This window comes from Heteronotia binoei, chromosome 2 (genome assembly GCF_032191835.1).
Source record: "Heteronotia binoei isolate CCM8104 ecotype False Entrance Well chromosome 2, APGP_CSIRO_Hbin_v1, whole genome shotgun sequence".
NCBI lineage: Eukaryota > Metazoa > Chordata > Lepidosauria > Squamata > Gekkonidae > Heteronotia > Heteronotia binoei.
In genome coordinates, this window is record NC_083224.1 from 147,285,939 (window position 1) to 147,358,027 (window position 72,089).

A 72,089-nucleotide genomic window follows, 5' to 3' on the forward strand; every position below is an offset into this window, starting at 1 on the left:
CTTCTCACCATTCTGATACATATGCAGCACACACCAGTGTTTAATTTCACTGACGAATGCCCATAAAGCCCTTGTTATGCAAAGATCTAGCAATGTATATAGGCATATGAATTAAGTAAAAAAATATGAATTAGTGGGTGGTATATTTTCAGCCTTATCCAGCAAGACAATCCTTAGCTGGAAACTTTTTTGTGGGGGGTGGGATCTTTCACTGTTTAAATTGGCTGCTTCTCAATATAAAAAAGTTCATCTAGGTATTTCCTTATGTAACTCTCAGATGTTTTAATGGCTGGTATGTCTAGGGTTGCCTTCTTTTTATGGACAGAGATTTTGCACATTGAATAGTCGATTATACGATCATCAGCAAGCATAGTTAACTTTGAAAAGATGAAACACTCCCAACTTTTTAAGCCTTTGTGGCATAGAGCCTAGAACCTGAGAGAGCCTTGTTCAGATTCCCATTCAGTCATGAAGCTTCCTAGTATAGATTTCTTGTATTTAGGGATGTAATCTGTTGGTGAGGAAACACCTAGAGATTTGGGGGGTGGAGCCTGGGGAGGGCGGGGTTTTGAAAGAGAGGGAACTCAGCAAGGTACAGTGCCATCGAGTCCACCCTCCAAAGCAGCCACTTTTTGAGGGGGCCTGATCTTGGTTGTCTGGAGATTTTATTCCAGGAGATCTCCAGGCCCCACTTCGTGATTGGCAACCCTACTTGTATTATTTAAAGCAATGAGAAAACCTTCAGAATTTTACATACTCTATGTAAACAGACAGCAGCAAAATGAAAACCTAAATCCTTCCAGGACAGATGAGAGCACCCAGTTTCAATGAGGAATTTATCTTTATTTTTGGATGATATTAGCACAATAAACTCACACAATAGCATTGATTCTGTACTTATTTAACAAAATACATTTATAGCAATTTACAAATAGTTTTTTCCATTTTAAAACAGTGCATAACATTTTATTAGAACACAATACTTTATATAGAATTCTCATTTAAAAACATAGTTCATATTTTTACCCAATTTATTAATTTTTTTTCTCAGTAAAGCACAGCCTGACAAAGAAATTGGTGCTCCATTTTAGCAAGTAAGAAAAAACTAGAAGTTGCAACCGGTCAATTTATTTGATTTGTTTGAAATTAAGGTACCAGTGGAATGTAAACAAAGGTTAATTTTACAAAAGGCTCCAAAATGATATACATAGAGATGTCCACAGTCCCAATGTATATCTTATTACATTTCCAGTTCTTTAATGTAATAACGTTTTCAAGAAGCCATTATTAAAAAGAGTAGCCTTTGGCACTTCTGAGTAAAAAAAGGAGTATTTTAAATATTTTTATGTAAAGAATGCAATCACAATGATTCTGCAAGTGCTTTAAAATTGTTTGTTAGTTAAGTAGGAAAAGTTAAGATAGGAAAAAATAGCGTCCTGCACTTGAAAGAATGCAGTGACCGTCAAGAGTCCTGAAAGCAATACATGATACCTTGATATGGCAAGTTAACTCAAAGTAAATAAAACAAGACAAGAAGCAACCACTCCTAACCTCAAACACATGTGCTGTTGACAAAATAAGCTGTTTTGCCAGAAACATGCTAATGTCTAGTCCTTGTATTATTGCAGTTGCTTAATTGTCATTTTCCATTTGCCTTCCTTATCACCTATCCCAAACACCCAAGGTCAGCCATGATGATACTCTACCTGCTCCTTGAAAATGCTTTCTTCTTGGTGTTGCTAAACTAAGCTATAACCCATCAATCCAAATGTTTTTTAAAAAATCTAAAACACCAGGTATGTATAAATTTGAGTTTTGTAAATTTTTGTTGTTAAAAATGTGTTAATAGTACAAAATGGAAAAGAATTACCCATATCCACTAAGGAAGATCTGCATGCAGACTGCTGTACTGGATTGGGATCTGTAAGTGCAGCAAGCTGCTGGACTTGAAAATTCAGTCACTGGATGCCTGCATCCAGCAACCAAAGCTATATTGGTTCTTAGTGATGAACTGGGGATCACATGTGTGGAGACTCAAACACTGGATATGGTACGTGGATCTATTTGGGCATTGTATCATGTCAACAATGGCATGGGTTGACAGTACCTTCCAATCTACTTTCCAGGACAGATGCAAATGTGTACCCCAGTGTTTTCACTATGCCCAGTGCCCAATTTGAACATACATGAATCATCACACACAACTTACTGTTCCATATGGCTCTGTCTAGATTAAAATATGCTCTCTTGTTGTAGAGGAGCACACAGTTTGCAGGTACCATACCCAAGGTTACACCAGCTTAATACTTCAAGAGCACAGAGAATCTCTGCTAATTTGGGTTACAGGGGTGAGGATAAATATGATGGAGAAATCCAGGTGCAACGCCCTGCTTTCTGGATGCACCTGGACAAGTCACCATCTCAGTGTAACTTCCTGCACACAGCTGTAGGAAGGATAATGTGACCATCTGAGCTCCTTGGGAAAAGGGTGGGAAACAAAAGATAACATAATGATCAAAGCTGATTTTGCATCATTTTTGTCAAGAGAATTGAACTGGTTTGTATTCGTATCTTTTGAAGTTATTTTATTGGGGTTCCCCAAATGGTAGATTTATTCAAAAATATTTTTAAGACCATTTTTCTCAAAGTTATTGAACCTACTATAGGCTGCTCCTTTGATTTTCAGTATCTATACTTGTAAATACCAACACTGCACTACATTCTTTAACCACAGCCTAAAGAATCTTGTATCCCCTTTCACTGCATGTTCCATTGATTGTACCCAGGACTTCTTTTCTGGAAATAGGTGTACCAGAACTCTCAGGAGGGAAATGAAGGAGAAACACATAGGTCCCCTCATGAATTTTTAAACACTTTTTGAGAATTTTGTTTCCATGAAGAGGTTCCGGAACTCCGTTCCACTGCATTCCTCCAGAGAAAAAACCCTGATTGTACCACTTCCAAATTTGTAGGTTTTCTCCATAAAATGCCATCACAATCCCATTTTACTGAAAATGAGTTGCTGGGATCTTAGGTGGGAAAATAAATTGTTAAACTCCCTAACTGAAAACAGTGTTTAATAAGGCTTATTGTTGAATATGATGTAATCCATCATACAATATAGTATTTGCAAGTTGATGTTGCCATTAAAGCCCATTAAAAATTTTAAAATAAAGATCACCCAAATGAACTGGAAATGGTCATCCTGTCCCTAGCAAAGTAAGTGAGGCAACAATGGCTGGGTAAGAGCTTGGTTGATTCATCAATAGTTTACTCCAACTAGGGCCAGCCCATCCATTGGATAGGACATTTGCCCAAAGTACCAAGTCTATAAGGATTACCAGGTAGCCAGCTTCCTGGAATCTCAGCCATTGCTGCTACTCTCATTAAAGTTGCCATATTCCATCTGGGATATGGCTCACGTTCCCTTAAAAAGTTCCACAGTGGTAAAAGGATGTAAAAAAAAAGAGTATCAACAAAATGCTGCCTTATTTAGAGTGTTTAAAATGGCAAAAACTTGGCAAGCTGAATATCCAGCAACTCGGCAGCTGCTATTTAATTTCAGCCCCTATCTGTAAGTGCTGAGAGAGAGTCTTTTGATTGCCTTACATTCTCTGATCATGCTCCTCAGTCATTTTTGGATTACCCCTAGAGGTGAAGTAGGAGCTGGTTTTTATACCTCACTCTTCACTACCCGAAGGAGTCTGGGAGTGCCTTACAATTGCCTTCCTTTCATCTCCTCACAACAGACACCCTGTGAGGTAGGTGTGGCTGAGAGAGTTCTGAGAGAATTGTGACTGACCCAATGTCACCCTGTTGGCTCCATGAGGAGGAGTAGGGAATCAAACCCAGTTCTCCAGATTAGAGTCTGCCACTCTGAACCATTGCATCAAGCTGGCTTTCTACACCAAGCTGGAGCAGAGAAGAGGAATGGAAGGCATGCAGACTTATGTGCAGGCTCACAGCTTGTCTAGGATTTTCCTTTACCTAAGATCAGCCCAGTTCATTCACTAGGCAGCCTGGGTTGTAATATTATTTTCATCTTTACAACACAGTTGCAATTATTACTGTTGAGAATTAGCTAGTCAGAAGTGAACAAAAAAAAGAGGAAAGATCCATAATGATACAAATTTCAAAATAGTTAAACAACGATAGGATGTGAAAGACTACAGTAAACTCATTTGGAAAATAAAACCCCCAAAATTCAAACTAGTTCCTCGTTAGCTTGCCATGAAGTGACATTTTCATTAGTAGCACCTGTAACTAAACATTTTTGAGAGCAGCAGCAAAACTAACCAGGAGAGAAAGTAATTCTGTTTTTATAGACTATCACCCATATTTTTTTGTTCTGATAAACATTTCAAAGAACTACACAAAACCTTTGCAACCTTTTAATGTGAAAGATCCACTATATCAAAGCGGTCAATATTTTTCTACTCTAAAATGAATGCAGGCAGCATTATATTTTCAGCAATATTACTTGAAAAGGAATTACATGTCAAAAATGTCATGTGTCTTTAGAGCTGCACAGGTATGTCAGTTTTCCAAAAATGTTAAGGTAGACTCAGCACCAACTTGAATTAAATTTTGGTGCAAAACCCGCAAAGGTGAACATACAACACTGGTACAGCTTTTGCTGTTAAAAAAACCCTTTCCCATTTGTCCTTGGATCTATTTATGTAGCTATATAAATAAAAACATTGGCACATTCAGGAAATAAGGTGTCTAGATTTAAGATCACTGCCATTGTTGACATCATTCCCATTGGAGAAATAACTGGAATCCAAACAAAAACAAACCCCCCAACCAAAAACCTGTTAGGAAACTCTTCCTGTTGGTTGGGTTCTTGCATTGTGCTTTCCCCCCCGCAACATGAAATCCACAAACTCATGCACAATCACTACACATCAGCAACATCCAAAAACAGTCAGGCTGATGGTTGATATTTTGGCACATTAAGATTATTTCGGCATCAGCTCAAAAATAAAGAGAGCACAAAAGCTCGTACCAAACAGTATTGATTGTTAGTGGCATTGCTTGGCTGGAGTCATCAGCTTTCATTCTTTGTAAGCTCTTGTTGGAGATGTTCCTTTGTAGAAGATGTTCCTGGTATTTTCTGGGCTGCTTCCTCTCTCAGGAATTAAAATTATATTACCTTTTCTTCGAAGTGTGGAGTCGCGACTAGAGGAAATGGACAGGGTCTCTGAACCAATCTCACTGCCTTCCACTGGCGTGACCCTTATTGTAGTTATCCCATGATGGTGGTGCTCACTGTTATCAATGTTGCTTCTTTTTCTGTCACTGGATCCATAACTGTCTTTCAAAGATTCACAACTCTCAGAGTCCCTGTTCAGATCATTTAGCTCATATGTTTGACGAAGGCTTCCTTTCTCAGGGGCTTTCCACTTCCAGGAACCACTCCCTTCCCCTTCCGATGGCATCTGAATTACAGGCCTATTATTTTCAGGATGGGCCTCTACTCTTACTATACCGCTTGGCTCATGGTCTGTCAAGGTTTTGTATCGGATGGCTCCTGTACAGGTGACTGTACTGCCTTCAGAGCTCTTAGGGCTGCCCTGAAGCACACCTTGTTGCTTGGACATGGCTATGACCTGCATAATTCTTGGCTGGCTGTTGGTTCTGCACCCCACAGTCTTCTCAGCAGCTTTCAACCACTTAGCTCTAGCTGTGCTGGTTTTTGGAGATGTGTTGACATTCTCCTGTGTCTCTTCAGGAATATGCACAAGCTGTGAAGAACCGGGGCGTGACTGAATAGAAACCCTTGGCCCACCAGTAAGACCAGCACTGTTACAGCCTGGCACACTACCAGGCTGAATTTTCAGGTACTGATTGGTAGGCCCATGGTGATCCCCATTAACTCCTACTCTGGAGGGCTCAGAGCTTGATCTCATTTCAATTGCTCTTGGTGGTGATTGTCCAGAATCTGTCTCTATTACCTGCAGGGACAACTTACGACTTTCATTCTTGTTCTTCCATTGGGAAAGAAGCTGCTTTGAGCGGGCAGAATCCATAGATGCGTGAATAGTTGCATTCCGACGAGCTGACTCTTCCATTGCGGGTGTATTGACTCTGGGCAAAGTGTTACTGAAAGTTACCATGTTCTCCTTTCCCATTGGACTTCGTGGTGTTATAATCTCTACATCAGCATTTGCTCTTTTGAGGTTAGTGAGGGATCCAGTTTCTCTGTGGTTCCTATTTAACATGCTCTCAGCATGATGAGTGGAGATAGCATCATTGCTACCATTTTTACCGGGCAAAATTCTACTGGCATCTTGGCTTAGGTCAGTCAAAGATCTTAATGGTTCTCTGTGCTGGTTCTGATGGAGCATGTTCTCTTCACTTGGCATAAAGTTCCCCACAGCATAAAGGCCCTAGTATTGGGAGAAAAATAGGACCTCATTATGGAAAACAAGTATTTATAGTTTACTTTACTCATGATAGCTTCTCATGTACTGTATTTCAAATGCAATATAACACTACCAAAATGCTCATATGTGTGCTCAGAGATTAATTTTCTGTTGATCATTCACACATAACTTCCTAATGACAGCTGCTAAGTGTCTTAAGAACAAGAGTTGTGTAGCTGGCTGCCTGCAGACTTGGAGCAAAGACAGAGTATGCTGGTCTGGTCATCTTCTTCATTCCCCTTCCCCTATTCTTTTCCTCATCTGAGAAAGTGACAGAAGGCCAGAGCAGCATACTCTCAGCCTGACCCCCACTCTCTTCATTTGCCTGCATCCATACCTGATCTTATACAAAGTAGGGTTGCCAACTCTAGGTTGAGGAAATAACTGGAGATTTTGGAGGTGGAGCCTGAAAAGGATGGGGTTTGCGAAAGGACTTCAATGCTATAGAATCCACCTTCCAGACTGGCCATTTTCTTCAGGTTAACTGATCTCTGTCACCTGGAGATCAATTATAATAGCAGATTTCCAGCCACCATATATGGAAAAGAGGGTTGTATCTCATAATGTCTATGTATACATAAAGCAAGATTATATGCAAATATACACAAGTCCACTGAAACCTTCAAAATGACATTTATTCCAGCACAAGCGTCCATGAGTCAGAGCCTTGTGAGAGGGATGAGGAAACTGGCATGCTTAAATCCCTACAGTATCTTGGAGTGATTACATCCAGCTGTTCTTAACCAGGGTCAGAGCATTTTCAATCCTGGCCCCAACCTGGTGTTATGATTTTAACCTTTTATTGTATTTTATGAGTACTTTGATGTACACTGCCCTGAGTCTATGGAGGAGGGTGGTTTAAAAATTGAATGAAATAAATAAAGTTGGATTAGAGATTTCCTGACCCATTTTTCCCTCTTCCCCAATGCCCCTCTGTTTGGATTATTAGAATCCTTATATTTTTCAAACACATTTTTTAAAATTTATTTTCAGGTGCAATGGTTAAATCATGTCACATGGAAAACTGTCGATTACCTGTAAGATATTTAGCAACCAATAGGATCTATTGATTAACCAATGTTATTTATTTTTAATATTTGCACTCTGCTTACCAAATAAAGAGCAATTCCGCCGCCAATTAAAAAGCCACAGTAAACATCAACTGGATGGTTTTTGTACTGGGTGATGCGAGTTAGTCCACAGATAATCCCACAGATGATAAACGCAAAGACTAGAAGTGGTTTCAGAAGTTTAGAGGAGTCGGTTAAAGTAGAATTGAAGTACATCTTTAAAACAAAATACATTAAAAAAATTGAGTAAAAATGGAAGTAACTGGCAGTGCAATTCTAAGCAGAATTACTACCCTTCTGAGGGCACTAAAGTTAATGGACAGAGAAGTGTATAACTCTGCTTAAGACTGTATTGCAAGTCAGTTACCAAACCCACTTCTACCTATGTTTTTGGAAATGCAGAGATTTGGAAAAAACCTTTTCCTAACTAGTGTGATAGACAGGCTATTTTCTGCCTCTTCCTGTGAGTGACCCATGAGAGTTGATGTAGTGCTAGGGAGAGATAGCTGGAAAACAGCTCCTAAGTTGGCAGTTGGGAGTTGGCAGCTGAGGAATTGAGAGGGAAAAGGAGGATGTCTGACTGAGTGAAACTGTGGAGAAGAGCTGCTTATAACAGGCTGAAAATAGTGAATTTGTAACCAAAGGATCCCAGTTGATCCCACTGAGCAGTTCAGAAGTTTAATGGAAGTGAAATATTTCAACTTCTATTTAACTTTCTTAAGTGTGAATGCTAATGCCATAAAGTTAATGTCTTGTTTTGTTTAACCCTGTGAGCTGCATGTCTAAGGGAATGAAATGCACACAATTTAATATCTCAGTATCTATATATTACAAGAATAAATGTTGGCAGCATGTGAATGGAATGGTGTTTGAGCCCCTAACCCCAATAACTCTGTGTGAATGAAGACCTGTTATTAAAGAGGTTCGGCTACCAAGTCTGTGGATGTCTCTGTGTGAAAGGGAACCTGAAAGAAGGAATGGTCAAGGATCTCAATAATTTTAAAAGATCTCTATAATTTTAAAATTTTAAAAGAGACAAGAAGGGTGGTGAATGTGATGTCCTGATCTACTTGTAACCCAGATAAAATCTCTCCCATATTCTTACACTACTTAAAATATTCTCCTAAGAACAAGTATTCTGTAGCTAATCTTAGTGTGAAGTTCTTTGAAATGTGTGGGGCACTTAATCCTTGGCCTATGTGCTGTGCTGGCCACAAAACGAAACTACTCATGAGAGTTGCTAATTGCATGTATTAGTAGCAAAAGTAAATGAATAAATTAGCTCTTGTCAGTCTGAGAATACTTCAGCCACTGCTCAACTAGTAGTTGCTCTAAGTGAAAAGCCAAGTGACTTTACAGAGCCAGGTGGACCTCCTGTATCACCTGATCCCTGGTGACCAATAGCTACAATACCACCTCTGACCATTTACAGTAGTGTCACTGAAATACAGCAGAAAACTTCTGAATTCCTCTTCTGCTTGGATTGTATCAGAACCACAGAATAACAGAGGTGTTTTTAAAACACTGCTTTTAAAAGCATGGGGGAGAAAATATTTCTTGAAAAGATTTCTTTTCCCGTTTTTTTCTAAAAATGTCCACTTTCTTTTCATTTTTGACCTGGGTGAGAGGTGATTAGAAGCAGCCCAGTCTTTTCTCACCTTTTTTTTGGCATCACTAGTCTTAATGATCTTGCGTTAAAACAGACACAAAATGACATTCTGACTTTTCTCCTTGTAGGAACTATTATGAACAGGCTTAATTACTTACTGAAACATACACAGCTGCAAAGGCTGCCAGAGTAGCGTGTTCTGAAGGGAATGACTTTCTGCAAAGGAAGGACACCCAAATTAAATTTCTCACTTAAAATATATTATGTTAAGGCTGGGTTTAAAAATAGTGAAAGCACTGCATGGTGCAGTCCTTTAATCATGTTTAACTTACAATATGCAATTGAGGAAATGAACACTGGATTGCTGAATTTTTTAAAATTTGATTTTTGTAAATTCACTATTGGTATTCTGGAGAGAACAGCTGCTACATCCCATAGTAACAAATAACATATTTTGATTGCAAATATTAAATTTCTCATCAAGTCATTTTACTTCTTGAGACTTAAAAAAATAATGTAGAAAATTCTATAGTTACATGAAGGACAATGATACCTGGGATGAGATACGTAGTTGCAGAATTTTTATTTCAGCAGTCATTTGAGGAAAGGAACAAGCTCAGCTTTGAACCCACTGCTGCAAAATCAGAAGCACTTCCCCCCCATGTACTACCACTACTCAGGGATGTGTTGTCATCTCTTTGCAGCCACTAGGCAATTTCAGCATCTTTGTGTTGCAACTGCCTAGCTGAAAGCCATAATCCAGTTGGTCTGAGTGTGCATATCTTGTCCTATATGGAGCCCAAGCACTGTCATCCATGAAGATTAAAGTACTTTGTGCGCATAATGGCAACATCTCTCTGTATGTGCAGATGAACATTTCCCAGTGAGAGGGCAGGTTTCCACACCAATATCTATAACTTGATTCCCTACACTTCATCTCTCTGCACTGGATGATTTCTCAGCTGATCTGATTCCACTGAGACACACAGTGTTTGTGGTGACATGAGTAAATGTGGGAAACTCCATCTGTAGTGGCCCATGCTCACATGCAACTCATCATTTGAAGACTGCAACCATCAAGTGATCAACTGGCAACAGTATGGGATGTCTGGACTATAGTCACCTGGCCCAAACTACCAGAGAAAAGATGGAATGTGATCCATATATAGACTAATGAAATCAAAAATGTGGGTTTTGAACACTGGCCAGTCCCATATATGCACCCTTTCACTGCCTCAAGATAAAACATTTGCATTACAATGTCTGTCTGAAATGCTATAAGGCATAAAAGCTGCACTGTGCCAGAAGTAATACAATTTATGACACAGCCCAGAAATTGCGGCCAGATTCACTATATTGCTAAGGGCAGAACTAAATGTTTGGCAGTTCTGTTTTTATTCTACCCTTTCTCCAAGCCATTCAGATAATGTTCATGGCTCTCCCTCCCCACTTTGTCCTCACAACAACTCTGTGAGGTAGGTTATGCTGAGAGAGAGAGAGAGAGAGACAGACACACACACACACACACAGACTGGCACAAGGTTAACCAGGCTGCTTTCACATGGGGATTTTCACCCATACAGGCTGCAGGAAGCCCCCCATAATATTTGGGAATGTGCAATCTGAGCACCATTTGTCTATCTCCTGTCCCCCTCCCCTTTGTGCAGAGAAAATTAAAAACAAAGTTTCAAATGGGAAATTATGGGGTGGCTACGGGCACAGAGTCCATCTGGATCAGGGGTAGGGAACGTTGGCTCTCCAGATGTTTTTTGCCTACAAATTCCATCAGCCCCAGCCAGCATGGCCAATGGCTGGGGCTGATGGGAGTTGTAACCAGAAAACATCTGGAGAGCCAACGTTCCCTACCCCTGATCTGGATGCTTCAACTGCAGCTACAACCAAGGGCAGGGGGAAGTGAAGCTAAGCTCTGCTTTCAAAATGGCACAGGGCAGCTTGCCGCTGCATACAACTCCTGCCCTTTTAGCCCCTTTAAAGTGCCTTTTTCTTTTACTACTATGAGCGTGACTCAGTAAAGAGCAGAAAAGGGAGGGGAAAGGAGGGTTCTGGGCCACAGGAGCCCTCCAGCACTGTGCAGGTGCAACAGACCAAACAGGGAGGAGTGAGGCTAGTGGAAGGAGCAAGAATGGGTGTGTGTGGACTCCTTTCTCATAACACAAGCTCTTGCTGCCATAGTGGTGGTGGTGGTGTGTTTTCATGCCTCCTGTGCAGAAGAAGCTCCAGTGAGTCCTGACTGGTGAGTATGGATCTGAGTCTAGGCCTCCCAGATACTAATCTGTCATTCAAACCACTATTCCACTCTGGTGTAGTTCATAAGAGGTTGGACAAATCTGGGAGGTGCTGAAGGAGTGAAAAACAGCAAGAAGAAGTGGAGTGCTTAACTCAACCCAACCCCCCCTCCCCCATTGACCTCAGTCACTGGAAGATACATTTTAATAATTTCCTTTCTCTCAAAAGTATGCAAAAAGTTGTTGCTATAAGGAACTTCCATTAAGCAAGACTTCAGAACTACTGCCTATTAAACACTTAGCTCTGCAGAAGAAAAAAAACTGCAACAGAATTTATGGCATATGGAAAAAGTGCAGAATTCATCCTGACCTTTAGAAATGGGACACATAAATAGAAAATAGATGGCAACACGTTGTGAAATGTCTGCCCCCTCAGAATGTCAAGGCATTCTTAAGGGTAGGCACTGTAATGTGCAAGTTGGGGGATTTGAAAAAATATGGTTTAGATGATTTTTTTTAGGAACATGGGTCAAGTCACATTGGATGTCTTGGCCTTTCTATGTTAGTGTTCCCTGAATAATTCATGAAATCTTTCGCCCAAATTTCAGTTACTGATAAGTCTTTCTCATCTGAATATGTGTTTATAGGTCATTGTGTTTTAATGTGGCTATTATTTCCACTAAAGTCAATACAAGTTTTCTGCAAACACACCAGAGAGGCATATGCATCAAACTGCAGTGGAATTATCTTTCTGACTATTTTATATGTGTCTATGTCTGTTTGGAGATAGTCTGAGAGAAAGACAAAACTATGGGACCACTGGCTGTTCCCAACATAAGGCATATTTTAATAAAAAAATCAATATGGAAAGATTGCAGTGTGATCCTAAACAGAGTTAACACCCCTTGAAGTCAATTTAAATCTTAGAAGGCTCTAACTCTGTTTAGGAATGCACTGTCAGTCACTTAGGGATCTGTTTGGTTGGTGAAATTTCTGTTGAAGGCAGAAGGCAGAAGGCAGTGCTGAATAACCAACATTGCAACTTGCACCTTTAAGACCAACTTAGTTTTATTCGCATGCATAGACACTTCTTCAGACGAGGAATGAGGTACAGTAAGCAGAGCCACATATAGCTGGTGGGGTTTGGAATGCCAAGTGGTACAAAGTTAAAAACCAACAGCAGAATAGTAAAATTAACAAATTCAGAAAACCTTTGATCTGGGTTGCATTAGCGTGGGAATCCATAAAAAAGTAACATGTCAGAATGTGAGAATGTCTGTTAATTATTTTATTGCTAATAAACCTGGGTCAAAAAGAAGGCATTTCTTTCCCAGAAGTTTTTCCTGTCCAACTAATTTACCTTTTAACATGTAACATAAATATGAACTCTCAGAACTTCAAGAACAGAATGGAGAGGGGAACTGCTGAATTACAAACTATTATGAAACTTGGAACAAACACCACCTCAGGACTGAACAGAGATGTTGTTTTGTTTTTTAATCTCTTTACATATGCTAAACCCACTTTCACCAAGTATGGCGATATATCCACAGTATTTCAATATATTTCTCTTTTAGGATAGTGTATCAGAATAATGCTTTTGTATTGACATATTCAAACAAGGGATATTGGCTTTTTATCTCATTACATATACTAAACCCATTATATTTTAATGTATTTTTCCCTAATGGCAAACTAGAATGATGTATATATTTATGTTACATGTTAAAAGGAAAATTAGTTGGACAGGAAAAACTTCTGGGAAAGAATTGCCTTCTTTTTGACCCAGGTTTATTAGCAATAGAATAATTAACAGGCATTCTCACATTCTGACATGTTACTGTTTTATGGATTCCCACGCTAATGCAACCCAGATCAAAGTTTTTCTGAATTTGTTAATTTTACTATTCTGCTATTGGTTTTTAACGTTGTACCACTTGGCATTCCAAACCCCACCAGCTATATGTGGCTCTGCTTACTGTACCTCATTCCTTGTCTGAAGAAGTGTCTATGCACGCGAAAGCTTACGTTCTGAATAAAACTAAGTTGGTCTTAAAGGCGCAAGTTGCAATGTGGCTATATGTGGCTCTGCTTACTGTACCTCATTCCTCGTCTGAAGAAGTATGCATGCACACGAAAGCTTATGTTCTGAATAAAACTAAGTGGGAATTGGAGGAAACGAAATTACGGCCAACTCTCCCTTATACTTGCTCTCCAGCTTCCTTAGGTCTTTATGCTTTTTGTGGCAAAATGCCCAATTATCTATCAGACCTAACCACTCCAAGTCATCGCAGGGCATTTATGTTGGCCAGACTAAACGCGTTTCCCTCCAAAGTTTTACAAGGGAGATATCAGCGAGTCCCTTTAGCCGACAGACTTTGCTCCTGTGGAGCGAATACCCCTGACTCAATCCAGCATATATTGCTTGATTGTTCTTTTTACCATAACCTCCGTAAAGATTTATTTGGCAAGCTTTCTTTTTCTCCAGATTTGTCTATTCTGCCACCCTGTTATTATTTATTGAGTGATACTGAGGGGGTGGTTAGTGAGGCTGTGGCAAAATTTCTGGCTGACATCCTTAAATTTAATTCTGACCATGTTTGAATGTATCTGTAAGCTCGGTTTTATTTTGATTTTATCTCCAATGTTTAAATTTTTATATTCTGTGTATTTTTATCTGAATCTATTATGCCATTAAAGGTTTGGTATGGTATGGAATAAAACTAAGTTGGTCTTAAAGGTGAAATTGACTCCTATTTTGTTCCAACAGGGCTGCCTATTTGGATGTATCAACATTGTAACTAATTGTAGCCATCTTATTTCATGCCTAAAATTTGAAAGGGATTTACTGAAAACAGACTCTGCTGCCATCTGCATAGCACCATTCCTTCATTTGCAGATGTCCTCAGTCCACTTCTTGATCAGATCTATCTATTCATCCAATATATGCACCTCATGACAAAGTACTGCATGGTTGAGTCTTATCGAAATGTCAAGTTTATCAAAAGATGAATGTACAAAGAGCTAGACAGAAAAAACCAGCATGCAACCCAGTCTAGATGGAGATAATAAATGTTGAATAGGAATGTAGTCCAAGAAACAGCATTTATGTGTCTTACCTTCCATCATTGATGACAACAGGATCAAGTCCTGAGCAAATATCCTCCACAATGTAAGAATTTTCTGAGCAGGATACATTTAGGGATGTATAGTTAGGTTTGCATACCGTCAGGAAGTATGGTGTCTGATATCCTGTTGACAATTGTATGATATCTGTAATGAGAGCTGTGGCACAAAGGCCAAACACATGGACACCTAAAAGAAGCAGGAAAGCTTGTTAGATGCTTGCCTCATTAGAAATGCTACTGGATTCTGTTTGGCTCTGTGGCTTGGATCCCACAGTAAATTGCCGATGAAGGGATTTCTGTCCTCATAATGGAAATTCCCTCATCACCCTCCCCACTGAAGCCTAAGATGATCCCCAGAATGCTAAACCTCAGGAACAGGAGGAGGCCATAGTCAGAGATTTGCAGAAGGGCTGGGGACGTCAGCCAAAATTACCCTCCATTCTGTCACCAGAAATTTCCCACAGCATTTAGCAGTATATTTTCCCCACAGAGCAACTTTATTTGGCACCCCCATCATCTATGTTAAAGATGTGGCAAAATGTCTGCCAGCTTCAGATTTTAGGAAAGCAGTGCTCCACACTTAAACGTTAAACCTCCCTTTATATTTCATATGTAAAGCACTGGCTGATGCCAACTCTCTCATGGAAGCTGATCAACAACAGGGAGGTTTGATTGTGTAATGAAATGTACTTTCAAGTCTTTCAACCTGGATAATACAGTGGCCCTCAAGAATAAAGTTAAACCTCTCTTATCTAATCAATAGAGCAAAGCAAAATTAACAATGAAAAACTGAAACCTAGCTAAAGTTAACAAACAAGATCCTGAATATACAAATTAGGTGGATGTCCCAACGATTTTGATGAGGCTTTCTTCTAAATAACTTGTTAACATTGGGGTGTTAGCTGTGTGGCAGCAACAGTCTGTCTCAGGAATCTCCAAACTTTTTAAGTCTGTTGAGCACCTTTGGAATTTTGTGGTTGCACACAGTGTGGTGGGTGCAACAACAAAACGACTACCACAAAATTACTGTTGCAGCTTGATTTTTTATTATTATTATTAGTTTATTTATATTCTGCCCATTTCCCCATGGGCGCTCAGGACAGAGTACATCAAAATAAGTAATAAAACAAACAATTAAGAACAACTAAAATCACAATAAAATCAGTTATACTTCAGTCATACTGTGAAGATCTTTGTACTGTGGTAATCGGTACTGCCAAAGAACATTTTAAAAAAATCTGCACAGCCAATCAGAAGCCTTGCTGGAGAAAAGCTCACCTGGCCCTGCTTACTTTCTTAAAATACTGTGGGTGCCAAGAAAGGTGTTGGTGGGCAACACAGCTCCCACAGTCATCACTATATGGGAACCACTGATCTATGTAGTTAGCATATTTTTATCCAGCCATTCCTCCAAAGATCTCAGGGCAGCATACATGGTTCTCCATTTTCCATTTTAGCAGCACAACAATCTTGTGAGATAGGTTAGGAGACCATATGACTGGTCCAGAGTCACCCAGAGAGTGGGTTTTTGAACCCAGGTCTCTCAGAACCTAGTACAAGACCTTAACCATTACACTGCACTGGTTTTCTTTGCTGAACAGTCAAAAGTGTTTTATTTCTTTCATTGTTTAATGCAAGTGAAATACACAGGGCCATACAAATGAAAATTTAAACTGTTTGAAACTTCAATAACACAATAAAAAAGAAACATCATAAGTGATTCAAATTGATGCATTGACACTGAGTACGGCTATGAAGTATATCTAGAGAATGAAGGTGGTTCTCATCAAAGCCAGATATTCTTCAGTAAAAAAGGCAACTCACCAACAAACCGGACTGCTCTCCTAAGGAAAGAGTTGAAGTTGCAGCCACCGGCATTGATATTGGCCTCAGCTCCAATTCCATTTCGACGTTTAGAAAGGCAGCAGTAGAGAATCCCTTCTCCCACCATGATCTGCAGTGAAAAATGATGAGTTCAAGGTCATTGTCACAGCTACTTGTCTCAGTATCATTTGATATGAAGAACTTAACAAACTGTAAGAGAATAACCTTCATTTATCAAAGTGTGTTTGCCATTAAAAGCATTACTTTGATGTGTAGACATCTATAATGCAATTTTCATAAGTGAGGGCAGGAGAGGTGGTGGGATTATCTGTTATGAATACTCTTTGAGCATGTACCATACTTACAAACACCTTGTTTTCAAAAGAATGCTTGAGCTGACTGGAAACTCTTTGCTTCACTATTCATTTTTGTGAATGCTGAACAGCACCTCCTGTTTTTGATATTTCTGCAAACATACATGTTGCTGTTCTTTTCTGCACCAATTTCCTCCTTCTTCACCTTCAGTGCTGTCATTTGTCCTCACTGCCATTTAATACCATTGGCTGAGGTAATTCATTTGACTTTGTTAGTGACATCAGGATGTCACCTCTGATATAGTAATAATATTAGGGACATGGACATCTATAAACAAAATCATGTGTGGGTCGTCCTAAGAAGAGCTGAGGGAACAAAACCAGCACTAGAATCACAGAAATGTTCAGTGAGGCATGTGTGCATGTAAATTTGGTTTACGCCATGCTAATTTTAAGGCAAATTTTAGAAACAGAATATTTAGTGCAGCCATTTTCTATTTATTTTAAAAAATTATATTTCACCTTTCAGTCAACAAAGATCCTCAAGGCAAATTAAAAGACAGGAGGGTAGAGGCAAGCCACAGAAAGCTTGGAAAGTAAGGATGAATTTGTGCTGGATTTGGGAGGGGATGAGATTCCGAGAGAGGAATTTAAGGTGTTCCTTCATATCATCAGAGCAATGGCAATGGAAAGATCCTTGAGGCTAATACTGGTACAAATTAGGGGATGTAGGTGCAACAATGGAAGACCAGATACAAGGAGGTCACATAGGACATGACTTCATTTAAATGCAAAACTGCTAGTTCCAACTACCAAATAATGTACCTGCATGTGGGAACAAACCCTGAAGCACTTAATGCTGAATTGTATGTGTGTGTATGGATTCTTCTTCCTTATCATCTGAGTTTGTTTCCCAAACATTTTAAGTGTAAAGCTAGAAAGGCAAGCAATTTATGTGTAAAGGCTCTGTTAAAAACATAGAAATCAGTAGAAACCTGCTGATACAGCTGACTTCTCAGGATGTGGATAACAGAGTATAGAGGTCTGACATCACTGCAAGGCCAATAACATCCTTCCAGCTGCACACTGCAATCTTAATGAATTTTTCTTATTTCCCCTACAGCAAAATAAGGGCAATGAAGGTTGTATAATTCCAGGAGAATACAGATGATAATGGGGATTTGGGGAATTCTACAAGCAAAGACCTAGTACTGGAAACAGACTCTAACAATCAAATAACTCAAACTAGTCATTATGATGATGGGACTTTGATCAAGAGCAAGGATCTTAAATTAACGACTCAGGGAAGATGGCAGCGGCAGCAGCAAGCTGAGCATACCTCTTTGGATATCGCAAGTTTTATTTGGCTCTATATATTCTTCTTTCCTACTGATAACAGGTTTTTAGTTCCTGGGTCAGCTGCCCTACTCCCTGACTTAGTGTTTGACTTAAAGTGTCTAACGAAGTGCTTTTTCTGCTACTATAATTATGGGAGTAGCCAAAGGGTCTTGGGAGTTTGAAGACTTAAATTTACAACCAGCCCAGAAGCAAACAAAGGTAGGAGATTACTTTACTGCTGGTAAAAATGATTTATATTCCATTCCTATTTCCAATCGTTACTCACTTCTGGCAGAAATTGAAAGTGACGAAAGTGATGCAGGGGAAGAGACAGCAGCTACCTTAATTGCAGAGCCAACAGAGGCAGCTGTGTGCAATTATAATAATATAATAATAATAACTTTTAATTTCTATCCCGCCCTCCCCGCCAAAGCAGGCTCAGGGCGGCTTACAACATAAAATACATTATACATCAGATTACATAAATTGCAAATAAAATCCAAGTTAAGACAAATTACAAGTTAAAATTTACAAATTACAATGGTGCTAAAACATTCGATCTTCAATAATTCCATAAAATTCAGTAACCAAGAGCAATTTTTTAGAGGCATTTCCTAGTTTATCATTGGTTGAAGGCTAGTTTATAGAGGTGGGTCTTACAGGCCCTGCGGAACTGTTCCAAACTCCGCAGGGCCCGCACCTCTACCGGGAGTTGATTCCACTGCAGTGGAGCAGCAATAGAGAAGGCCCTATCTCGGGTGGCCTTCAATCTGGCCTCCCTTGGCCCAGGGACGGTCAGCTGGTTTTTTCCAGCCGACCGCAATGCTCTTTGGGGCTCATATGGGGAGCTCTAACAGTAACTAATATCTTTCATTCATTGAAAGTAACTAATATCTTTCATTCATTGAAAGAAATTAATAGCTGCTTTGTGGAATTGTCACAGGAGGTCCAAAGACTGGAAGTACAGAAAAGTTCCAAGGCTAACATAAGCACAGAAGATCGTGCTACCTGCAGTGTGGATTCCTCGCATACATTCTGCAGAACAGATAAGCTGCGGGGGGTGGGCTTTCTGAAAGGCCAGAGCACACAGGAGTCTCTTCCACCTATCTTTACAACCACACAAAGTGTGCCTTACAATCTGCCCTTACAGAGGCTTCCTACAATCTTGGGAAACAAAACACTTGACTATTAGGCATTTAAGGAATTTGCTTAAAGGCATAAAGCAGCCCTTGGATCTTACCAAGTTGGAAATGTTGAACTCTTGCTTTTTGCAAGGTTCACTGGCTGTTATGCATGAAGAGCCTGCTTAGAAGAAACTTTATTCTATTTCAGAAGAGCAATATGGGAAAGAAATTAAATTTTGCCAGCCCTCTTGTTGTGAACCAGGATAGCCATACCAAGGCTTGACACAGGAGTGACTGGTTATACGGTTACTGAACTGGGAAAAGCACTACAGATGTCAGCCATTCTAAAAAATCACACATTCTAGATGAGTGATATTAATGAGAGCCAGATCTTTCCCACTGGAAGATCTATAATTCCAAATGTTGAGGAGTATGCAGGATTTAAGGCAGCACTTTCTCCCCCCTACTTGCCATCTTCTGACAGCTAATGGAAAGCAGTTGTTTTATACTATCTAAAATCCCAGATTCCCTCCTCCCCCTGAGGCCCTTAACAAATGGCAACCAAGAATCTAACCTAACATTCAGGTAAGGTTGCTAGGTCCGGCTCAGAAACTATCTGGGAACTTTGGAGGTCTCTTGGCTGCACCTGCAGCTGGCTGGCAGCAGGGAGGAGCCTGAAAAACCAGGGGATCCCCCACTGGGACCTGATGGCTGATGTGTCTGATTGCTATCATGCATCAGGGTCTCATTGAATGGCTGCCTAATATTTGTGTGCAAATGTATTTATTATAAATGTACTTGTACAAATAAAGTTGCCTTGCTGTTTGCACATCCTAATTGTTTACATGTGAATTGGGGGCTTTGATGATACTTGGTGGACAGAGGTGGATTAAGCTTAAGGACCACATCTCTAGATCATTATAAAATTGGCCTATTTGTTTAAAACATTTATAAGCCTCCCTCCCTCCCAGTTAACTGGGACCCAGAGCAAAGAACAGCAATAAAAACAGTACAAAACATAATTCTATAAACAAAAGATTAAAACTGCTACCTGAAAAAACTTTAACATTCAAGGCACTCACAAATCAATCATCTTATTTATTTATTTAATATATTTCTATGCCACCTCCTCAAAGTCCTGGCTGCTGTATTCCAACAAACACAGTTCTTATGACCACTACTGCCTCGAGCACTGATCATTTCCATCCCAAAAGACATAACGGTCATAAGCAGCACAAAAACTATCCATAAAATAGAAGCAGACCATTAAAAAGCTGATAAGATTAAACCCTAATTAAAAGCCTGAATAAAAAGATGTGGTTTTGCCTGGCACCTAAAAGAAAGTAAGCTCCAGGCAATCCTCAAGGGTGAGGGAGTGTTTCAAAGGTGAGGTGCCACCACAGAAAATGCTGTCTTTAGTTGCCACCCTCTGAAGATGGGAGAGCAGGGCTTGAGAGACAGGTCTTAACTGGTGGACTGGATAGCATACAGTCCTTTAGGTACTACTCTGGCCCCAAGCCATTATTGCCTTAAAGGAAAGAATCAGCACCTTGAGTTGTGCCAAAAAACAGATGGGTTACCATGTAGATAGATCCAAGTGGGCAGCCGTGTTGGTCTGAAGAAGTGTGTTTTTAGCACACAAAAACTTACATTCTGAATAAAACTTAGTTGGTCTTAAAGGTGAAACTTGACTCCTGCTTTGTTCAGATGGGTTACCAGTACAGATCCCTGTAACCAACCCTAGCAGAAGCTTGGCCTTTGCATTTTGGCCCAGTTGAAGCTTCCATACTGTCTTAAAAGCAGTAATCTACCTCAGTTGTGATCAGAGAATAGATCACTGTTGCCAGATCATACTTTACAAGTAACAGCTGTAGCTGGGGAACCAGCCAGAGCTGATAAAAGGCCATATATGCCATGGAGGATATTGAAGCCTCCAACCATAGACCAGGATCCAGTAGCCCACCTAGATATGAACCTGCTCCTTTGAGGGGAATGCAAACCCCTCTATGACAGGCTCACTCCACAGTTTCCTAAGCAGCACTGATCAATAGTACCTCTGTCTTGTCTGGACTGAACTTCAGATAATTATCCGTGCCATTACCTTCTTCAGACACCTAATCAGAACTTCCACAGACCCACTCGACTTAACTGTTAAGGAGAAACAGAGCTGGGTATCACCCACATATTGATGACACAGCACTCCGAATCTCCAGATGACTTCTCCCAGTGGTTTAATGTAAATTTTAAATAGCACAGAGGACAAAATTGAACCTTGTGGGGCTCAATAGCATATATGCCATGGGGTTGAGCAGCAGTTCCACAGCAGAGCTGAGAGGTCTAGGAAAATCAATATGGACTCATTCCCCTATCACTCTCCCAGTGAAGGTCATCAGTCAAGGCAACCAAGGCTATTCCCATCTGCAAACCATCCATGCATTCAAACTGAAATAGGTTTAGAGCAAGGGTGGTCGATGGGAGTTGTAGGCAAAAAACCTCTGGAGAGCTACCGTTCGCCACCCCTGGTCTAGAGAATCTACCAAAAGCTCTTCTGAAAAGTTGTGTTATAAAAGCCCTGTAGCTGTTCTAGAAGCCTTGAGAAAGTGCCTTCTATAAATTCCTGGAAACTCTGATCAAAACGCTCACAAAACCCTCAGACGCTTCACAAGTATTTCCTGAAAACTCAGAAAATCCCTGTCATCATGATCCAAGCTATTACAACTCAGGAGAAAGGTACTCACATTGCTTTCTGTTTTCCTGGTGAGGCCTAAAGGCATCCCACTCCCTCAATTCCCTCCTGAAGCCCTCCTGCTCCTTATACCTTTCCCCCAAACTAATCTTCCATCAACAATGACTGGGAGCCTACATAAATGATATGTTTTTCCTAGGTATGCCCCTACACTGGATCAAGAGGCATGGTCCGGGAGCTCTGTGCTTCCCAGGTGCACAGGGGCCCTATTTGGACTTAGACCTTGGCACACAGGAAGAAGAGTCTTAAGCCTTCCAACTGTGCCATTTATGGACTTGCAAGCCACTATTTGTTCTTCTGGAGAAACTTACATCCACTACTAGACTATACACTGCATTTTCCAGGGGGTGAAATAGTGGCTCCCAAGAGCTATTTCAGGTTTGGAAAATGGCATGGGAGAGGCCAAGTCCCCTCTCCCAATGCAACATGGTCCTCATCTGAATCAGGCCCTTGAGCACCTAGGAAGCATGAACTTGCAATTTACATCTGGTAACCCAATCTGGGAACAAACTCAGAAAAAAAAATGTATCCTATAAGATTTAAGCGAGCACTCGTGTTGGTCTGAAGCAGCAGAACAAAGTTTGTGTCCAGTAGCACCTTTAAGACCAACAAAGTTTTATTCCAGGTATAAGCTTTTGTGTGTATGCAAACTTCTTCACAAATCAAAGTTTATACCCAGAATAAAACTTTGTTGGTCTTAAAGGTGCCACTGGACTCAAACTTTGTTCTGTATTATATAGAGTAAGGCCTCTTTGGCATGGAGGTTGAAGAGCTACTGCTCAGGCCTTCATAAGGCTCACAGAAGATTTTACACCAGAAGTCTTCTGGAGAATGTAGTTACCAAGGCAAATCTGGGGGGGAAGAGAAAGAGGTTGGGGCAGCTTGGATGAGCTGAAATTATTTATGAACTCAGCCACAATTCAAAGATAGCTTGACATGGCCTTTAGAAAGTTTTGAATTAGGTGTTGCATGGGATAGCTTCTTGTAAAAAGAAAATTTCAAAATCTGGCAACATCACTTGTCATTTGCTGATTTATTTAAGTGTCTAAACAAGAACCCTAGCATCTGATCCTAGGAGGATATGCTGAGTCTATTCTGAAAGTAAATTCATAATAAGGGAATAACAGAGAAGTATTAGATTCCTTTACTTACTGTAATGGCAGGTGCAGCAAAAGCCAAACTGAGCAACATCAAGAAAGGAACAGCCTCTTGTGAAGGCTCGATGTAGGGCATACTCAGGCTCCTGTCATAGCAGCTGAATCCAGAGTGAACGGGCTTGAAGACATCCGTAAGCTCAAGGAAATAGAGGCTAACAACAGAAGATGCCAGTATGGGCAACTGGGAAGAGAGAACATAGAGGAATAGTTGAAAGCAACACATAAATAATGGGAGTGGTCTGCAACATAATCTAATCCTGAAGTCATAAGGGAGTCTGAAGTTGAAACACAATGAAGTCCAACTGATGTAAGTAAAACAAATTTTGAGTCCAGTGGCACACATACTTCTTCAGGTACATTGGATCAGGAGTTACCAGTCCACACATATATGTAGAGATTGAACAACAAATTAGCATACAACATAATGAAGATGTTTTAACAGATGCAAACAGGAATTACAAAATAAGTTTATATGATTACCATTTGATTGGATTTAATTCATGGAGGGGGGGGGTACAATGAAGCAAACAAACATGTTTAAATTGGAGATAGATGTATATATGTATCTAGGGCTTTTTTCTGGGGAAACATGGTGAAGCAGAATTTCAAAACCTCTCAGTGGAAACAAAATTCTCAACAAAATATGTAGAAGTTCACAAGGGGTACGTGCATGTTTCTCCTTCATTTTCCTCTTGAGAGCTCTGGCACCTCTTTTTCCAGAAAAAAAAAAGCCCCGAATGTATCCCTCTTAATTGTGGAATGATATGGAAGTATTATTTCCATATCACATGGAAAGATCTAAGGCTGAGAATTACTTGCTTACTTAAAACTACCATGTAGTTTACAGCTGATGAAAGACATAAATAAAAGTCCTCCTGGTGCTTAGATAAGGTGTGACGTTCACTTGAACACTCTATTTACTTCGTGGCAGATCACTACCAAATGAGACATTTCAGACACTCATGGCTTTTTAGTATTACAAACATTCTGAGCACCAAAAGAATAGCAAGAGATTTTCAGGTAAATGCTTACAAATAAAGGTTACAATTGAGGATGGATAAATAAGTTGTGCTGGACAAATTTCACTTGTGTGTGTTAATTACCATCAAGTCACTTCTGACTTATGATGATTCTATGAACCTATGACCTCTATAATGTCCTACTGTCAACAGCCTTGCTCAGGTGTTCCATGGTCAAGTCAATCCGTCTCATGCCGGGTCTTTTCCTGCTGCCTTGTCTCATAATTTCATTGAAATTCAGACCAAACATTCCCTACTGATATTTCAGATCATCTGTCAATTGTCCTCCAAGCCTTCTTAGGCAAAATTCAGAAGTCATGCAAATCCTGCCCCTGTCATTCCTCTTACTGAAATTCTTCTGACTTGCTTTAAAATTCCTAAATATTGTGCCTGAAAGCTACCCCTCCATATTTGCCTTGAATAATCATACATATTTTATTCTCTTGCCATCCCTGGTTTGTAATGACCTATGGCTAAATACAAATAAACATTTACTCAAACATACATAATAGTGAAAATCTGGTGGAAGTAGATCTAAAAAAACCTCAGTTCTTGTTTTGGGCTACACATCTAAGAATACTTTCCTGGAAGTAAGTACCAATGGATAAAATGGGACTAACTTCTGAGTAGACCTCCCTAGCAATGCTCCCTTTGTTCACACTGGTACTAAATTAACAGGGTTTCTGTAATGTCATTTCTCCCTTCTGCCTCTGTTGCTAGAATGTTAATTATATCAACTTACATAATTGGTTTCTATTTGCCTCTTTCTGCTGTTGTTTCATCTTTTCCTCACACAATTTGTAATGATGGTTGAAGACAATTATATAACTATTAATAGCAATCTTTTTTATTCCTTGAAAGCCCATTCATCAAAGTATTTGGAATCTGATTAATGTACATCATCTGTGGCTCATGTTTATTGCAACTTGATCCTATGAATGAGATCAAGAGAGCAATCTTAAACAGAGTTTCATCCTTTCTAGTCCATTGAAGTCAGTGGACTCAGAAGGGTGTAGCTCTGCTTAGGATGTCCAAGTAGATGTACATGCAGCTTAGTTTGACAATCCTGTTCCAGGCCTGTAGAGTTGTTAGTGTATATGAATCACTGCAATTGTACATGAGTGAAAGATCAATTTAAGCAAGAGTACATCCCACTCATGCACGATTCCAAACAGTGGCTTCAACCAGGTTGCCATCTCTACCATTGCAACATTCAAGGGACAATTCAGTCATGGCACAATTACTATCTCTCACTACAGGCATGGTGATGTTGTCCCATGCTCCACTGGCAAACTGTGAAATAGACGCATATTGTAGGGTGCATGAATATAATTGGCCTGCAAGGTATCCAAATTCATATTTTTAAAAATATATTTGCCTTAAAATTATTCCTTTATTTCATAATTTTAATATATTTTTCATTTGTATAGCTTCCAACAGCATTGTTCCCATTGTTTCTGCATTTACCACTAGTCTACTAGAGCAATTCACCAGAAACTGCCCAACTAAGAACAGTCTACCCCAATGAAGTCAGGCCTTGGCATACCTCCCTGATTTTTATAGCCATGCTCAGCATATAGGGCAACCTCCCCACCAGCCTGCTGAGAGATGCAACGCCAGTACAGGAAACAACCATAGCATGTATTTATTTATTTATGCATCTTTTTGCTGCTTTTTTGGTCCTCTGGGGGCCTTCAGAGTGGTTTACATTATAAAATGCATTAAGAACTATAATACATCCACACTATACAATACATTACATTTGAGTTAAAACAATAACAAAATTAATCACAAGGGTAATGTAATATTCAGCCATTCATCATTGTGGTGTTGATCTACCTGACTCATACTATTTCCAACCTCTCTCTTCCCTTAAAAAAAATCTTCAAACTAATTTTAGACTGCAAGACTAATTATCATTAAAGCTCAAAGGTATTCAATGACAGACTGCATGAAATGCTTTTCTAGGATTGTATCACAGCACAGAGCATTTCATGATTCATGATCTATAGCACACATGAGCATTTCATAAAATCAATTAACATTGCACAAAATTATTTAGAATGTAGCTCTTTGGGAAGATTTGCTATTGCATTCATGGGGCAAATATACTTGCCAGTAATTATAGTTTGTTTAAAGGCCTGGCAATTCTCTCTTGCTCCCGACAGACAGTCCCCTTTCCTCCTGCATTCTCTGTACATTAAAGACCACAGAGCAGAGGAGAGGATTCCCTCTCTATCCTAAAGGGGTGTGTGATAGACAAGTTTCTATTCTCCAAAGTATTTGTAGGAAACACAAGGAGTTCAGGGGAAGGTGGACTTTGGATCTTGGTGCACTTTGTGGTGAATTTTGAAGAGTGGTGAGATAGGGTTTCCATGTTCCCACTGGGAGAAGAAGACCTCCAATCTACCACAGGCCCTCCCTACATTCATTCATCTGGGCAGCAGGAGGAAAATGTGTGTGTGGGCAAATGGGAAGAACACCTGCTGGCATCCTGACATGCTGGTGCCACTTCTGGCACAACCAAAAGTTATATCATGTCATTGACAACACTCTGGCATTCAGCCAAAACTCTATGGTGACATCATTATGTTGCTGGTGAGTGCCCGCCCCCCACAATGGTGAGCTTCCTACTGATTGCCAGCCTCATTCTGGCAACCCTAAGTGGAGAAGTCTCTCAAGTGAAAGATTGACCTGTACTATACTCTCCTCCAAGTTTTCTTCAAGTGTCAGAGAATTGGGAGGGAGGAGAGGCAGACTCAGTGGCAATCCCAACTAATGGCTAGCAACTAAGGAAAGCCAAAAATTGTGACCCCTCCCCCAGGGCTTTTTTTGAGCAGGAACGTACAGGAGTGCAGTTCCGGCTGGGTTGGCATCAGGGAGTGTGGCCTAATATGTAAATAAATTCCTGCTGGACTTTTTCTACAAAAAAGCCTTGTGTGAAACAATGGTGATGTCAGGGGGGTATGATCTAATATGCAAATGAGTTCCTGCTGGGCTTTTTCTACCAAAAAAGCCCTTGTGTCCCCCCCACCGCATGCTCCTACAACTCTGAAACTAATAACTGTGCACAAGAGCGATGGCTCAGTTTTCCATTTACTTTGTCCCTACATGACAGAATTTCTTGAAATTGTGTATTTTAAAAATGTACTCTGGTTCTAATTTTGCTGGAGTTAAAGTAGCAAGTATAAAAACAATGAAAAATAGAAAATTTCCCCACACCAAAATCTCCTCCCTTCCTAGGATTCTGCAAACACTTAGGAGCTCAACCAGGTCAATTTTCTCACCTGTTTTTGGTTTTTCCTTTAATTGACACTGAGTAGCTGTCAACAATCCAGGCTTCCTGGGTGCATGCTTAGTCCTTATCAGGTCATTTTTACATTTGTTTCTTTTGGTTGCTTTAAGAAACATCTTTGTATATCTATGTAACAGGGTTGTCAATCCCAGTTGGGAGCAAGGGATCCTCCACTTTGGAGGCCCTCCCCCTGCTTCAGGATCATCAGAAAGGGGGGGGGGAGAGGAAATGTCTGCTGGGCACTCCATTATTCCTTATGGAGACCAATTCCTATAGGGTATAATGGAGAATTGATCTGTGGGTATCTGGGGCTTGGGGGGCTGTTTTTTTATGTAGAGGCAACAAATTTTCAGCATAGTATCCAGTGCCTTTCCTCAAAACACTCTCTAAGTTTCAAAAAGATTCAATCACGGGGTCCAATTCTATGAACCCCAAAAGAAGGTGCTCCTATCCTTCATAATTTCCAAAGGTGGGAAGGCATTTAAAAGGTGTGTGGTTCCTTTAAATGTGAAGGCCAGAACTGTCTTTGGAGTTCAATTATATTTGTTGCAACCTTGCTCCTGGCTCCACCTCCAATATCTCCTGGCTCCACCCCCAAAGTCCCCAGATATTTCTTGAATTGAACCTAGCAACCCTATTATGTAATTCTGTAAGAATGCAGAAACCTCTGTTTTGTCTGCTTTTGTGATTGTCACAAGCCAGCCAGTCAATTGATATCAGAGGGAATAATTTCATTGCAGTTCTGAATGGAGGAGGAAAAAAGATGTTAGCATTTGACAAATTACAAGTCATTATTATGTGGCAAGTCTTTAACATACTATTTGTTTTAAAATATCCCTTCCTGGTATTATTCCTAGTATAAAAATACATTTTTAAAGGTGAGGGGAAACATGGGTTGGATATGATGACCTATTCCTGTTGTGTCTTCAAAGAATACTACCTCCAATAGAGACTGACTTTTTCTGATAGAGAAAGGTTTCCACTGATGGACAAAAAACCAGTTTCCTTTGTTGAAGAAAATCTTTTTTTTGTTGGAGGAAGACTTTCTAGAATGCAATAATAGGATAGGATTCAACCTAGTGGAAGGGAGTTAGTTGATTCAACACATGTATGACCTACAATCCAAAAGCTAGAAGTGGCTATTTGAGTTAATGCATATTTATAAAGTGTGCTGCTCTGGGCAGCAGCAGCCTTGCAATTACAAGCAGACTTCAAACACCTTGAACATGTCAAATGTAATTGGCTTAAAAAACAATAGAGGATACACAGTAAGATATGGTACAAGAGGAGAAATCCCTGTGTAGCACAAAAACTGCTCTTTTACATTCAAGTAAACATCATATTTTATCAGTGTTCATTAAAGGTACAGAAATCATTATGTAATCACAATAATTCACTTGTAAAGAAAGCCACTATGTAAGTGGGGATAAAGCATTCATACTATAGTTGCTGAAGTTTATCCACTGTAAATAATTGTACTGGTGTCCCCTTTGACTTAAAAATATTGTTCTAGGAGGAACCGTCAAGCAGTAAAGTGCTAAAAGACGAGTGATTGATAAAGGTGTGAAGCCGAAACCGGTCTCCGATACGTCTGAGGCTTTTTCACTCCGGTGACTGATGCACTGTGAGGACTACCTTGCAAGATTGCTTTTGGAAACTTGTCCAAACATTGATTTAGTATGAATGCTTTATCACCACTTACATAGTGGCTTTCTTTACAAGTAAATTTTGTGATTGCTTAATGATTTCTGTACCGTTAATGAACACTGATAAAATATGATGTTTACTTGAATGTAAAAGAGCAGTTTTTGTGCTACACAGGGATTTCTCCTTTTGTACCAAATGTAATTAGCTGGCATAATATGCACTGGATTAATTTGCAAAGCAGAAATTCCCTTTCTGCTTCCAAACTAGAATTAAAAAGAAACAACCATATAAATAAATATATACACCATAGAATAAATGGCTTGTATCCAACCACTTTGCTTAGGCAGTTCCTCTTTGCCTTTTCTGATGGAAGAGGTTCTTCAACAAAAACAACAGCTTATTCCATCGGACTCAGAGGAAGGCTCCTTGGCCAGAGGAAGGGGTGGGACCAATCACAAAATGGCTGCCACAGGAATGGGATCAGTCACAAAATGCTGAGGAACTCCCCATGCCACATGTGAGATTATGATGAATGTATTTGTTTCCAGCTGAGTGCTCCCTTACGGGACGGAGACAGTACTGGTCGTCCTGGTAGATGATCTCCAACGGCACCTGGATCGGGGCGGTGTGGCGGTGCTGATGTTGTTGGACCTGTCGGCTGCGTTCAACATGGTTGACCATCGGCTACTGACCTGCCGCCTCGCCGATGTAGGGGTGAGGGGGTCTGCCTTACAATGGCTTGCCTCCTTCCTCGAGGATCGGGGACAAAGGGTGGCAATTGGGGGCGAGCAGTCCCAGAGGCGCACACTGGACTGTGGAGTGCCTCAGGGGGCAGTTCTCTCACCAATGCTATTTAATATCTATATGCGCCCCCTTGCCCAGATTGCCAGGAGACATGGACTTGGGTGCGATCAATATGCAGATGACACCCAACTCTATCTGCTAATGGACGGCCGGCCTGACTGCGTCCCAGAGAATTTAGACCGGGCCCTGCAGGATTTGGCAACCTGGTTGAGGAAGAGCGGGCTGAAACTGAATCCAGCGAAGACAGAAGTCCTTTGTCTGGGTCGGGGTGCTCGGGGAGGGGAAATACCTCTCCCGGTCTTCGACGGGGCGCCGCTGAAAGCGGCGCACTGGGTTAAGAGCCTGGGAGTTTTACTGGAGCCTGCATTATCAATGGAGGCCCAGATTGCAGCCACTGCCAAGTCAGCCTTTTTCCATCTAAGGCGGGCAAAGCAGTTGGCTCCCTTCCTAGAGCGCCAAGATCTGGCAATGGTGCTTCATGCAATGGTCACCTCGAGACTGGATTACTGTAATGCCCTCTACATGGGGCTGCCTCTGTACCGAACCCGGAAGCTGCAGCTGGTGCAGAACGCAGCGGCTAGACTGTTGCTGGGACTCCCTAAATGGGAGCACATACAGCCTGGGCTGCGCGAACTGCACTGGCTGCCAGTTACATACCGGGTTCATTACAAAGTGCTGGTCATTACCTTTAAAGCCCTATATGGTCGAGGACCTGTCTACCTTAGGGACCGTCTCTCCCCATATGAACCCCAGAGAGCACTGAGGTCAGCCGGGAAAAACTTGCTGACTATCCCCGGACCGAGAGAGGTGAAGTTGCAAAGCACCCGTAACCGGGCCGTCTCCTCTATAGCCCCGAGCCTATGGAACCAACTTCCAGAGGAAATGCGGGCCCTGCGGGACCTAGAACAGTTCCGCAGGGCCTGCAAGACCTTCCTCTTCAGACTGGCTTTCGCTGATGAAAATGGAAATTGCGAAGGAAACCGCCATCAGAAAAAGTAAACATAGCATTAGCACTTTTACTAATTTAATTAATTTAATTTTAAAACTTAACCAGATTTTAATTAAACGCTTATAATGTTTAATGTAATTTTATCCATTTGTATAATCAACCCTGAACTATGTTGTTAGCCGCCCTGAGCCTGCTCCGGCGGGGAGGGCGGGATACAAATAAAATTTGTTGTTGTTGTTGTTGTTCAAGCACTCCCTGACCTCTTCCAAACCACCTTTTACTCCAATGAAGGAAAAGAAAAGCAGGATTGTCTCTTTGAGGACAAAGCAACTAGGTACTGGTTAACATATCAGTGGGCATCATGGCACCACATGTTAAGGATCACTGCTTTATGAAATGAAATGTTCATTTACAGAGTTTGTTACCAAAGGGTGACAACTAGCATAATTGGCTTTTATTAAAAGTTCAAATAAATTCTATAAAGAATAGGTCAATCAATGACTCAGAAACTAAGAGAGTCACCTCCATATTTAAAAGCAACACAACAGGAGATAGCTATCCTCTCCTGTGCTCTTTGCAGTTTTTACTGGCTAATCTGGTCACTGTGGAGACAAGAGTGCTAGGCTACGTGGAATTTTGGCCTGAACCAGCAAGGCATTTTATGACCAGAAGCTGAATGAGATCAAACAGCATGTTCTCTGTTGATTTTCAAGGACTGGACAAAAGAGCACAGCTGGGCATTGCCCTGCATGCACCTTCTCTTCTTGTCCTTGAAGCACAGAAGAGAGTATAAGTATGTAGCTGTTCCCCTCAAGGAAAGGAACAAATAAGCTCAGAAAACCTAGCTGCACATCCCAGCCAGTATTCATAAACTGAAGACAACATTTTAGGCAACAGCCTAACTTACAGAAAATACTTCTGACTGGTAGCAGTCTACTTTTGACGGTGCATGGCAGATCCAAAATATGTTGAATCTAACTGGAGGGGGTTCTCTATTCACAAAGTTATAATATTTGCCTTTTATGCCCCTCTGGTAGTACCAGGTAGTAGAAAAGCCATGCCTGCAAGCTACATATGAGTTTTCTTTCATTTGTCTGATGCATATTTTACTATCCTAATTTGTTTGACAGTCAAACCTACTGTGTTTGAAGGTGTTGGTCAGATGTCAGCCAACCATCCAGCCAATTTGGTTGATGCTGAATAGGAATGAACACCCACCAAACAGGTTTGCAAAGGGTTTTTGCAAAATTGCGTATGCCCAAAAGATACCAATTGAAACCGATCAGCAGCCTGTCACTAGGGAGTACTTAGACAAACACCAACAAACAGGATTTTATTAAAGCAAAGCTTTTATTGATAATGGATTTAATTGATTTGTCACTGATTTGTTTATTTCTACAACGGCCTGACGAGCTGTGCAGTTAAGCAGTTAAGATGGAGGGTGGAGAGCAGAACTGAATCAGGCTGGGTAAGAATGCAAATGCACAAAAAGCCAATTGTACTGTACTGCCTGGTTAAGAAGGAACACAATGAAGCAGCCTACCAAACAGCCATGAATGGAGAAACAGACAGCTGAACAGATAATCAAAAAGTCAGCTCCTTTTTTGTGACTGGTGAACAATGTGAAAGCTGAACCCATGGGTGCTCCAGCATTCCTAATTCTGATTGCCAAAAGACAGGCCTGATGGTAAGTTTTGAATCCAAAAAAGGGAATATGGCTGCATGCTAAGAGAAATTGGGAGGCATTGGGAGCTGCAGCTGGATGGCTGCAACAGAGCCAACTGAAGCTTAAGCCAACAAAGACAGATGTCCTGTACCTGAACCGGGGTGGAGTAGAATCAGGTATCTGGTTCCCAGCCCTGGACGGTGTGTCACTTGTGCTGGCTAAAAAGGTGAAGAACCTGGAAGTGATCCTGGATACCTCAATCTCTATAGAGGCACAGGCAGTGTTCCCTCTAAACTGAGTTAGTGTGAGCTAGCTCATAATTTTTTAACCTCCAGCTCACACATTTTTGTCTCAGCTCAGGAAAAATGGCCCTAGAGCAAACTAATTTATGCAGTAACTCACAACTTTAATGCCAGTAGTTCACAAAATAGAATCTTTGTGCACAAGACTCCACAGCTTTGAGGGAACATTGGGCCCAGGTCACTGCAGTTGCCAGGTCTGCCTTTTACCATCTTTGGCAGATCGGACAGCTAGCACACGACCTCTCCCCTCAAGACTTAGCTACAGTGACCCCACGCAATGGTCACTTCCATTGACTATATGTAATTTAAAACAAGTTGACTCATTGTCCCATATTCTTCTTTATTGTCCCCTATATGATACTATTTGCCTTAGGTTTCTAGATCCAGTTCTGTTCAATATGACAGGCTGCTCAGACGCTGTAAAGGTTTGCCATCTTCTGAATGATTTGTCATCTGAAATATCTGAAATAACTGAAAGGGTTGCTTTATTCTTGAGTCTGGTAATCAAGAATCAATTGTCCAATGTATAGCTGCATATGACTGTTTTATTATTTCTGTAGCTGTTTATTTGTTTGTTTATAATCTGATATGTGCCAATAAAGGCTTTTGATTGATTGGTCGCTTCCAGGTTGGATTATTGTAACTCACTCTATGAGGGCTTGCCCATGGGGCTAATCCAGAAACTCCAGCTGGAACAAATGCAGTGCTGCACCTGCTAACCTATACGGCAATTGTGCTGGCTATCTATTGAAGAAGAAGAAGAAGAAGAAGAAGAAGATATTGGATTTAGATCCCGCCTTCCGCTCCGAAGAGTCTCAGAGCGGCTCACAATCTCCTTTACCTTCCTCCCCCACAACAGACACCCTGTGAGGTGGGTGGGGCTGGAGAGGGCTCTCACAGCAGCTGCCCTTTCAAGGACAACCTCTGCCAGAGCTATGGCTGACCCAAGGCCATGCTAGCAGGTGCAAGTGGAGGAGTGGGGAATCAAACCTGGTTCTCCCAAATAAGAGTCCGCACACTTAACCACTACACCAAACTGGCTCTCCAGTTGAGTAGTGGATTCGCTTCAAGGTTCTGGTACTGATTTTTAAAGCCCTGTGTGGCCTGGGACCGAGAAGGCTGAGGGACTGCCTCTCCCCATATTGGTCTTATGCCTGGCCAGTCAACATCTGCTGGCTGTCCCCAGCTCGAAAGATGTCCAGCACTTTCTCTGCCCTGGCCCTGATCTGGTGGAACATGCTCCCATTAGAGATCAGGGCCCTACTAGATTTGTTACCTTTTCATAGGGCCTGTAAAATGGAGCTGTTCTGCCATGCCTGCCAAGTGAGGCAGCAGGCACCCAAAGTAAATTGAATCTGGCTTCCTTTGCTGCAATATTCCACCCTCAGTCAGGCCTACTGATGCATAATTGGTTCCAGCTTATAACCGTATGAAATTTGATTAATTTGTCTCCCAGCTGAAATTGAATTATTTTAATTAATTGTATTTTATTGGTTTTAACTGTCTAAAATTGCTGTATTCCACCCTTTGCCTGTTCGCAGGGTAGGGCGGAATAAAAATCAACTTTAAAAATCTGACAAAAAAACATCTATGCAGAGTGTAGGGCTGCCAAGTCCCCTGTAATGTTTTGCATTCGCAGCGCAATGGATGTCACTTGCAAGTGACATCATTGCACCAGTGACGTTGCACACCAGCCGCTCTAGGAACTTCCGGGAAAACTCTATGCCCTGCAGTTTTGGGGCCTCTCCCTCAAACCCCCCTCTGGTCAGAGCCACTTTCCACACAGCGATTATAGTGGAGGAAGTGGCTAATTGGGCTTTCCCCAGCATTTGTGGCAATGGGGAGCCCAAAGACAGGGACCCCCTGGCCCAATCTTTTTGGGACTGGAGGTTTTGTAGGGGAAAGTCCCCTGCAGTTCCCATGCAGTTTTGGGGGCTCTTTCTCAAACCCCCTGCCCCCCAGTACCCTCTGATTATGCCCTATGTTGCCATTGAGTTCAATGACCCATAGGGTATAATGGTGGGATAGGGGCACCCTCTTTGGGTGCCCCTGGAATGGGAACCCCTGGCCCAATCTTTTTGGGCCTTGGGGGGTTCGTAGGGGAGAGTCCTCTGCAAATTTGGGGGCTCTCTCTCAAACCTTCTCCCCTCCAGGCAGCTTCCAATATACCCTATTTTGCCATTGATTTCAATGACCCAAAGGGTATAATGGGGCTGTATATTCAGAAATAGTCGTATACCTCCAGTATATATGGCTATTCCAAATACTGGTATTCGGAAATCTACGGTATTCCGAATATTTTGGCCCCATATATTTCCGAATCCGATTAATTCTGAATTTTTTTTTTTGCACACCCCTACTTTGAATCCAACTTCTTTTAACTAGAAAAGTAGTACATTTGGGGGAAAGGTGACTTTCTTAGCTGTCTCTCTCCTGTTAGTTTTCTACTGCTTGGAAGATTCATGAAGGAGCATTACATGTGACTTCCTCAATGTGTAGTCTGAAGTGGTAGTTTGTTCTACCATCTCGATACTATATCACCTCAACCAGCCACATATGCAAACTGCCTGATTTACTATTTTATTTTTTTAAAGTTTTAAAGTTATTCAAAAATATTTTTAACAAGCTGTGTTAGACAAATTACAAAAACACACCTTATGTTAAAGCAACATTTTTATTTTCCTTTAGAAAAATCATATTTGTTTGACCAAGGTGGGAGAAGAATGCAAGGAAGCTTGCTCTTTCAAGTCATTTTAGGCAGTTTCCACTGAACAATGGTAAATCAAGACATACAAAGAAGCATTTTCACTGACACAGTTTAAGAACAATAGTAAATAAAAAATGCTTTCTGAGTTTGCCTCTTTAATGAGCTATCATGCTAACAAGCACAGAGTGCATTACAAGGCAGCATGCTGTAGACAAATGATGAACTCTTGATTAGGGGCAGGCATGAAACACATTTTTACTGTTCATTTCAGTTTGCATCCAAACCACAAACCAATACAAACCAGGAGGTTAGTTCACAAACCAAACCAGTTTTTAGTGATTTATGACCCCTATTTTCTGCCTCCCTCCACTTTTGGTTTGGAGCAGAAAACAGGGGTTAAAATGGCTTGGAGCCATCTTTCTGCTTCCTACCTTCAGCTGTTTTGGGGATGACAACTGCCAAGTGCTGCCTTTACATTCTTCAGTTCATGAACCACTAACTGGCCAAAATTAGTCATGGACTTATGCTTGTGAGCTGGTTCGTGCCCATCCTTACTCCTGATGTTGCTTTGACTACAGAAGATGTTAAAATTCATGAACAGAAGCTTGTAAACAAACACTGCTCAATGGTTCAAATAATTTAACTAGCCGCAAGGCTGCCCTGACCTGGATAGCCCAGGCTAGCCTGATCTTGTCAGACCTCAGAAGCTAAGCAGGGCAGGTTTCCATGAATCAACTATGACTTGATGGCAACAACAGCTACCTTCCCGATGAATACTTCAGGTTGCAACAATTTTTATTACCATCTAAAAGGATAAGTAGGGAGCTTCCAAGCACTCAGTGAGGTTTTGATCCCCCACAATAATTTAACAAAGACTTTTGAACTTCCTAAAAAGCCACAGCTAAAATTAAGGGACATCTGAAGTTTTATCTAATGAAACGCAAAGAGTAGCAGTTGGAAGGTTGCAGAAATCCTATATGTACATATGAACCTGCCTTATACTGGTCTATCGAGGTCAGTACTGTTAAGTGTCAGTGATGGGGTCTTAGAATTTTTCCACCACCTACTATCTGATCATTTTAAATGGAGATACAGGGGACTGAACTGGTGATCACCTGCATGCAAAGCAGTGGCCCTTCTTTAAAGTGCACAGGGAAGTACATGAGCATGTACAATAGAATTGTGAAATTCCACTTGTGGGCAGCTGCATGGAAGTCCAGGACAATTATTCCAACCATGCCATTAGTTGCTTGTGAATAACGTATTTTACCAGGGGGATGACCAGTGATGTGGGAAACTCACCTGTCAATTCCATTCTCTGACTAAGAGGGCACTTTCTTACACACTACCTCAAGCACAAAGACAGACTGGATAAGTTGTTTTAAATAAGCTTTAGTCTTCTTAATACTCATCTATTGGTAGGTACTGTAGTTTGTCTGAAGAGCACCTGCTATGCATGAACAAACTGGATCCAGTCACTGGCATCTCCACTGAAAAGGCTTTCAGGCACCAGCATAGTCTTCTACATGAGACTTTGCAGAGCCAATGCTTGTCAGAGAATAAATAAAAAACATGGGCCATTGGCCTGACTTTCTGATGTTTACTGATGAGCGCCATCTATGACTTCTGTGATTCACTAGTAAGTTCAGCTCCTTTCTTTCAGCAAGGACTACCATCCTCCTCTCACCACGTATAAGAGGGCTCCTGCTTCACATGTGCAATATGTCCTTCTGCATTACAGCTTGCTTACAGGAAGGGCAGGATATAAATCAAATGAAATAAAATCAAATGAAATAAAATAAAATAAAATAAAATGAAATAAATAAATAATGCATCACAATTGACAGTAGTAAACTTTAACTATGTCTGTGCCATTGCTCCAAAGCCACAATGCTGGATCCAACCAGGATGTAATTTAATTTAATTTTTCAATTTATACCCTGCCCTATCCCACAAGCGATGTCAGGGTGGCTTACAACATTAAAACAATATCAAAATGAATCACTACAAAACATCATCATCACAAAATATTGATCAGATTTGAGAGCAGTAATCAGTACAACAGACCACACAACATCATGTAGGCTGGAAGCTTACAACACAGCCTACGCACCTTGATGATAGGGTGCTGGATGCTGGGAGAGTGATGGCTTCATAGGTCACCCTCTTGATCAAGTAAAAGCCACTGACCAAAAGCCTGTTCTGAAGATCAAGGGATCATGGGACCTGCTCTGATAAAAAGTCATGTGGGTTGGGGGGGTGGGAAGCTATTATAACAAACAGAGACTGAGTGAGACTGAGCAAAAACTTGGTTGGATCCAGTACTAGGTCTGTACCTCTCTCCTCTGGTCCATTTCTTTAATATGCTCACCACTGACTGCCCCCGTCTCTGATATCATGCTGAGTTATGGAAGAAAGTGGCAAGAATTTTCTGAAAGTCTTCTCTCTGATCTTGCTCTGGGCTTTGGATGACCATAAAGGTAGAAAGTTGTCTCACAGTTTCTAAGTGCCTCATAATCTCAGTGTGAGGTCTTTGTTCAGTCCTACCTTTCTTCTGGCTTGGGAGAAGGGTATGCTCTCATCCCTGACATCATTGGGAACTGTGGAGGCACTGAGAAATGTAGCAAAAGTCTTTCTACTTTCTGAGTAGCTATGAAAACCAACATTATGTCAATAAGGAGCCTGCCTGTTTGCTGCCATATTCAAAGATGCACTCACCCTGATTGACCTGGCAAGCCCAGTTTTGGCCCCTGGTTTATGATGTGTATTGAAAATGTTATGGTCACATTACATCATCATTACTGTTAAAATGCACGATATAAGACTTTTCATCTTCCAAGATTTTGAGATAAAACCTGTTTACTCTCATTAGAAATTATAATTTTGTATGTAACAAAACAATATTTGAATTACAAATTGGAGTAGGCAGTATATAAAAAATATTTGATTGGCAAGTTGTATTTACTGGAGTTAAACTGAGACCAGCTTGTTAAGAAAATGGGTCACAGATCAGGGATGAATCATATATATGAACAGAGACTACTATGGGCTAATGTCCACTCTAGCCTGATTATCTGTAAATCTGAAAGGAAACTTTTAAAAACATTATTTCAGTGTGATCTAACACCATCCAGACTGCAACACATTTATAATTTAGAACAGGATGACTCTGAGAGATGACAATTTAGTCATACTATTTTCCTTCTTATAGTGCAGCCATGTCCTCTTACATGCTGGAAAGTATTGCTTATGGTAATTACAACGGCATTTTAAGAACACTTTCATGGGAGGAAATCCCATTCAACAGACTTGAGTAGGATTCTGAGCAGACCTGCTTAGGATGGCTTTCATAGTGAGATATCTCAGCACACAAGCCCTATGTTTTTATTATCATATCTGAGAAGGGTCACTGATAATTCTTGCTATAATGGAGAGTCCACTTACAGCAAAAAGAAAAAAAGTGTATTGCTTTAGATTAGAACTTATCCTCTGATATTTGTAAGATCAATTCTCTCTCTCTCTCTCTCACACACACACACACACACACCAATCATTTTTAATGATGGGAACAATAAACTGTGTGATATTTGCTATTTTGTGTTCTCTAAATGTTATAATAACCGTGCTAAATACTTTAGAAACTACAAGTTTGTTTTTAAAAGTCTTTTCATTTTAAAGAACCAAATGAGGATATTTGACTAACTTATTGGAGTGACCTACTTTAAAAAAACAAGCCAATACTAAGGATAATGTAAATATATTCACAAATCATGATTTTAAAGGCGGTCACTTAGATAGAGGAATTTTCTTGACCTTACAGATAGACATTAGCAGGGGTCGTTTTGTAGAATAATAAGTGGTGGAGCTCATTAGCATAACTCATTAGCATATTCTGCCCCCCCCCCCCACGGCCAAAAGCAACTCGATAAAAGAAAGGAGACCCCAGGTGAGTGAGGCCTGCTTGTCCAGAACTCTTCTGGGCTGCCCCCTCCCAGTTTAAAGGCCAGCAAGCCACCCACCACCCAAAATCACATAAAAAGTGGAGAAAGGGTGGTGTGGTCTTCTCCAAGGGTTAATGAGGGCTGCTGGGGGCATGGCAAAGCCCCTGGTGGTTGGCTGGCTGCCTACTCTCCTAATTCAGGAATTTTTATGCAGCTGCACCTACTATTCAATGGACAAGGTAGGTGGGGAGGAGGAGAGGAAACTGTCAGAAAGGTTCAGGAGCTGTGCTCCTGTGAACTCCCGCTAAATCTGAAGCCTGGACCAGGCTTCATGAACCAGGAAAATATGGTTCATGTCAGTTTGTGGTTCAGCTGGGAGGTTCATTTATGAACCAAACTGCTTCAGGGCCCTGCAAACCCTGTTAAGAAGAACCACAGACCCTTTAAATGGGGTTTGCAGAAAGCATGGAAAACAGCTGAGACTGATCAGCTGTTTTTCATGCTTTCTAGTGTAGTCCCTTTACATTTTAAAAGGCTTGCCCAAGAACACACAAAAAAGCTGTGCACTCCCTTTAAACTTTATGTACTCCTTTTAAACTTTAAAGAGACCGCACAAGAAAGTGCAAAACTGCTGAGCAGTAGGGAACAGACTGCTCTCTGCCACTGAGCTCTTTTTGTGGCTTTTGTGGGGAGCAGAAAGCATAGGTTTAAAGGGATTATATCCACAAACTGCCCTGAACTACTATGAACTACTTTAAACATTTGTGGAAGTCATGAACTTCAGTTCATGAACCATGAACAGAGCACAAACTGAACCTTGAAGCAAAATTCACGGTTCCGTTTGTGCCCATCACTACTTACAGATTGATGCTAGTAGAAAGTATGAAAAATAAATCAAACATAGATTCACCACTAGGCAATCCACACTAATTATGTTCTAAATGTCCTCCCTCCTCCCACTGTTTGTTCAATGTGGCGATTATAAACCTCAAGTCATGATGGCCTGTATCCCACCACTATGTTCAGCAAAGTTAGAAGGCCTCCTCCAGTCTAAATAGCCTCCCTCTAACGAATTTAAACATGTTAACTCTGTTGAATGAAGTGGTGTGATAAATTATGATCTTTTAGTGGTCAAACAAGCACTGAATGTATGGTCTAAAAGAATTCACAAGAAAAATGGCAAGGCAATTAGCTGGACATCATTTAGACTAAAACAGATACCTCCTTGTAGACTACAGAAGTGAAAGTCCAATCGGATGCTATGAGAGGAAAATTGGGATTCCAATTCTAATTTTTGCTCAGACAACTACTAGTATGGGGATTTAGAATGTAAGGTGGGTGGTAAATTTTAACTGTTTTCCCTACCCACTGCTTAGGAATACCAACTCTGGCTGGAAAATTCCTGGAGATTTGGGGGCTGGTGGAATCTGGGGAGAGGAGGTACCTCAGCAAAGCATAATGCCATAGAATCCAGCCCCAAATTTGGTATTTGGCTGAGGGCAGTGACAGCTTCATCTTGATACTTCCACTTTCATCCATTCTGCAAGATAGTGGCACCACTATGACTTGATGCCATCTTGTTGGGGTTTTTTTGTAGAGAACTATAATGTTTTTACCATTTGTTATTTTTATTTTACTCTGTTGTAATTGTAATTGTAACTGTTGTGAACTGCCCTGAGTCCAGTTTTGGGAACGGTGGTCAAAAATTCAATTCCATGAATAATAGCTAAATAATCTCCAGGGAAACTAGGGAGCCAGTGGTAGGGCTGCAGGCAAGAACATGGGAAGCCATGATGTTGGCTGCAGCACTATGTTACGTCAAATAAAAACACGTTTTTTACTATAAGTAATGTAGCACCACTTGAAACATGGCAAGTTTTTTATTTTTGTTCTTCTGCTGTCACTCAGATCAATAGCTGACAGTGGGTGCTGGGGGCAGGGGATGCCTGGTCTTCACTAGGGGCATGGTAGACCTAAGGGGAACTGATTTCTGTAGTCTGGAGATCAGTTGCAATTCTGGGAGAATTGAGAGCCAGTTTGGTGTAGTGGTTAAGTGCGTGGATTCTTATCTGGGAGAACTGGGTTTGATTCCCCACTCCTCCGCTTGCACCTGCTGGAATGGCCTTGGGTCAGCCATAGCTCTGGCAGAGGTTGTCCTTGAAAGGGCAGCTGCTGTGAGAGCCCTCTCAGCCCCACCCACCTCACAGGATGTTTGTTGTGGGAGGAGAAGATATGGGAGATTGTAAACTGCTCCGAGTCTCTGATTCAGAGAGAAGGGTGGGATATAAATCTGCAATTCTTCTTCTTCTAGGTCCTATCTAGAGCTTGGCAATGCAACCACCACTTCCCCTCAGCAAATTCCATTTCCACAGGATAGTTTTTAACTGATATACTTAGCCAAGTTTCAAAATCTGAAGCGATCTTGACTGGGAGGGGGTAAGGAATTTCAATTGTTCCTGAATATGCCCTGATGCCACTTTTCCTTAGCTTATCTAAGAACTTGACTGAGGAAATTAATTAGAAACTGTATTTAGGGGGAGGAAGGAATTTGCAAAGAAAACTGGAATATGATGTCTCCTCCCATATACACCCCGGAGGTCGCTTTGTTCAGCCTCCCAAGATCTTCTGATAGTCCCTGGCCCAAGAGATGCCCGTCTTGCCTCTACCAGGGCCAGGACTTTCTCGGTCCTGGCCCCGACCTGGTGGTATCCGGGCCCTACCTGGCTTGCTGGCCTTTCGTAGGGCCTGCAAAAAGGAGCTGTTCCTCCAGGTCTTTAAATGAGGCAGTGGGCATCTATTTATCAATCGGTTGGTTGGCTTCCCCCTACTGCTCTGCTGCTCTGCTGCTCTACTGCACTACTGTACTGTGATGCTGTATTGCGGTACTATTTTGTGCTATACCACCTTGCTGTCATGTCATCTTGTTGAATCATCTTGCTGCACTTTGATGAATGTTGTAATTGGTTTTATTATGATTTTATTGTGATTTTATTTCTATTTGCTGTACTCTGCTCTGAGTCCCCAATAGGGGCATGGGCGGAATATAAACAAATAATAACAATAACAACAACAATAATAATTTGTTCGACTAGATTTGAGTCCAGTAGCAGAGACCAACAAGATTTTCAGAGCATGAATTTTCAAGAGTCAAAGCTCCCTTCATCCAGTATGTTCCATAGCTGTTAGTCTCCTGAATACAGAGATGGAAGCATACAGAAAACCTTGCTGCTCCATTCAGCTATCAATTGTGCTTTTTCTCAAGATACTTTCTTGCTCTGTCTGCTTTCTCTCCGAGCCCCCCTCCCACTAATTATGACTCTCCAAGCAGGTTAGTGCCTTGGAGACTTACGCCCTTCAGAGAGGAAATTTCAAATGCTGCTAGAAAACAAAATTCACAATGCAATCCAAAATTGTGTTAAACTCTGTTTAGAATTGCACTATTAATCACATGTGTTTATTCACTTTGCCAACTTTCACAATAAAAAGGGTTCAAACCAAATCACTCTTATGGCCAAAAGTAGTTCATAACCCACTATAACAGTTTTCTTCTCATAAAGTGAGAGTCCTCCTTCAGAGCTCCATTTATATCTCAGAAGACAGCTGTGACCGAGCCATGAACATGAAGGTTCTACCTCAGCTTTTTTTTTCTAGAGAGGAAAACAATGCAAAATTGCAAAAGAGAGAAAGGGTAAGACTTGTCAAAACAATTTAGGGTACATTTAGGGGTACAATTTAGAGGATGCATTGATGTGGCTGGACAGAGGGAGGGGGAGGGGACTGACAATTGGCAAGAGAGAGAGCCAGGGGGTAGCTGTGTTGGTCTGAAGCAATAGAATAGAGCCCAATTACACCTTTAAGACCAACAAAGTTTTTTCAAGCTGAAGAAGTGTGCTTGCACACAAAAGCTCATACCTTGAATAAAACTTTGTTGGTCTTAAAGGTGCCATCAGATTCTAACTTTATTCAATTGGCGAGAGAGAAAGGGAATGAGGATTGTAAAAGACATATAGTTCGAAAGCATTAAAAAAATCAGGAATGCAGCTAGGCAGAAGCGTGGGGAGGAACAAGGATACTTAATAATGAAGAAAAGATGCTTGGCTCTCCGCCCCGCCCCCCGCTTATCACATCCAACCAATAGGATGTGATGTATGAATATGGTCACTGGCATGATGTCAAGAATAGGTTAGAGACTGACAAGAAGGGTGCATTTTTTTTTGTAAAGATTTAAAGGTCTGTTCTTGAATCTACCCCTAGTGAAGTCAAACAGAAATTGAGAATTTTAAAAGCAAAGGTAAAGGTAAAGGTAGTCCCCTGTGCAAGCACCAGTTGTTTCCGACTCTGGGGTGACATTGCTTTCACAACGTTTTCACAGCAGACTTTTTACGGGGTGGTTTGCCATTGCCTTCCCCAGTCTTCTGCACTCTCCCCCCAGTAAGTTGGGTACTCATTTTACTGACCTCGGAAGGATGGAAGGCTGAGTCGACCTGTAGCTGGCTACCTGAACCAGCTTCCACTGGGTTTGAACTCAGATTGTGAGCAGAGGGCTCCGACTGCAGTACTGCAGCTTTACCACTCTGTGCCATGGGGCTCTTTTAAAAGTACTGGCTGTGAATCTTGTTTGGAAGGGAGGGGGAATCTCCCACTAACTACAGCCCGATTAGTAACACATATCAATCAGCTGCTTTTTAAGGCAGATCTGATACCTGGGTCCATTTAATTGTTTTAATAGCTATTCTATGTACAGAATAAACATGTGAGTCAGAATTACAAGTGCTGCTAAGGAATAATCATATGTAGGCTAAACTGAGGGGGAAGACAATGCCCTGCATCATCTCTGAATTTAGATAGTGTCTACATATTTGAACTACCAATAAATAAGATTCTACAGGAAGTTTCTGGAAATTCCTGGTGGGCTCCAGTCAAGCTTCATCCAGACGACACTTTTGTGCTGGTTAAACAGCTAGAGATAGAGCACACCTATTCTTGGGAATACGGTTCTCTGTGCATTTTCATAAGCATTCTACCAAAACTATAATGGATCAAATATATCAGTTATTGTTTTAGGAGTGAAACCTGTATCTACTCAAAAACTACAAATTGATGGATTTCAAGATATCTATACTGCTGAAAAACTCTTGAAAAATACAAGCAGAAGGTTACAACAAAAATAAGAGTTGTCACACATACCAGAGAGCTACAACATTTTGTCCTGAAATTCCTCTGTACCCCATGCTAAGCATGGCAGAGTAAATGGAACATTATTTTAAGATGATTCTGGGAACAAAAGGGTTACACATATATTCCCCCCCTCCTGTATCTAAAAAAAGAGAAACATAATAATAATAATCCCTGTCCTTGCAACACATGAGGGCTAAATCCCAGCCCATCTGGAGCAGACCTACATAATTCAGACCCTCCCCCCATATTCTAACACAGAATAATGCAATAAGAACAAAGGATGTCCTTTCTTCATGATAACATACAATCAAAACAATGCATGCTTCCTTAATGTTCTATGGTTAGAACAACCTTTAAAAACCCACTCAATTATCTTTCGTGAATGAATATGCATATCAAAACACAGTCAGTGTACTTTATTCTGCATACAAATGTACAACCTACATCTAACATTAGTAGGATGTGCATAAATCAATGAGATACTTTCAGTGGTAAGCTACAGAGCAGAGAGACAGCACTGCATAAAGAGTATCAAAGAGGCCACATTTATTTTTAAAAACATGGCACAGTTCTGTTACTGTAATGAACAATCCAGTAGCATTTCAGTGTTTCTATGCACAGTGGCTAAAAGTGGTGGTGGTGGGGAAGCTAACAATTTACATACAATGGATTGCATGAATCATGATGTTTAGTGGTATGAATTATGTTTTCATAATTTGCAATATTTTTTCTAGATCTGTAAATATATGTATGGCTCTTAAATGGTGCCCAGAGTCTATATAACAAACTTAATATTTGTTTAATAGTATTCCCTCCCCCCCCTCACTTTTAACCATAGTTCTGGGTAGGGATGGGCACAAACAAATAAAAATGCAGTGGTTTGGGTAGCTGGAGACTTTTATAGAATTCTCAACATTCTTGCCAAACTACAGTTCCCAGAATAACTTTGAAGGAAGCATAAGCTAATATATAATTTAGGCAAATATGTAGCCTAAGACATTACCAGATCTATAAGCTAGAGACAGATACATAATAAGAGACGTCCTGACTCTAATATAAAGTTTACAGTTATTGTCCACTCTTAACACAAGGTTAGATGCACTTCAGTCTCAGTGATCTAACTGCAAACCTCCAACAAATGTTATTGATGCTGACATGGTTCCTAACTCCTCAAGGCAGATGCATGATGGCAGCAGGTCTTCAGCTGAGTTGATTTTTCAAAAAAACTTGTACACCAGTTCTCATTTTACCCTTACAAGATTTTACCAGGGACCCACAAATGTTGACTTGGCATGGTAGGTGGCAATCCTTTGGACATCGAAGCAGGCACAAGCAGAGCAGGAGAGTTCTACTTCTGCTTTCACATAGCCATCATAGCTCTTTGCTCTGAAAATAAGAACTTACTGGTGATCCTTGGCTCAAGAGATATCCAGCTGTCCTCAACCAGGATCAGGAGAAACAACTGATCAGATTCCTAAAATGGGATAGAGCTTGTGTTGGATACAATTTGGACTTCTTGAAACACTTGATGCATGAATATGTAGCGGCTGCAGAATATCCTCTCCCAAGAGAAAGCTGGTGGTCTGGATGCATCCACAATTAGATCCATGTAATGAATATTACTCCTTTGTATAGTAATCCTGTAATCATTGCAGCTGTAAAAGCTGCATAGTGTCAAAGGGGTTTTGTCTTCCAGGCTGGCAGTGCTCTATGTTCAGGAATGTGCATTGAACAATTCTGTGCCTTCTCTTTGAATTCACTCTGAAACTTCTTGACAGACACATGTGGGTGGTGACACTGGATAATTATGCCACCAAGTCCCCTAACATGTAATATCCTGGGACAACCTCAGTGTTAGAGCCCTAAGTGAAACCAGGACACAATTAACCCACAAAGATACTGAGCTCCAGCCCATCTGTCTATCAGAGATCTCAAGAGTTCATAGACAAAGAAATATTTAAAAGTTGTGACTAGACCATTAGACCAGACAAAAGTCCATTTAGTCCAACAACCTGTGTCCCCCAATGGCCAAGCAGATGCCTCAAGGAAGTCTCACTAACAGGGCATGAAAATAATATTCTAGCTTGCTGTGACTTTCTCCCCAGCAACTATAATTCAGAGGTAGTTACTTCAAGCTATATTTAACTGACAGACCTATCCTTTGTGAATCTGCAGAGTTCCCTTATAAAGCCATCAACTATAGTACTTAGCATATCTTTTTGTTAATGGATTCTCTAAATCAATGTGTCATGTGACCATGAACTTTCTGACCATCAATTTCACTGCACTCTAAATACAGATAAAGTAGGATATTGATTTTGAAGTTATTCAAGTTTTTCTCCAGTGATCCACGTCTTTGGCGTGGAGCACTTAGACCCACAGGTACCCAAATCTGGATCCAAACTTGAAACAAAATATTTCCAAGTGTCTCTCATCAAGCTGCTTGGGATGGAATAATGAGGCGAGTGCCATCCATGTGTGTCAGGCTTAGGCACCAGGGGTCTCCAGTAGTACAGCAGAGCCTTTACAAAAAAGGCTGCATAACTGTAGTGGCTCCTTGCTTTTCTGTGTCATCCTTCTTCAGCTTTCATTCCTTCTTGCCTTCCTCCAAGAACCATCCTATCCCATTGTAGGAAGAGATGAACTGTCATGTTTATGTTTATGTTTAATTCGATTTATACCCTGCCCTCCCTGCTGAGGCGGGGTATTAACATGTCCAGTAAATCTCCTCCTCCTTGGTTTGGTTTTAAAAACAACAACAAAAATCGGGTGCACACACATGCACATGCCCCTAAGGTTCACAGATTACTGTTGTTGGGAAGTAGAATTTAGGAGGAAATAGAAAGGGGATGTGAAGGGAAGGAGAAAGGGTGTGTTTGTCACACTCCCTCCCAAGTCATATTTGATTTGGTGGTGCTGGTGGTAGGAAATGGAATATGAGGGGGTGGAAGAGAGGGGGGACCGACTAGGGTTCACAACTGTCAGTCATAACACAACCGGTATTCAGCCTAGTGCTGCACAGGATAACCGTAGGGTATATATGGCTGGTCAGGTGTTCAGGATCACTTTAATAGTCCACATGTTTTATAAGGTCTGAGTCAGTAGTGAACAGCTGTCTTAATTTTAACATAGCTACAAATGCAAGTCTAGGTTTTTTCACAGCTATGCAACAAAGGGACGGTCATCTTATATTTGAATACAAGTTCTTATATCTTATATCTGAATACAAGTTCTGGTACATCCAATAATAATCTTTCTTTTTGTGTATAATATTTAAAGGGTTTTTCTTACATTGAGAGTTGTCTTCCTTTTGAGTAAATACAGTATTATCTCAAGCAAATTGCATTAATTGTGACATCCAGAATCTCTTATGCATCCTTGATAACAAACTGCATGCTCTCAATGCAAATGTAAATCTGAGGTTTAGAACACTTCTAACGCTGGCCTCAGTTTTATTTTCTATTTGTTTGTCCTTAAAGCCACAGTGGTTTGAAGAATGAAGTGGGCACAAAGGCCTGCATGACCTAGTACAGCAAACAGAAGGCCAAGAACTACCCTCTAGGGTCTCTGAGGATTGAAGTTTTGATGCCTACTTTGACTTCTCTAACTGTTAATCTAATTAATCATCATAACCTAACCTCATGGGTCCCAGTTACTCTCATTTTCATTTCTATCTACTACAAAGTTCTTGCTGAATTGCAACCATTTCTAGAAACTTCAGAGTTGAAGTTCTTCTGCAGAACTGTGGACATAAGCTGATAAATGGAGCACAGCAGAGGGGTGCTGAGATGCCATTCCCAATGCAATCTGGCCTTCATAATTGAGGAGTCTGGCTTGACTCAAGGTTGGTTGTTGTCATGACTACAAACCTTGGACAGCATGCAAACCAGGCTTGCTTTTGCTTTCTACAGATCATCAAGCTAGGATACTGAAATCTTTACAACAGGAACCCTGATTCCTTGTTTGGTATATACACTGAGCTGGCAAAGATGTGGCTAAATGGTACCCCTTCAGACTGCAGATGGGGGCTCCCATGACTGAATGGTCCTCCCTGTATATAGAAAACTAGCATGTCATGAAGTAGACTAGGCTAGAATCCTTCTCCAACATCTAGCAATGAAGGAATGTGGAGGAAAGACTTTGTATGGAAGAGCATTCAATCAGGCAAGTCCCTCATCTGGCATCTGAGATGGCGTATTGCAGATATCAGTTTACCACCTCAATGAAACTAGGTTTTATTGTATGCATGTGTGTGTATCTACACACACTTTTTATACTTTATTTTATAAGTTCGAAATGTAGTTCTGTATTTCTAAACAAATTTAACATACCATCCTTGATAGTACAAAGCTCTAGTGAATCCACAAAACCTCACCTGATGATTTAATATTTACCTAGGGATTTGGTAAACCATCAAGTTTTAATAAGAAAAGGCCTCACATTCCTGGCTGCTATCTGTGCACCCAGGAATAGCTATCTACCTAAATGTAAAGAAATGGGGGTGGGGGTGGGGGGTGAGAGAAAGAGAGAGGGATTAAGCTCCAGTGTGATATCTGTATGACGTTGTTTATCTCAGGAATGTTGTTCAAATGATCCCAGAGTAATTCCAAGAGGAACAAGCATCTGCAAAATCCTGAAAGGAGAATCCTTATTTGAAGCAGTTTCAAGACATCACTTTCTTTGCACAAAAAGAGTATCTGAGCAGAACCAGAATTCGTCACCACTCAACCATGAATTCATAGCTCCTAGTCCAACACTCTAATTCAATGATCTCCAGAACAGCGGACATGGCCTCATTGATCACATTGATGTATCTTCTAGCACCCATGTGCTTCTTCCCAAAACAAACAGTTAACCCTGGCTTTCCTCTAACTAACTGGGACAGGAGATGCCTCAGAAGATCCCAGAAGGCATTATCTTTGGATTTGCATGGGGTAACCTTTCTGATATAGCTGTCCCCATTATCAAATAAAGGACACTTGGTTTAGAACCTCCTAACTTTTTGTATTTCCCCCCTCACACACTGATGACAACTCCCACTGGCAACTATTGGCAGTACCCACCTACACTTTCTCAAATTTCAAAAGTACTCACAGGCTCAAAATAGTGAAGGACCCCTGCTCTAACCACCACACTGGCTAACTTTCATTTCATTTTGCTAACAGTCAGCAGAGTGTGATAATATTTCCATTGTTCAATGCAAGTTATTTTTGATATTTGTTTCCTTTGTATACAGTCCTGCAAGCTACAGACAGCTTGCCAGAGGCTATATTAGAATGATTCCATGAGGTTCTGTCAGATGGATATTGAGTTCCAGATATGTTCTGGTAAAATTATTGTATCCAAAAATAATCTGCACAAGATTACTTTCTTGAGACTGTACCACTCCACACTGTAGGTCTTTTTCATTGCATCCTATACATAACACCTGCTCCTTACCCATGGAAAATGAGCATGTAAGGAAGAGTAACCAGTCAGTACACTTTCCTTTGACCTGCTACTTTTCTTGTTGGCTTAAATTACAGGAGGGTAAATTAAGGTTCAACATTAGGAGGAACTTTCTAATGCTAAGAATGGCTCAATCCCAGAATTACCTACTTAAGAGAATGGGAGACTCTTTTCAAGCTGAGGTTGCACAGCCATCCATGGGAGATGCTGTAGCCTTCGACTACCTGGATTGAGCAGGGGGTTGAACAAGCTGGCCTGTAAACCCCTCCCCACTCTAGAACTGTACAACTGTACAGGATGTTCTTTACAGAGGAGACTACTGAAGTCAGGGATGCCATCCTCCATGTGGGACCTGGGGATATCCCAGAATTATAGCTCATCTCCAGACTACCGAGATCAGTTCCCCTATAGAAAATGGATGTATTGGAGGGTGGACTCCATGGCACTATATTGCACTGAGATCCCTGTCCTCCCCAGGCTCCATCTCCAAATTTCCTGGAGTTTCCCAACCTGGATCTGGCAGCCTTACCCCTCCCATCCCCTGCTGTTGACGGGGGAGGACCTGGCAACCCTGAAATATGCAGCTCTACAACTGGAAGAGGTAGGGACTAGATGATAGTAGGGGTGCACCACTGACACTGAAAGTCAACACTCTATGTCTCTTCTTTATTTTTCCTCAATTATATATGTACAGAAAGAAAAATGCTTGATATGACATCATTATGTTCTGACTTTCTTCTTTCCATTTGATTGACTACCACTTAAGGGGGTGGGAAACTTGAAGCAAGATGACATAACATCTCTTATATCATCCAGTTCTCCTTTCAAGTGATACTGCTTGGAAAGAGTTGCACTCCATGATTCTGTTCATCATATAGCTTCACCATGTTCTGCTGGATATTCTGAAATCAGCAGACTGCAAGACTAATATAAAATATTTTAATACTTTCTTTTAGCAGAGCTGTTCAGGTCCTGGACCACTTTCACATGGTGCTGCAAAACAGCACCCCCACAAGCAAACAGAAGTGAGTGGGGTGAAAGTAGACAGGAACAAGGTCCATACCACTCCATGTGCATGCAACTTCCTGCTGATACCATCCCCACCCTCTTTCCCTTTGTCGCATCAGCAGAGAAGTGCCCACATGACATGAATTCTTCTGGGGGGGCCAACAGCTCTGAATAGTTCTTCCCCTTTCTTTCCCCTTTCACAGCAGACACAAGGCATAACTCTACATAGTGGTCCATTTATAACATGAAAAGAAAAATGGGCTAAAGGGAGCGGGACAGAAAAGGAGCAATTGGCTCCACCATTTTGAAGGCAAACCTTAGCTCCATCCCCTCTCTGGATTGATTGTGGGCAGAGCAACCACAGGGATGTTCCATGTGCAGTCACCCTGCAGTTTCTCATCTGAACAAGAGCAAAGGTTTCGGGATTTTTGCTTCATTCCAAAAGGGAAAGCCCCAGGAATCTCTGGAGTCATTCTCTGAATGAACACAATGTTGCATGGAAGCTCCCAACAAAAGCTTCCCTGTGTGGAATCCCACCCCCACCCCTCCCCCCAGGTTAAACCATGAGACTACAATGGCCTCTGGTTTCTCTTTAATGGCTATTCCACCTGGTTGAGTGACAAAAGCACCAGGAAGCAATGGATCTGATGAGTCACTATTTAAGCATCCTTTTCTATGATGTTCCTTGAAAGCACCTGTCAGTGTTGGAATGTTTCCAATGGCACAGGGCCCACTTCCCACAGCTTTGGAACACCACGGAGACATCCTGTGAGTAGCTGCTGTTTCCATCACATAAGGCTAGTATGGAAGGCCCATGAGTGGGCCTACTTAGAATGTTCCATTGACATTTTACCACACAAGCCACATTCAGTAACAAGCTGAGGTCCTAACTTCTTTAAGTTAATGTTCTGTATGTGCCCCAAAGGTTTTTTATTTCTTGTTTATGAAATAAAAAAGACTAAGTAGGTACTTTAGGGGAAACAATTCTTAAATGGGATGAATCTCACACACCCCTTTTATCATCTTTTTGAACCAAGTGTTTTTGTGCTTGGGCAACCTTGTATTACTTGAGTAATCATGAGAATGAATGCACTTATTCAGGACCAAGTTTTAAAAAATCAGCAGTTACCACCTTAAATCTTGTTCCTTTAATACCACCCTTTACTTGCAGATCTAGCACTACCTTAAACACCATGTGATCAGTGCAACCAACCTGTGACACTCACATTCTAGAAATGGCTATTTCCCATTATGGATAGAGCTATCCTGACAGGTCAACATAAATAGCCACTGAAGTGAGGCCAGGGTATGACTCGAGGAGTTGACCTGTCTGCTGCTGACTTCCCTCTAAAACAAAAACAGATTGAATATCTCTCTCTCTCTCTCACACACACACACACACAAACACACACACACACACACGTCTTCTTTCACTATCCCTGCCCCCATAAGGACTTCCCACTTGCTTACTGAGCTGTCAACAAACGTCTGAATCAGAGACCCTTTTTATGGCCCCCTTGGCTGTAAAGAAACACATTGCAGCAAGTGCCCTAATACACTGTGCTGTCAGGAGCAGCCCAAGTGAAGGCACAGCATGGCTTGAGGCATCCTAACAAAGAGCAGCCATAACTGATCTTTAGCCTTTAACTGGAAATATACAGAGGTGTGTGTGTATACACACACTTCTAACCTACCATGTTCCCATTTCCATTTCCTCTTCTAATGCTTGACTAGTGCACCTATACCTACACCCACCTTCCCTCCCAGTGGGATGGTCCTGTGCACCTGACATGATCTCACCAAGCTACCCCACCCCCATTTGCAAAATCCCCTTCGGTTTTTAGGAACTGGGAAGAAGATGGGAATCGAGGAACATTTTTTTTTAAATGGCTGTGGTTGAAGCATTCCTCCAGTTGTTATTTTTTTTTTAAACCAGAAGCCTCCCTCCCCGCAGCAGACGGAAGATGAGACCAGGAGACCCATGGGTTTCTAGGCATGAATGCCAGCCATGATAGCCAGTGTTCTCCCCCCCCCCCCCAACCCAGGAGCAACATACTGCCACAGCCAGGCCATTTTCCGCGCGCGCACGCGCGCCCCCGCGCTCTTTGCGCGGTCCAGCTGTTCAGCAAGGAAGAGCAGCTAGAAGCTCAGCAGCTGGCAAGGGGAACGAGCGTGGGCTCCTTGCAAGGCCGTTTCCTGGGCGCCGAATGAAACCAGTTTTCGACACGACCGCAGCCCCAAAGGCCGGACTCACCTCCACAAAATAAAAGCAAGGCAACAGGGTGACGCTCTCCTTGGTCACTTTGCTTTTCTGCCGCTCCTTCGCAGCCATGCTGGCTGGCAGGAGGTGGGCAGCGGGCGGCGGCGGTGGCGGCGGCGGCGGCAGCGAGTTGGCGGCAGAGGCGGCGGCACAGGAGTTCCCCGGCAGCCTCCCGCGGCTCCTGCCCCACTGCCGGCCGCTGAGGTCACATTCCCCGGGGGCCCCCTGGCGGTGGGGAAGGAAAGCGCAGCCCAGAACTTCCTCCTCGCCGTGCAGCACCAAGCCCGGCCGCCCGCACGCCCGGCCGCCTCGCTCGCCCAGGGCCAGGAAGCGCCGGATCTCCTCCTGCTCCAAAGCGGCGGCGATCAGCGCCTCCTGCCCGCCACGCTCCCCGCCGGGAAAGAGCCCTTGCCTACATCGAGCCGCCGCCGCCGCGCTCGCAATCCGGCTTCTTCGTGCAATATTCATAGAGCTGACGTCAAGCGCCCTGCTCCATGCAAAGAGGCAAGGGGCCCCGGTTGCCTACATGATGAAGCGGCCAGCCGGAGAAGGAGGAGGAGGAGGAGGAGGGAACGGGAGGCAGGCGCCTTAACTCCTTCGCCGCTGCAGGCGCGATTGGTTCTGGGGAAACGGGGCGGGCAGGGAGGCTGGCCGGCCAAGGCCTGCCTTCACACGTTACGGGGAGGCGGACCCCGAAGATGGTTTCCGTGCATACCTAAAATGGAAACAGGAACCTTCCCACCGCCCTTGCAAACTCGTCCACATCAAGCAGAGCGTCTCCCTTGCCTGCAGCTCCAGGCTCATTCACACATGCAGGTTCATCCCGTGATGAACGTAGGAACGGGCCGTCATAGGCAGAAAAACTGCAGACCGAGCAGATCTCGCTCCTGTAGTTGTTTCCAGAAACCAGAGTATGTGTCCCAACTCCACAGACCTTCAGTGTCAGAGACCCTACAACGTGAGCAAATGCGCCCGTTGGTTTCCCCCTCTGACCAAGGAGAGTGCTTATTTCCCCTTCTGTTTTCCCGATCGCTGGTATAATTCCTTCAGCAAAACGCAAAGCGCAAAGCGTTTGTTCCTGGAGACGCGTGATCGGACAGAATGACTGTCGTGGAAATTCTTCATTTCCTATGCCAAACATGTGCCGGATATCTGGATTCCGTCATCTTTTAAAAGGCTCAAATGAATGATAGTCAAGTGTAAAGTAATCAAGTGAACTAAATATTGAATTGTAAACTCAGGTTTGATCTTTGCAATGATTGAAACAGCTCAGAACATGGCAGGAGGTGAAGGGGATCCCTGACAGTAGTAAAAAGGAAGAATGGTTACAACTTTTCTAAGGTTGCTAGCGGAGAACTATACTCTGTCCATGCTCAGCAGCACTCATGTCTTTATTATTTCCTGACAATTTCCAGGACTGACAGTGAAACGTAGGTCCCTAGTGAAGTATAATCATTGAAGAAAACACTCCTGTAACACAGGAATAATGCATAGCTTTGTTCATGCTTTGGTAAGGAAAGGCAAAAAAAAAAAAGTCTGGAAGGGGGAACAGCAGGGTTCAAGGGCTTTTTTTCTTGGGCATATTCTAGATTCAATTGCAAAAAATAAAATCAGTGTCCCTTGGTTGTGGCCCACTTCTCAAGTGTTATGAATAAGCTCAAGTGATCACTGTAGGTTTCCAGTCTTCTTGTATGAAAAGTGATTTATGCATCTGACACACAAAGCTAAACAAACATGGTTTATAAAGTGCATAAGCGTGCTTGGAACCAGAAATATGTCATGAAGAATGATCAAGTATGGCCCATATGCACTGGGGATGCATCTCTAAATAGTGTTGCTGATAACAAGGTACAGCCCTCCCCCTCTCCCCCCATACTTGAGTAATCTTGGGTTAGAGTTGCTGAACCAGATTCAGCAAAAATTCCTAGCAAAACCAATTTTGGGGAGGGTGCTTTGACCATTCCACCCCCCCCTCGGGGAAATGAATGGGAAAACTTAATGGCACAGTTATATGCGACTGCCTCCAGGTTTGATCCCAGTAACAGGATTTTAACAGCAGGCAAAACACAGCTCTTCAGCAGAAGTTGCTGACCATGGTGCTGGTTACTTGAGCTTTTCAAACATGTACATGTGAAGTAATGCCCCTGAATGAAAACCCAGCCTTCTATCAGGTGCAAAGCAGAAAGCACCTAGGTGGCAGTCTGATCAGGAGCTCACCACATGTAAACGAGGGGATTCAATTCAAGTAAGTTTGTCTGACAATCATGTTTTTATTGGAATGCACATTATCCCTAGTCACAAATGCATCTGCAGCACTGAAGCTCAGGGATCCAGCATGAAGTTCAGACCTCACAGTGGGTATAATAAAGAGCTCTTCCCCACAGCCCAACATGTGTCCTGTTTATGTTCTTTCTCAAGAAACAATGATGGAGCAATTTGTCTGAAGATATTCCTCAGCTGAAGCAGCCAGCTAGTTGAATAATGACACTGTTCAGTTGCCATAAAATGGAGGGATAGGAGTTAATCCATGCTTCTTACCCACTGGTAATTTATCTTCTGCTACCAAACGCTCTTCCCCCTGCATTCCATCTGTCTCTGCCTCTTGGTGTGGTATCAAGTCCTTTTAGGAGAACATTGAAGAAGTCAACATTAGATGGGAAGATATCCCCCAGTGATATGCACCCTTATCTCTATTAATGTTGACCAGACGTTTTACCAAAGTGAAGAATAAGTTTTTTAAAAAAAGTTTGTCATAGAACAGATATTGCAGTTTCAGCTCCTACCAAACCCTCAGATATCATTAGGTTTTTTAGAGAGGACAATCAGTTTATTATGAAATGGATAGAAAAAAATTGACAGCTACCATAACTTTGATCACCAAGAAATGACAGAAGCCTAGCCTTCCAAGTGCAAAAAGAGAGAGAGAAATAAATAACTGATCAAGATTTAGAATATTACCAAGATTACAGAATCTGTCCAGTTGAGACACAAGAGATGTTACTAAAACATTTAAAATCTTTCATGCAAATCATTTATTATCTGTATCAGTGTCTTTTAAAAATTTTATTTAACTGTGGATGTTATGTAATCAAATTTGTGTATTGTGTCTGTGTATATTAGTTTTAGCTGGTTTTGCTTTTTAAAAGTAAGTAGAAATGTGTACTGTTTTCTTCCCCCAGCATTGCTAATCTTAACAAAACGAGCCTCAAATTCTTTCTTTTCCTTCAGCTACATTTAGTGACACTTTAATGATATGTAACACCCCCTGGCAATTTTGCAGTCTTATCCCAGCCTTTGTAGCTACCTACACAGTTCCTGTTCATAGAATTATAGAATCACAGAGTTGGAAGAGGCCATACAGGCCATCTAGTCCAACCCCCTGCTCAATGCAAGATCAACCTAGAGCATCCCTGACAAGTATTTGTCCAGCTGCTGCTTAAAGACAGACAGTGGGGTGGGGGAGGGAGCTCACTACCTCCCTAGGTATCTGGACTCTACTTTTGACCAACTCTTATTAAAAAAAAGTTCTTCCTAATATCCAGCCAGTACCTTCCCACCCTTAATTTAAACCCATTATTGTGAGTCCTATCTCAGCTGCCAATACCTCCTCCTCTAAGTGACAGCACTTCAGATACTTAGAAAGAGCAATCATGTTCCCCCCCCACCTCAACCTCCTCTAGACTGAACATTCCCAAGTCCCTCAGCCTTTCCTCATAGAACTTGATCTCCAAGCCCCTGATCATCCTCGTCACTCTCCTCTGCACCCACTCCACTTTGTCCATCTTTTTGAAGTGAGGCCTTCAAAACTGCATGCACTACTCCAGGTGTGGCCTAACCAATGCAGTGTACAGTGGGACTATAACATCTTGCAATCTGGATATTATGCCTCTCGTGATACACCCCATTAGCCCTTTTTTGTCACTGCATCACACTGGTTGTTCGTATTAAACTTATGGTCCACCTGTACCCCAAGGTCTTGTTCACACACAATGCTGCCCAGAAGTGTATCCCCTATCAACTATGCATGTTGCTCATTTTTGTTACACAGATGTAGAACTCAGCACTTATCCTTGTTAAATTGCATCTTGTTCACATTCACCCACTTTTCCAGTGTGTTCAAATCTCATTGAATTCTATCTCTATCTTCTGGTATGTTCACTGCTCCTCCCAATTTGGTGTCATCTGCAAATTTAATGAGTAACTCCTCCACACCCAGATCATCGATAAAAATTTTAAAAAGTACTGGGCCTAGAACTGAGCTCTGCAGCACCTCCATTCAGATGCAATGCCATTGACAAACTACTCTGAGTATGATTCTCCAACCAGTTCCCTATCCACCTAACTATCCTAAAGTCCACTCCACAGTTCTCTAGTTTACCCATCAGGACATCATGGGGAACCCTGTCAAAAGGTTTTACTGAAATCCAGGTAAACAACATCAACAGCATTCCCTAGATCCAGTTAGCTCATCACTCAATCAAAGAAGAAAATGACGTTGGTCTGGCAAGACCTCTTGGGAACAAATCCATGCTGACTTCCCAGGATTCCTAAGTTGTCCTTTAAGTGCTTGCAGACTGATCCCTTTAAAATCTGCTCCATTATCTTCCCTGGGACAGAGGTCAGACTGACTGTCTTGTAATTTCCTGGGTTTTGAAATATTATCCCTTTTTTGAAAATTGGGATAATATTTGCCCTCCTCCAGTCTTGTTTTGTTTTGCTGTGAAGAATTATACCTTTGCTTAAAATTCCACTCTGAGTGAATTAGCAACTCTAGTAATGAAAATCATAGCCATCAGTTGTCCCCCCACCTCTGTTAGTAAGCATAAAGAACTGATTCTCATCTGCATTGCTAATTTCCTTCTCATTTTTATGGTAGGATTATTTTCCCGATCAGGACTATAATATTCTTTTGTAAAGCCTGAAGTAATAAAACAAGTCATTTCCTCTGATATCCCAGGATACACTGCAGTTACTCACATAACTTCCTGTCCTTTCACTTCAGAGCGTTGATTCAAGGGGCTCCTGGCATTTCATCCCTCAGTCTCCCCCACTTCATTCCCCTTTGCTTTCAAGGCTGACAGAACCAAATACATTAATGATCACCTTTCAGTTATTTCCTTCATCTATAAATTCCCCAGTGTCACACTGAATTGGTGTCATTTCTTATCCAGTTCTCTTCCTCCTTTTCTCCAGAGGTTTTCCTCCTCTTTTCACTGTAATTGAAGTTTTTTCTCAGGAAAGATTCCAGTGTCCATCATTTCTCAAAGTCTCTTTCTTAGTGTTGACCCTTAACTGAACATCTACTGAAAGCCAGCATATGTAGTAGCTACTGGACTAGCACTTGGTAAACATGGGCTTAGATTTTGATTCACCATGAAGCAGAATGAGTGACTACTGGGCAAGTAGTCACTGTCTCTCAGTCTCAGTGGCTGAAAGGATAAAACAGAGGCAGGGAAGACCCTGAGCTCCTTGGAAGTTAAACATGTAATATATGGACAGATCATAGGATAGGCAAAGTGCTGCATTAGATATTATTGTGCCAACAGCCTTCCAATCTTCATCCAAATACTGCATTTTATATTTATCCCATGCCTTTTCCCCCAGGATAGTATTCACAGGATTCCAGAAATGTCTTCCATAAAGTCACTAACCAGACCTAGGTCTAGCCAGGTTGCTGGATCATGCGACTTTCATCCATATGCTTGGGACTGTACTGGTTCATCACCATCCTTCCTTTCCTCCTTCAGATCCATCTTCACAGTTTACCACTATAGGTTCCTCTTTCCCATTAGTTTCTTTATCAGGCGGAGAACTATTTTCAGCAAGGTTGCTTTTGAAAAACTTTCCTCTGTGACGGATCTCAGTGCATGGGGAGGGGGGGACTTTTGCAGCCATAGTAATAACTCAAGGTGGATTGTGACACTATGAAGATAGAAACTGCAGATAATCCTTAGAGTTAGAGTTGTAAGGAAGAGCTTTAAAGCAGTGAGGTGTGGAAGGAATTCACCCATTTCTGCTGCATGAGCAACTGCTGTTTGATAAGTTAGGTGTGAATAAAAGCATGTAAATCATGGGGAAAGGCAAGGCCTTTTATTAAAGTTGGAGTTGAGATAACTGTTAAATAGTTGCAAATAACAATAAGTGGAATAAAAAGAGATTCCAAGCTGGTGTGACTTATGAGGTATATTAACAGGGGGGTCCAAGAACACCTGTGGGGTGGGAGTCACATTGTCTCCCTCTTTGTCCTTCCCACCAGCCCTGGCTTCCCCCCCTCATTTCCAGCTCCAATGTCAACTCTGGCTCCCATTCCCACCACCATCATCACTAGTCTCTCCTTCCCCCCTCCACCACTTTTTTGTGTGCCATTTTGGGTAACAACAGCTAACCAAAGCAGTACTCAGTCTGACAAGATTCACAGGGTTTGCAGAACCCAGCATGATAGTTGTGGCTTGCTATATTTCCTATCCACATGGTCCTTTACTATTAGCTGTAGTGACTAGATAAGCATATACTTCTAAGCTGTTGTGCTCAGACATCAGATGAAACTGAGTGGGAGAGGGCACTGCTGAGGGTGAAACCAGACTGTGAGCAAAGTTGGATATCTGATTGAGCCCTTAGCCAGAAACAGACCAGTGCTTCTTAAAGTGGGTCCAAAGACTCCTGATTTAGAGACTCTGATTCAGAGAGAGGGGCGGGGTATAAATTTACATTCTTCTTCGGCAGTTGGGTGGAAGGCAAGATATTAATTAATTAACTAATTAATTGACAGTCTGCCTTTCTTGATGAGACTTAAGGCAGATTACAAAATGTTAAACAATGCAATAAAGAAGAACTATATACAATGAAAGCAAACACTCCATTAATATAAATAATAGAGCAGCAGAACTGTTTAAAACATTTCAAAAGAATGAAAAACTTCAGCCTCTTCCCTGTATAAAAATGCTTTCTGGAAAAATTCCATTTCGTACATTCTGTGGAATGATAAAAATGTGGGAGCCTGCCTGATGTTGTTGAGCATGTTATGTCATGAGATGGGAGCCGCAAGACAGGATGCTTGTATACAGGCTGGGGTGTTTGTGTGTCTTAGTGATTCTGGGGCCCTAGGAAAAGATCCAGAAAAAAGCCTCACCAGCCCTACCACCATCATCCTTCAAGTCAGCTTCTCAGGGCATATCTGTGTGCTGCCTCCTCCAACTGGTGGCCATTGGGGCAGGTGCACACAGTAGCTGGCAAGTTGGCTGCTGAAGGGGCATACATGCACTGGCACAGCTGAGCCAGCTGCCAAAGTACCAGGGGGATAGGCATCTATGGCAGTTGTGAGCCGGTACTGATAGTTGATAGCAGCATGGGATAGGTAGCGAGGAAATAATCTCTTGCCTTTAAGGTGATACCCAAGGGGATTGGATAAATATATGAAGCAGAGGCCCATTAGTGGCTATTAGCCACAACATCTAGCTAGAACACATGGGGCAATGATACTCTGTATTATTGGTGCTTGAAGGACCACAGTGGGAGGGCTTCTGGAGTTCTGGCACTACTGCTGAACCTCCTAAATACTTTGGTGATTTCTAGGGAATGATGACTTGATTTGGGCCACTATGTGACACAGAGTGTTGGACTGGGTGGGCATTATGGGAGTAGACAGTGTCAGTGGTCAGAAATGCCAAGAGAACCCTAGGTCTTACAAGAGAATGGAGGTAACCATGGGGCATGCTCAGCTTGCCATGTGTTCTTTCCAAATATATGTCATAAGGTATGTCTAAGTATGCCTTTTCCAGACATAGTGATATTTCTTTGCCTAGTGATAGATAATAGTTTAAGTTGTACATTAGTTTATAAGTTAATATTCATTTATGTTAACAAAAACTTCAGCTTTTCATTAACATGTAAAATTGGGGTTTTTCAAATGGAAATGAACATCAATCAACTTGAGGGCCCACAAAATTTTCAAATTAAAATGGGGGTCTTTGAGGTTTACAATGGAATCCTGAATTGCACCCTTCTAATTCCATTAAAGTAATTCTGCTTCACATGGCACAGTTAATTGTGGGAGCTCAAGTTATAGACCAAAATGAAAGCCAAGAGGAGACTCCATAAGAAGTGGTTTTCTGAGCAATTTTTTGCTCTTTCAATTCAACTACTGAGTAAAGGAGTGCCAAGAGTGTAAGTTGGGATATCCTACTTAATGTACAAAATTAACCCTGCTAGAATTACATTGGAGCTCTTGTGCAGCTGGATTAATCTTGTGATGGTTCCTGGAAAGGAGTAGATCAGTTTAAAGGGACACCAGAACACAGTCACATCATATTGGATAGAAATGAAATCACTGGCAATGCCAAAAAAAGGCCTAATATATTGATGGCCATCTGTTATAGTCTGTCTGAAATGGTTTGCATCATTCCCTAGAAATCCCCAAAGTATCAAGCAGATATTATTTGCTCAGCAGTATCAGCCATCTTATGCATAAAGATACTGGATGAATCAGACAAACTTCTTGATGCTAAAAACAAATGAACAGGAGCATGAGGGTGTGACAGATTGCATTAGGAAAGCTGGCTATTAAAATACTGCTTGTCTCAGAGAATCAGGGAGTTCAAGAGTTAATCTTCCCTCGAGTGGAGAGCTAATGTGCTTGGTTGTTCTACGGAGTCTCTGATTGGCTAGCATCAGCTGCTAGAGAAATAGACAGCTGTTCTGGAGGGGAAGGGGCCTTTTGCGTTTGGTCTTTCATTTGTATTAAAGAGCTGATTTCTGAGGGAGCTGATATTTGGAGACAGTGTTTTCTGATGGGATAGTCAGAAATGTACTTCTGAAGAGAAAAGAAGTGAGTCTCCTTTGTCTTTACTATATTTTACCTATTCTGAGGGAGAATTCAGTTTACCAGTCAAGAAAACTACAAAACTGCTTCATTAGGACAATATTACTGGAAATAGATTTGTCAGGAGTTGACTGGGTGGATAGGTAGAAACTCCCAATCAAGCCAAATAGGAAGGGTTAGAATAGTTCCTGCCAGTGAACAGGGGTTGCTCTGAGGAGAACCTAGACCTGGAGTAGATAAAAATTAAGCTTTGGACAGCCTCAGGAGTTACTAGGAAACTGTAATATCTGAAGGGAGAAATCAGATTTTTGAGGGAGAAATCTAGAAACAATAAGCAAATTCCTACTCCTTGCGATCCCATGGACAAAGTCACGCCAGGCCCTCCTGTCTTCCACCATCCTCCAAAGTCTGCTCAAATTCGTGTTTGTTACATCAGTAACACTGTCCAGCCATCTCATCTTTTGCCGTCCCCTTCTTCATTTGCCTTCTGTCTTTCCCAGCATCAGGATCTTCTCCAGGGAGTGCTGCCTTCTCATTTGGTGGCCAAAGTATTTGAGCTTCAGCTCAGCATCTGACCTTCCAGTGAACAGTCTGGGTTGATTTCCCTTAGGACTGACTGATTTGATCTTCTTGCAGTCCAAAGGACTCTCAAGAGTCTTCTCCAGCACCATATCTCAAAAGCATCTATTCTTCTGCGCTCAGCCTTCCTTATGGTCCAGCTCTCACAGCCATACATTACTACTGGGAATACCATTGCTTTTACCATAAGGACTTTTGTTGGCAGGATAATGTCCCTACTTTTTATTATACTGCCCAGGTTTGCAATAGATGTCCTCCCAAGGAGCAAACGTCTTTTAATTTCATGGCTACAGATCACCATCTGCAGTGATCTTGGATCCCAGAAATGTGAGGTTTGTCACTACTTCCATGTCTTTGCCTTCTATTTGCCAAGGTGTGATGGGACCAGATGCCATGATCTTAGTTTTTTTGATGTTGAGTTTCAAGCCTACTTTTGTGCTCTCCTCTTTCACCCTCAACAAGAGGTTCTTTAGGTTCTCCTCACTTTCTGCCATTAGAGTAGTGTCATCTGCATATCTGAGGTTGTTGATGTTTTTCCTGGCAATATTAATTCCAGCTTGTGCTTCATCCAGGCCAGCATTCCGCATGATGTACTCTGCATATAAATTAAATAACCAGGGTGACAATATACATCCTTGTCGAACTCCTTTTCCTATTCTAAACCAATCAGTTGTTCCATATCCCGTTCTGACAGTTGCTTCTTGACCCTTATACAGGTTTCTCAGGAGACATGTGAGGTGGTCTGTACTCCCATCTCTTTAAGGACTTGCCACAGTTCGTTGTGATCCACACAATCAAAGGCTTTAGCATAGTCAATGAAGCAGAAATAGACGTTTTTCTGATTCTCCCGTGCTTTCTCCATAATGCATCAAATGTTGGCAATTTGATCTCTAGTTCCTCTACCTCTCCGAAACTCAGCTTGAACTTCTGGTAGTTCCCGATCTACATACTGCTGAAGCCTAGCTTGTAGGATCTTTAACATCACCTTGCTGGCATGTGAAATGAGTGCAACAGTGCAATACTTTGAACATTCCTTCTTTGGGATTGGAATTACCCTTCTTTGGGATTGGAATATAAACTGATCTTTTCCAATCCCGTGACCACTGTTGCGTTTTCCAAATTTGTTGACATCTTTTAGGACTTTGAATAGCTCAACTGGGATACCATCATCTCCGCTCGCTTTGTTGTTAGTAATCCTTTCTAAAGCCCATTTGACTTCACACTCCAGATGTCTGGCTCAAGGTCATTGATTTCATTGTCATGGTTGTCCAGGACATTGAGATCTTCTTGTATAATTCTTCTGTGTATTCTTGTTACCTCTTCCTGATCTCTTCTGCTTCTGTTAGGTCCCTACCATTTTTGTCCTTTATCATGTCCATCTTTGCATGAAACGTTCCCTTGATTTCTCCAATTTTCTTGAAGAGATCTTTTGTCCTTCCCGTTCTATTATTTTTCTCTATTGCTTTGCATTGTTTTTTCAGGAAGGCCTCCTTATCTCTCCTTGCTGTTCTCTGGAAATCTGCATTCAGTTGGGTGAATCTTTCCTTTTCACCTTTGCCTTTTGCTTTCCTTCTTTCCTCAGCTATTTGTAAAACCTCATCAGACAGCCACTTTGCTTTCTTGCATTTCTTTTTCTTTGGGATGGTGCTAATTGCTGCCTTCTGTACAATGTCACAAACCTCGGTCCATAGTTCTTCAGGCACTCTGTCTATCAACTCTAGTTCCTTAAACCTATTCTTCACCTCCACTGTATATTCATAAGGGATGTGATCAAAGTCAAGCCTGAATGGCCTAATGGCTTCCCCAGTTTTCTTCACTTTAAACCTGAATGATCTGAGCCACTGTCAGGTCCAGGTCTTGTTTTTGCTGACTGTAAGGAGCTTCTCTATCTTTGACTGCAGAGTATATAATCAATCTGATTTCTGTGTTGCCCATCAGGTGATGTCCACGTGTAGAGTCGCCTTTTAGGTTGTTGGAAGAGGGTGTTTGCAATGACCAGCTTGTTCTCTTGACAAAACTCTATTAGCCTTTGCCCAGCTTCATTTTGTTCTCCAAGGCCAAACTTGTCAGTTGTTCCAGTCACCTTTTGACTTCCTACTTTGGCATTCCAGTCCCCTATGATGAGGACATCTATTTTTGGTGTTAATTCTAGAAGGTATTGTAGATCTTCATAGAACCGGTCCACTTCAGCCTCTTCTGCATCAGTGGTTGGGGCATAGACTTGGATTACTGTGATACTGAATGATTTGCCTTGGAAATGGACCAAGATCATTCTGTCATTTTTGAGATTGTATCCCATTACTACCTTCCTCACTCTCTTGTTAACTATAAAGGTCGCACCATTTCTTCTACAGGACTTGGCCATAATATGGCAAGTCTACATTGGAAGAGCTGTTTTCCCTTCTTCTACAAGCATGTTTAAGACATGCAGAATAAAACAACATATATACATACATACACACACACCCTGCCTGTTAATAAAATCTTTATTCTGTTTTTGAAAGTTAAACTGCCTCAAGTGCCATTTTCATTAAGTTTTTACATATTATATTAGATAAGACAGCTCCTGTATGTTCCCTCAAGCTCCTGTACTGAAACTCTAAAGCAATATCTAAACAGAAGTGTGGGCCAGTTTACATTTATTTCAGTAAAGAAGATATACATGTTACTGTAGGGCAACTCAGTCACTGAGGGGAACTGAAGTTGTGGTGGGAAAAATTTGCCTGAGAGTTGGGAAAATACATGGGTCCATCATTTGTTGTTGTTCAGTCACACTGTCGAGTCTGACTCTTTGCAACCCCATGGACCAAGTCACATCAGGCCCTCCTGTCTTCCACCATCCTCCGAAGTCTGCTCAAATTCATTTTAGTTACATAAGTAATGCTTTCCAGCCATCTCATCTTTTGCTGTTCCCTTCTTCTTTTGTCTTCTGTCTTTCCTAGCATCAGGGTCTTCTCATAGAGAGCAACACTACAACAAGTACAGATATAAGAGTATGGTTTAAGAACATAATAGAAACCATGTTGGATCAGGCCAGTGGCTCATCCACAGTATGCCACACAGTGGCAAAAAAACCCTGGTGCCATCAGGAGGGCCATCAATTGGGCCAGGACACTAGAAACCCTCCCACTGTTGCCCCTCCCAAGCACCCAGAACACAGAGCATCACTGCCGCAGACAGAGAGTTCCAACAATACACTGTGACTAATAGCCACTGATGGACCTCTGCTCCTTATGTTTATCCAATTCCCTCTTGAAGCTTGCTATGCTTGTAGCCGCCACCACCTCCTGTGGCAGTGAATTCCATGTGTTAATCACCCTTTGAGTGAAGAAGTACTTCTTTTTATCCATTCTAATTCGACTGCTCATTAATTTCATTGAGTGCCCATGAGTTCTTGTGTTCATTTATTTCACATTCTAAATGAATGTTTCATTTATTTCACATCCTAGATGAATGATCCCCAGTGTGAAACATACAAATGCCCACTTATTTTACTGGCATCCACTTTCTTCTTCCTCAATGCAAAGAGACCCATGAATCTGCCTTATATTGAATTTGATCCTTGATTCATTGAGGTAGGTGTTGTCTGCTCAGACTGGCAGCAGCTCTCTAGTGCAGGGGTGTTGAACTCATTTGTTATGAGGGCCGGATCTGACATAAATGAGACCTTGCTGGGCCGGGTCATGTCTGGTTGGGCAGAGCCATGTTGGACCAAGCCATGTGTGTACCTATTTAAGATTAGGTAGCAGAGATATACAACACACACACACACATATTTTTTTAAAAAATAAAACATGCTTAAAACGTTAGCACTCATTGGTCTTAAAGATGCTTTTTTTGTATTTCTCGCATGGGATCCAGGGAACTGAGAAAGGAAGCTCTGGCTCAACCAATAGAAGGAAGAGAGGCTTGGCTCAGTAGCTCTGCTGTGATTGAGAGAGCCTGGCAAAGCAAGCTCTCCCCCCCCCCCCGTTTTCCCAAGGGATGAGCCTCAGCCAATGGAGAAAACAGAGGTTTTGCTCTGTAGCTCCTGTGCAATTGTTATACAGAAGCAAACAAGAGAAAGGGAGAAGGAAGCAGATAACAGCCAGTCACTTGGGGGTCTGTTAGCAGCCCTCCAGGGGTCTGATTCGGCCCCTGAACTGCATGTTTGACACCCCTGCTCTAGTGTCTCAAGCAGTGTTTTTTCTCATCATCTACTGCCCATTCCTTTTAACTGGAAGTGCTGGGTATTGAACCTATGACCTCCTGCATACCAAGCAGATGCTCAACCAATGAGCCACAACCCCTTAGCTTTCTGCCTCATTAGAACAGAAGGTGCTTCAGAAGAACCCAGGAGATATCACCTTTATGTTTGCAAGGAGCACCCATTCTAAACTAGTTGCTCTCTCATAGGAGGAGGCATGGTAAGAAATGTCCCACCAATTTATAATAGTCCCTTCAGAAGCCATTTTGTGATTGTCCCTGCTTTCCATGGCATCCATTTTGTGGTGGTGCCCATTATCCTGTCTCAGAATTACCAACAGTGGCCAAAGCCTCTACAGGTTGAGGATCCTCTAAAGTAGATTATGGAGAAAATTGAAAGCATCCTTAGCTGAAAATAAGTTTCAGTGAAACTACTGGACCATACTTGTCAGTAAACATGGTAAGAATCAGGTTCAAAAGCTCCTTTAAAAACCCACATTGTTTCCTTAAAAAAAAAAAAAGTTAGGAATACAGAAGGATTTTGTCAAATTGTGAATGAACTACTGCAGCCTGAAATCTATTTTACTCATGTGTAAGTAGAGGATAAAGAAAAAGTTAGGTGTTAATGTGAGAACATATATAACTGTTAGCTTTTTTTTTGCCATAGAAACTCCACCCTAGAATTTTTGGCAACATTAGTGACAACCCATGGAAAGGTCAGTACATGCAAACAGTCACAAAATGGGTGGGCCCTTCACAGCTGCATATCAGAAGCAGAACTGATTGAAACTGACAGGTTCTGAAGCACTGAAAGTGCTTTCACCCACCTGCAGCCTTCGTAACGGAGCAGGATACAATCCTCCAGGATACAACAACCTCTCTTGTATAGGCTCACCTAAGTATTTCTGCTGAGTACTATTAGGATGATCAGATACAAAAGACAACAGGTTGTGGTAAAGAAGAGGTTTCTCCTGCACAACAGTTGTAGCTTTTCTAATCACCAGATAAGTCATATCTGCCCAAATTCCCTCTTCTAAACTGGAGGCCATCAAGGGTGGCTAAGCTGCAACCTACTAATGTTTAATAATACTGATGAAGCAGGACACAAAACAGCAGAGACTTCTGTAGCCAGGTCTTTCTATCTGCCTTCCCACTCAGCTTGCTATGAAGTACATCTAGGCTCCAAATTCCTATTGGCTACGGCAGAAGGTGAAAGGTATGAAGAAGCAATGTGTAGAAGACACTACAGTAAATTTGTTATTGGCTTTTTTCAGTGATCCCCAAAGGAGAGCCTCCTTCCACACCATGCATTAAGGTGATTTGGAGTGGCCATCTGGTTACCAGAGCCAGGGGATTATCTGCTGTTGTGCCTTGGCAAGGGGTTCGCATGGAACACACATTTATCTGGAATGTTGATTGTAGTAGTGGAAGAAGAGTTGGTTTTATATCTGGCACTTCACTACCTGAAGGAGCATTGGAGCAACTTACAATCACCTTCCTTTGCTCTTCCCACAACAGACACCCTGTGAGGTAGGTGGGGCTAAGGGAGTTCTGAGAGAACTGTGACTGACCCAAGATCACCTGGAAAGCTTCATATAGAGGAGTAGGGTATCAAACCCGCTTCTCCAGATTAGAGTCCACTGTTCATAACCACTAACACCACAGAGACTTTTCTTTTTCAGGATTGTTTTTATTGGTTAAACTAGCACCAGTGAAGATTTTCCTAAATTTGCTTTTCTCTTTTCTGTCTAAATGGCTTTGGGGTTTATTTTAAATCTTCTTATTTTGTTTTGACTACATTTGCTTTTATCTCTAAGCAGCTTTGGAAGTCCCCTTTTTTGTGGTTGAAAAGAAAGATAGAAGGGCGTATAATGAACAATAAGTTTTTAAAAAACTTGTGTCCCACCCTTCTATTCCTCCCAGGGAGACGTACAAAGATGGGATTATCTTATTTTTCCTCACAACAACACTGTGAGGTAGGTAAGACAGTGAAAGAGTAACTAAAAGGCACCCAGTGAGCTTCATGACCTGCAGGGGTTTCTAGATCCCACAAAGTATGAATCTCCAGGTTGCAATTTTGCAATTCTGCTTTGTATCCAGTCCTCCTAACAGCCATTGCATGGGGCATGTCAGTTTCTGACTCTCCATGATTTACTCAACACTGGGAAGTCAATGGGTCACTTGACCTGCCCTGTCACCATAATCATGACTCTTGGTTACAGCTATCAGAGATGGTGCTGTTTGAGTTGAGAAAAGAACACAGCTTTGCTTTAATGACTCACATGGAGTTCTGTACTCAGCAAGGCATCCTGTATTGTTCCATGAGCAATTGTTTCCATGGTGAAGTGTGTTATTTTGGGGAGAGTAATATTCGTGTGGCGAAACCGGAAGCCCTGACTAAGCTGCCATCAAAGTTAATGAAAATGTTACTTAAGTCAGAGCTGTAGGGGACATGAGTATACTTAGCTGGGATGTATATCTACATATATATCTATTATGAGTTATTACTTCTCTCTTACAGGTGAGGGGATGTGTGGGAATAGTCTATATAGAAATAATCATGCCCGTTTGTTTATTACTACTACTTAGCATTGATAAACATGCTCAGCTACATTAAGTTAGTAATCAGTACAAAAGCCTAGCAATAACTGGATCAGACCAATGGTCTGTCTGGTCCAGCATCCTCTTTCCTCAAGCACTTGACCAAATGATGCCTCTGTAAAGCCTGCAAGCAGAACACAACGGAGGTTCCATACAGTTTGCCCCAAATCCTCAAACTGCTTCCCCACCAGAATCACTGGACAATCTGTTCATAGGCTTTTAGAACCACAGCATGTTGGGCAAAGGAGTCCCACAGTTTCCTCCCATTCTGCAACTATGTGGGTATGTGTATGAGCTGACCATCCCAATAATGCCAGTGTATCTGCTATAATGATTACCCATTAACAAAAGACTAAGGCACACCAAAGCCAAGTGAGAGCTTGGATTAATGTGGCAGTCTGGCTCATAATGTCATGTTTAAACTCATTCCCCATGCCCCATTGTCTTTCTCAAATTCTTGCAACCATGGTAGGTCCCATAAACCAGCAAGTGTTTCCTCTGTTAATTTATTGAGTTATTAATAAAGTATGTTTCTTGTAGATAATCACATTATATTTTGACTTCTCATACTCAGCAATTCTCTCCCCTTTGGAATCTCAAATGGAGGTCACACAAGTTCAGACTTTCACACTTTTAGTACAATCCTAAGCAGAACTGCATCTTTTTAAAGGCCATGATAGTCAGTGGGTTTAGAAGGGTATAATTCTGTTTAGGATTGCATTAATAGTGTAACGGTATTAAAGCTATGGATGCTGAGTGTAGACAAATAGCACAGCCGTGTGAATGAATGGCAGCATTTATATTAACTTTCAGTACATCCTCTCAAGTAAAAAGTTCCTGCCAACTTGCTAATAGAACTTCTCATGGTATATTAATCTCTGACAAAAAGCAAGCAATTAACTATGATGTAATTGTCGTTTACATTCAGGAGAAAGCTTACATTCTGAATAAAACTTTGTTGGTTTTAAAAGTGCCACTGGACTCCAACTTTGTTCTATTGCTTCAGACCAACACAGCTGCCCACCTGGATCTATCCATGTGGTCTATATCCGCTGAAAATCAGAACTCTTTAGCAGTTTTACATGAAATGGGTGAGAAACTAGGATGACTCTTAATTACTTTTGTAGAACCAGGTTACATCAGTGGCTGGTCATGTTTAAAAATAAATGCTTGGAATCTCACCAGCTTGAGGGATGGCTCTCACAGCTTATTACAGATACATTCTCCATCCAAGGGTACATGTAAATTATCACTTTAATAAAATGTGGTCTTGACTGGGGACCAGGACTGTTTATACTAAACTGATTTTGGACTACAACCATCTGTCACTTGCAACAGAATAAGTTTATCAAAGCAAATGAGAGGTACTTCCAAGCAAAGATACATGGGATCAAGCTCCAAGTCTTATTTCTGTGAAATGCAAATTTAGTTCATAACCTTACAAAACTGGAACCCTTCACATTGAGGTGGCAGTAGTAGCTGAGGTATAACGAGGACTGGGAAGCCCCTGTTTTGAATCCTCGCTTCACCATGAAGCTTGCTCTGGCCCAGCTGCAATTTCAGCCTAACTCACCTCAAAGGGTTGTTGTGACTATAAAACAGAGGTGATGAGAAGCGTGTATGCTACTCTGAAATCTTTGGAGGAAGGATAAATAATTTAGTAGGCAGGATGAGAAATAAATCTGCAGACATTTTGTAGGGAAAGAGCAGCAGAAGCATCTCAAGATAGGGCACCCCTGTATTAGCAGCATGCCCATGTCTGGTATCATGAGACTCTCTACCCTTAGATGTTGCATATTTCTAGCAACTCTGGTATTCTTATGACAATTCCATTGTGAAGGAAGAGCAGCATTATCATGGGAATTACTGCCTGTTCTGTAGAAACTGCATTTTGTCTATATTTTTGCTGTTTTATATCTTGTATGTGCACAGAACTCCTGCAAAGTGAATTTGTTCCTAGTTGCACCCCCAACAATAATTTCTTGAACAGCCCCATACCAAAGTAGTCATTTTCTTAGGAACTACTCAAGTTCACAATATGTAAACTTAGGATTTTATTTTATTAAAAAATACACCCACATCACAAAACCTTTCATTCAAAAGTGTGGTTAAAGTGACTGCATCAGAGCAAGTGGAAAGAGCTGCTGCTGGTTCCCAGAACACTGGTCTTTCAAACAGCTTGCCAGAATAATTTTGTAGCACACTACCACAGAAAAAATGGGGTGAGTATTAGCAAGAAAAACACCCTGAAGAACATGTGAAAATGGAATTTTGGAATAGAACTGAGAGAAGACAGTTGTTAATTATTAACCTTGACATTAGCTTTTAGCAGCTTCATTTCCCTTCCCCTACCCCCACCCATGTTTCTTCTTTTAGAGAGCACTGCTTCAATGTTCTCTATATGTCTCAGGAAAGCAGGATAGAATTTTGCTCAGTAGACAGTTTTAGTAGGAATTCCATAGTGCGGCAAACTTGGTATATACAACAAGGCCTCCAGAGAGCACAAGAAAGATGTTTTCAAGTTACAAGAGCACAAAGTAATTGCTTCTACTTTGTTCAATGATCTGTTCTCTTTTCTTTTACAAAGCTGTATCCTATCATGCAATTTTTTTCAGTATTTGCATGTGTGGGTCTATCCATTATAGCAATCATTACATATCAATTATTTCATCTTTTTGCTCCTCTTCACTAAGTCAGG

The 72,089-nt window shown here is 41.6% G+C and overlaps 1 protein-coding gene across 1 annotated transcript; it reads right to left on the reverse strand.

Annotated features, from left to right (window-relative positions):
* Nucleotides 1–4,378: 4,378 nt before the first annotated feature.
* On the reverse strand, nt 4,379–53,801 carry PLPPR4 (phospholipid phosphatase related 4). Its single transcript, XM_060232206.1, has 7 exons — nt 53,203–53,801; nt 22,980–23,165; nt 16,306–16,435; nt 14,473–14,668; nt 9,266–9,323; nt 7,541–7,714; nt 4,379–6,392 (listed from the first exon to the last, which is right to left on the reverse strand). Exons 1-7 carry the CDS (start codon nt 53,674–53,676, stop codon nt 5,058–5,060), a joined length of 2,553 nt encoding a protein of 850 aa, XP_060088189.1. The 5' UTR covers nt 53,677–53,801; the 3' UTR covers nt 4,379–5,057.
* Nucleotides 53,802–72,089: the final 18,288 nt, after the last annotated feature.

Coding starts and splice junctions, on each gene's coding strand:
- PLPPR4 (XM_060232206.1), bottom strand. CDS start 53,676: ATGAATATTGCACGAAGAAGCCGGATTGCGAGCGCGGCGGCGGCGGCT. Junction 14,669..16,305: donor GAGAGCAGTCCGGTTTGTTG/GTGAGTTGCCTT, acceptor TGCTTCTTTTAG/GTGTCCATGTGTTTGGCCTT. Junction 9,324..14,472: donor GTTGTCATCAATGATGGAAG/GTAAGACACATA, acceptor CTTCCTTTGCAG/AAAGTCATTCCCTTCAGAAC.